Source organism: Tetrao urogallus (assembly GCF_951394365.1).
Source record: "Tetrao urogallus genome assembly, chromosome: Z".
NCBI classification, from domain to species: domain Eukaryota; kingdom Metazoa; phylum Chordata; class Aves; order Galliformes; family Phasianidae; genus Tetrao; species Tetrao urogallus.
Genome location: NC_136816.1, coordinates 18,789,543 through 18,857,179, shown reverse-complemented (window position 1 = coordinate 18,857,179; position 67,637 = coordinate 18,789,543). Strand labels below are relative to the sequence as shown.

Here is a 67,637-nt window from a genome sequence, read left to right as displayed (position 1 = left end):
GCTTCTAACCACTTTCCATGGAGGACTGTCCAGCCCACACTAGGACAGCACTGGTCTTTGTCATCCCCTATTCATTTTCAGAATAGAAGTGATGGTTAGTACTGCTACTTGTAGAGAAGATCTGATGAACTCAGACACTGAAATACTTCAAGTCCTGCAATGCTGAAATATCTCTAAAGCATTGCTATTCCTTTGACACATTAGTTTTAAGCCTTGCAAAATAAAGTAAAACAAATTAATAAATCATTAGGTAAAATGTTTGCACTGGATCTTCTGAACTCTATTCCTTCAGTTTCTAAGTATGACTTAAGGGCTTTGTTCTGCAGTCCACAATTAAAATAGAAGAGCTGTGAAGCTGCAGGGAAGATACTGATGGACAGCTCTGCAAATTGTTCCAGTTGAACCATAAAACTGTCAAAAAAATGATACATATTACTTGTGATGGCCCTATGCCTCCCAGAAATAAAGTGGATCACTAATGGAAGACATTGGTAAGGAATTAAATATTAATTAGGGCTTATGCAAGATAGATATAAAAAGGATCAGTGATAAATTGTAAGTTTGCTGTGAGAACAATAGAACACAAGCCAAAGCACTTACTTTTGAACTTTGGTGTCTTGACTGATTACAAGCAATATAGACCTACAGAGAAGGTCATATAGCAGAAAAAATTTCTTTAGTCCTTGTTTTTAAAAGAGATAGTGGCACAATGCCCTCAGTTCCCTTTAACTGACTTCAGAAGCATGGTGCTAGCTGAGTACTTATATTCTCAACTACTGAAATCATTCCTAACTGGAACAGCTTCTGAGGGTTGCCTCATGAGCTCATGTTATGGCCATAGCATGTCTGATATGGAAATTAAGGTTATGCGTAGTGTCAAAGTGACAAATCATTCTGTAATGGAAGTGTTGTTTAATTGAGTACAGTTGTGTTAACTTGTTCAGACAAAATGAGCCAATGAAAGCTTTTCAAAAGACTCAAACAGCAGCCATTTTGATTTCTCTGGAGAACTTCGTGATTTGTTATTCCTATTGCCTTTGCATCTCTGCAGAGTACACACATTTCAGTTACAATACATGTCCTGTGGAACGAGGAAAGGAAAATGTGAATATGCCTTTTGTCTTTCCATTTTTATGGATGGTGAATCTGTAGTAAAAAAATCTGTAGTATTTTGACTGGCATCTAACTTGCACTTAATGTTTAAACTATAAACCATAATAAACATTAATGCAGTCAGCAGATTTCCAAAACTTGCTGTCAGTCCAAATGTTGACGATGTTCATTTTAATTCACAAAAGAATATGTTGGATTCTTCTCCACCTGATATTGTGACCCATCAAGAACAGATAGATGAATCACAAATATTCCCAGCTGCAAAATAGAAGCTGACACAAATCCTGTAGCAACTAGGAGCAACTAGAAACTGTTACCAAGAAAGCACTATTGTCCAGCTTTGTGACCGAATCCAACTTCTACGTTATTTCCAGAAAGTGCAATGTATTGCTGTGAAAGATGCACTGATGAAAGTTCTTCACTACTTCTTCTGTTAGTACACAGTACTCTCTTTGATGGTAATAGGATTTGAAAGTTTCTGTTTTGATCTTTAGCTATTTCCTCTCGTGCAGGAAAAATAAAAAAAAAAAAGGTGCTTTCTGAGGACATAACAGATTCACAGTCCTCCTCCATACAGACCCAGTGCCTATAAGATATCATAGAGCTGTGGACTTGTGGTTCCCTTCTACCTGTAGATCCAAAGCTTTTTGATCAAAAGCTTCTTCTGTTGCTGCTCAGGAAACAAAATCAATCTGTTCCCTTGCACAAGGTCTCCTAGGCAGGCTAAGCAAACAAGGTTCTTACTAGTCCTTACATAGACACTTTATTCTCTTCTGTTCTGGAGGGAATGTTTTCCTCCCCATGTTCAGAACCTAGCTCCTGCTAGCAGTGCTCTTCAGAAGGCTCATATTCCTCTATTTCTTTTGAACATCCAATTTTTTTTAGCCCATCCATTAGAAGTGTGAGGAACAGAGAGAAAAAGTTGTGTTTTTCCTTTCCTAGCTTAAATGTTAATTTAAGTGCATGAATGCATGAATGAGTGCATGAATGACTGAGATAGCCAAAAGTGCAGTAAAGAAATGTGAATTGTGTTTAAAGAACAATCCTCATTAACTCTGAAGACCTTCACAGGGGGCAACGGAAACATCCCATTATTGGCAAATAGACTTTGCTGAGTTACTACAGCAAAAACGGCTATTTATATTTTTTAGTAATGACAGAAACTTTTTCAGGCTAAATTTGCATATGAGTAGAGTAAGTTTGCTGAGCAGAGCAGAGAAGAAAATGAAGTAAAAATAATAGGTCAGAGTTATATAAATATATATAAATAACATACCAGCTGCATCTTTGTGACATCCACTGTACTTGACTATTTCCCAAACCACCTTCTGAGCAGCACTGTATTTGAAAAAGTTTTTCCTAAGCAGAAAGTGGGTATCACACTGAGTCCCAGGCACCCTGATTTCTTTACAAAGGAGAAGATAGCAATGGCTGTAGGATGGTTATCTAAGCTCTAAGGACTATTTTTGTATATTTTCTTTAAAAGGTCTGCTTTGTATTTATTACTTCCCAGATAGACTTTGAAACTTGGATACAGACTGAGTCTTCGTCAGATGCAGTGGAATAAACTCACAACTCTACACCCAGCAATAAAATCTGTCAGATTTGCCTCCTGAATTAAGCACAAAGGCAGCACACGCCAGCATCAAACCCAGCACCGAACACACCTGAGAAACAAGTACATACCATGGGAAAGAAAGAACATTGCATTCTCACAGACATCAATGCTATCCATATACAAATATTTAGCACTGACACCATTTTCCACCAGACATACTCCAGTAGAGCAGATTTGAAAGACATGCCAATGGAAAATGCAGAATGGGACCTGTAGATGGTAGCAGCTTCATGCAAGATGGAAACTGGAAAGTGGGAAATGTAGTGGTAACAGTTAAGGAAATGACTGAGGCCAAAGCTCTGTTATCTAACATTTCAGTGCAGAAAGCAAAGCTCATAGCCTTACTAAGAGTGTTAGAATTGTCAAAGGACAAAAGTGTTTATATCTGGACAGATTTAGAGTTTGACTACAGGGTATTCCATGATCATGGAGACAACTGTAGACAAAGGGGACTTAAACATCTCAAGGATCTTCAGTCAAATGTGGATCAACAGCTTACAAGCTATCAATCTGCTTGACGCAGTGGCAATCATGCACTAGTGCACATCAGACTGGAAACAGCCCAATAAAATACAGGAAAACAGATGGTGGGTAGGGCTGTGAAGGAAGCTTTGAAGAGTCAAATATTGTTGGTCCTATTGGAGAAAATCCAAACATTGAGGCATAAGGCTTACCATATACATCAGAAGAGGAGCAATTAGCTAATCTTCTGAAGGCAAAAAAAAAAAAATAAAAATCAAGAAAGATGGTGGATGAGCCCTTCACACCAAGTAAATAGTCACACAGGAAATTATGCATGAATTGACTGATAAAAAACATGAGGAAACTCACTGGGTAAGCAAAGTGACAGAAGTGCTAAATATACAAGAGTTAAGTGCATGAATGACTGAGATAGCCAAAAGTGCAGTAAAGAAATGTGAATTGTGTTTAAAGAACAATCCTCATTAACTCTGAAGACCTTCACAGGGGGCAACGGAGACATCCCACTATTGGCAAATAGACTTTGCTGAGTTACTACAGCAAAAACGGCTATTTATATTTTTTAGTAATGACAGAAACTTTTTCAGGCTGGCCAGAATCTTTCCCTTGATGCACAAGAAGGCCACGGAAGTTGCAGAAGTGTTGCTTAAGGTAATAACACCAAGGGGTACCTATAGGACCATCTTCAGATAGGAGTTCACACCTTATAGCAGAAGTAGTTCAAAATCTAGCTAAAGAAATATGGATAAATTATGATCTCCATACTCCATGGAAACTACAATCAACTGAAAAAGCAGGAAGGATGAATCAAAGCTTAAAAAAACAAATGAGTAAAGTTTGTCAAGAGGTTCAATATAAGATGGCTGGGTGCTTTATCCTTAGCTTTGCTATGGATACACATCCAGCCAGGAACTAAAGAAAATCTCAACCATTTTTAAATAAGATGTGTAACCTTATTAGAGAACAGAAACCAGGGAAATGCTACTTAATGGAATATGTCATTTCTTTAGGGACGTTTTTGCTTTCTCCCTGCACATACATCACAGTCAGCACGATGCTGCCCTTAGATGTTCCAGTGCATCAATACAGGGATTGCATGTCTCCAGATTGTATTCATCACCTACATGGCAGTCAGGATTGAAAGAGTCACTCTGTGGACATATCACAGAGGGATCAAGCCAGTTTCATCACTAGGATGGAGCGTTAAACAAGAGGGACCTTTGTGCTTAAAGTTAAGTCAGGAATCATAAGGTTTTGGATTCTAGGGACTCTGGTGGTGACAAATTGGTCTACTATGACAAATGGCTCACAGGCTTTATTGCTACAGGAGCCAGCATTTGTGGGAAATGTTATCCAAGGAAGTGATTAATTGTTTCTTTTATCTTGATTCAGGAAAACTGGAGGCAGAAATGTATAGTTCCTGTTTAGTAAGGTTCCCCATCCCTGTGAAGTTCAGCAAAATTACACAATATTAAAGAGCTTAGGGACAAATGCAACCTATGGGAACATCTGTGATATGCTATGCAACTACAAGTGAAATGAAGAGGATTGTGAATGTAAAAGTCCAAGGCACACTTCCATGCCAAGCATTGTGTTAAATTCATGAATTGTACCTCAGTCTGTAGGATTTTATCAAAATTACAACCCCATTGAACTGTAATCAGACCCGACAGGTAAGTTATGCTGAAGCCTTTCTGCAAATCTGCACAGCTTGTTGGCAGAAGCCTGCTGTAGAAGGGAGAAACAGCAGGTTTTGGAAAAAACCTAGAGACTGCTCCACTAAAGAGAAACATAATGGACAGCTGCAGTTCAAGTACTCTTTCTATGGTCTGCTGATGAACGAATGAGAAGGAGAAAGGATATCTCAGGGCTGACAAACCAGGTCTTGGGGGAAAGTTGCAGTAGTGAAATAAGCTGAGATTTAAAAACAAGCCATCTGTGAGAGAAGGAGCACTAACACCCATGCTGTTGATGCTGGTAAGTTTCCAGTTACTTCTGATCAACAACATCTTTATTACATAACGTGTATGCAATTATGAGCAGGAGGCATTTAACCTGAAAAACTCCTTAAGCAAATTCACAGTGCACTGCTTTCCTCCTTGGTATCCAGATGCCTCCTGACAGACAAAGCTAATGCAGTGGGAGGAGTAAACTGCTCCCTGTGAAGGAGACTGATGTGTCTGTTCTCCCAAAACATCTGCAGAGATGCCGCAAGGAGAGCAATTGTGACCAAACAGTTTACATGACAATAAATTACTCAGCTCTGATGTATCATGCTGTCACATTTCTCATCTGCCCAGTTTGAGATACTGGATGAATTTGTGCTGTGCAGGCAGCTGTCACTTAGGGTACATGGGAATGGTCAGCCTATACTTGTTGGAAAGAGTTGATTCCCTGCTATTTCACTCCCACTCTCCCACCATTTCTTATACTTGTGTGCCTCCTCAGGAGTGCCTCTGGACAAGAAGAGCTCCTGGTCTGTGCAAAGAGAAAGAAGAAGGCTGTTCCAAGACAGTGTCCTTTGTCTTCGAGCATTAGTGATGGGAAATCTCCCAGGTAAACATTTCCAAACAAAACCTCCTGCTGTGGACTTCCCATTCTCCTAGCTCCTGGATGAGCAAAAATTAAAAGGCAGTGGGAGATATTCCCTTTGGCTAAGGCCTGTATCAGGGCTCTGCCTGATGGTCTCTAGAATCACACCCATAGCAGGGTGGGCGTATGTGCTCAGTTCCGAATTAAACTTCTATGCCTTGGAAAACGTTTGCTGGAAGTTGCTTCTTGTAACCCAAGTGTCTGCTCTGCTCCTGGGAGAAGATGACTGGCAGTTCTGTAAAGTAGGCCACTGGGTACTACCGATGTAACAAATGGCACTTGGCCTGCAAATGCATCCACACATATTCAGTTGGCTACCTTGGTTTACTGACAGCAAATCATTTGACCTCTTCTGTAGCATCCCTGCAGATATTTTGGGAACAGAGAAATATGAGGTTCCACCATAGGGAACTCTTCTTGCTTTGGTTTCTTGCCACGGCAGGAAGCACAAGGGCAGCAGTGTTGAACAGGAAAGATTTTCTGCTCTTCAGAAAATGAACACTGAAAAATCCTGCTGCTTTCTCAGATACAGAAAGTGGAACCTGGGGCTGATGCAGAGCCACCTCAAGTTCCCTGTTTGTCTGTCTTCTGGGAAGGATTTTTGTCCTCCCTTCTCCCCCCAGCTTTTGGTCTGATGCAGCTGAGGTGGCAAGGAGCACACCCTGGGGAAAACTGTCCAAAACAAGAGGCAGACTCCTGGAGAAGAGTCTTTCCCTGAGCTCCGACAGATGCTTCTTTAAATACCAACAGAGCCCTCTAGAGCGCTCACCCTGCAGGCCAAATTCCCTCACAATGTCTTCAGGATTCACGCTGCTGCCCCAGCCACGGCACGGCGGCGTTTCAGCACTTTTTACAGCACGCCTGACACCGTGCCTGAAAGGACGAGGCTTCCTGGATAAACGAACGTAACTTTTCTTAGGCATCTTCTCTTAAGAAAGCAACTTCGGCTTTTTGGTCACGCCGAAACGTAACACTGCCGTTTCGGAAGCCTGCACGCGGCCGCCCAGCACCCACCGCCTCACAGCGCCGTCGGGGCGGGGAGCCGCGGCACTCCCGCGGTGGGCGGGCTCCCGTCGTCGCGTCCGGGCTGCGTTTGCGGCCGGCGCCGGTCGGCGGTACGGGGCCGCGGCCCGGCTTAGCTCCCCGCGCCGCCATGGGGGTGCTGCTCTGGCTGATGGTGCAGCTTGGCGCGGGCTCCGCGGCGTTTGTGGTATACGTGGATGTCCGGCGAGCCGAGCGGCCCCTGAGGCACTTTTGGAGGAGTACAGGCTTTTGGTAAGCGCGCTGTCCTGCTGCGGACCCGGGCTCCGGCGGCGGGCCCGGTGCCGCGGGAGAGAAGCGCTGAGGGGTCGTCTGCCCGCAGCCCGCCCGAAGCTCAGCATGGCCGTGGTGCGCCGGCGCTGCCTGTCCGGAGGAGCCCGCTCCCGCCGGCCTGCCGATGTGGGTCACGCTGCGTCGCGGGGTGGGCCGCCCGCCCTGCTGCTGCGCTGTTCGTCGGCCCCCGAACGCGTCACGTCCTCCCTCCTGCCCCCAAGCAGCGTGAGCTGTGGGACGCTGAACTCACGGCCCTTCCTGTCAGTTCTGCGAGTTTCTCAGGGCGGGGTCAAAAGCGAGAGGCGGCGTGTTCCGCTGCCCGGCTGTAAACTGATTGTGGTCTCTGTCGCTTAGGCACGCAGTGGGTTAAGTGGCAGTTGTGAGGCTGAGTGTCACAGCGGCGTTAGGTCAGCAGCCTGCACTTAGGTTTAAAAGGAATTTTTTAATACAGTGCTTAAGGCGACCCTGAGAAAAGAGTTGGAAAAATTTACAGTGTTCTCTCGTGTCAGTGGAAAAAGGCCTAAAATCAGCTAGTGTATGTTAATCTAAAAACAAGCTTATGAAGAGAAAGGTTTGAGCTTTCTGGATTTTCATCTTTTGTTTTCAGTTTCTGCTTGCAAGGTAAAAAAGCATTTAAGAAAAGCTGCATTAAATAATACACTTTTCTCATTTAAACCACAACCCGAGAAACACTCAGGCATTTAATTATGTGAAATAAATTTTATAAGACTGCAAGTGTGAGAAAGATGTCAGTGAGGAGACCAAGGAGCAGAAGGAGCGGCTCTACCATCCGGCTCTATCAGCAGCTATTCAATTATGCTGTAATACTTGGCCAACAGTGTTAGTGATGGATCCCTTGAACAGCCACTCTGGGTCCAGTTGTTGGGCACGTATGCAGCTGGGGATCAGTGGATAACAAAGCCTGAGAGGTTTCAAGCCTTAAAATTTTCGTTGATGAGTGCTTTCAATTCAGAAGAGAAACCAGAACTAACTAACAAAAAATGCTGGTTTTCCAGCATTCTGTTCTGTCTTGTCATGGTCATAAGGTTTCTCTCCGGCAGTGTGAATTTCAACATTTTTATTCAGCATGGGCAATGCCTGTGAATGCTTTATGCCTTGATTTCTGTCTAGTTTGCCACTGCGTGAAACAGTGCATTTGTGCAAGTTTGAATTTCAGTGCAGTCATAAAACACTCCTTCAGAATCCAGCAGTTGATACTGTCCTTATCCATTGGAACAATGAAAACCACCCAGATGGCTGGTACATTTCTAGACAAAGTAGAATCCATAACTTCTCAGTCTCGTGTGTGACTTGAGGCAGTCTTTGGGAGATGGCATTTTAAGTGCCTTGTATGCTAATGAAGTTGCACAGAAGAGCTCTCATATGCTAGCTGATTTGTATGAAGCACTGCAGGAATGTAGTATGTGCCAAGACTTAGCTTTCTAATAAGAATGCAGGAGATGGGATGGTAGTGTCTGTGCTAGGACATGTCAAGTCTTTTTCAAGGTGGGTTCAGGTTTTTCTGCCTTCAGGCACAGAAGTCTGTACAGTACCAGGCTCATTCAGTAGCTTCAGGAGGTGAGATTAACTTAAAGAGGGAGTAGGAAAGGAGAAGATGACAGTTCGACTATCTGCAGTATAGTTAAAATAATATAGCTCAGAAGATGCTGCTACCATTAGCAGCACCAGTATCTACTACCAGTGATGGAGGCTGAACAGACAACTTTGGGAATCCTTGCAGAAAAGGGTAATCCTGGCAGAAAAGAGTAATGTGTAAAACTTACTGCTAAAAGGAGAAATTTGAAGTCACACAACCCGTTTGGTAGCATGGAAGTGGTAGTAAATTTGGAGCCTGTCTCATCTACCCATCAGAAGAGACATCACAGCAGGCCAAGCGTAACTTTGTTACTCATCTATACAGTAACTATACTATCTGTAAACAGTATAGTATAGTACAAGTTGTCTCCTCTTGCTTCAGGAAGATGTACAGAAGTATTTTACCAAACTTTGGAAACAATTATGTTTTTATCTTTCTTGTAATGTAAACAGTTCAAAACTCAGAATTTGCAGATTCCTAGCAGTCTAATTGAAAGTGGTGAAAGATGTACAAAGCCAGTGAACAGAGCAATGTTCTAAGTTAATGTTCTAACTTGAGGAGAACGAGGAGTGAGATCTCTTTCCATCTTGCAGTTATTTCTCTGCGGAGGTAAAAGCAGCAGGAATTTGCTCTGGTGTTCCTTAATTTTGGTGGAATAATGTGGCACTGAATTAATATTAGTATGATCATTGTTATGCAATTTATCGTGCTCAAGACTTGCAGCGTCATAGAAATACCAAGCTTCATACTCCAGTACTTTCTTATACTTCAAGGTGAGATGAGGTGTGATGGATGCTTCTCACAGATGTAACTTTCACAGCAGAGCAAGGGTTGATGTCAGCGCATAGACTTCAGCAGGAATATCAATGCAGTATTTGCTTTAGCACAGTCTTGGGCAAACCTGGCTCCTGCTCCAGAACCTAGAAGTCACTGCGCTTTTTTTATCACTGGTTACTCAGAAGTAAAGTGATCTCCACTGCATAGCTACTTCAGGCCACCTCTGACTGAAACTGTTACCTGAGGAGCAATGACTGCTTGTGATACTTTAAGTGTGGCAGTGAGATGTACCTGATTTTTGTTCTGCTTTGCCACATCATAGGTCCAACTCCTTAGCTTCCGTTTCACTCTTGTCCCTCGTTAAGTTCCTTATGCCAGATAAGATCTTGCAGGTGATACATGTTTAGCACAGGGAGTTCTGAATACCCAGTGGATCTGATAGCCAATGTTGTAATATGTTACTTCTTTTTTGTTCTTTTTCCAAAGCCCTCCTTTACCTCACAGCTCTGCTGACCTATTTGACCTAAGCAAAGATCAAGAGATGAACCTTGCATACATTTCTTCTGTTCCTCATGATGGCATTGAACAAGTTCGAATTCACTGGTTACTGGAATTGATTACTGTCAGGTAAGCAAACATTTCATGTCAAAAATCTAAAAAAAAAAGAGTTGTGACTTACTAAGGTGCCGAGCAGTTGCTCACTTTGGCAGTTCTCACAGTTTAACTGCAGACTGGTTGTTTTTTTTGTGTTCATGGAAGTCAGATAATGGCCAGTAGATTGGAATAGTTTGGGGGTGTATGAGTTCAGGAAAGAGAGAGATTGTCTTGAGTAAGATGGGGCTAACTTGCATGCATTTTGTCCTAACAAGAGGCTGAGGAGCGCCCTTGAGGCTTCTTTTCGTCAGAAGAATCTGGTGGGTGTACTGATCAGCTGTACCAAGACCATCTTACATCATATACTGGAGTTATTCCACATCTCTCTGGCTGCTGTTTGAAGCTCAATGACTTGATTCCCAGTTGTACAATGACTTCCAAAGAGGTCTCAGGCTAGCAGAATTGAGACTCATTACGTGTTTTGAGGTCATAGTGTAGCATTTTATAATTGGATGCATCCTTTTAAAATACTGCTTGGTGTAGCCTAGAAGACAGGGCTCTTCAGGAGACCTTAGTGCTCCTTTAAATGAGGAAGAGCTCTGCTTTGCTGTTGGAGCAGTATATGCTGAGTACTATAGAGAGAACTCAGCCAGATTACAATCAATGGTCATTCCAGCTGTTTTCAAGTTACACCATAGTTATTGCTGCTGTTCCTCCAAGTCCAGCTGAATTTGTTGTTAGTGCAGTAACACTTGCAGCTACTCGGTACTGAGATGAAGAACTAGAAGAAACCAGACTTTAAGAGTTCATTTTTTTCAGTGTACAGTCTAGCTGACTCATATGTACCTACAGCTCCCTCTGGCTATAGGCCTGATTTTAGTATCCAGGTCAAAGTGTTACACAGATTTGGAGAGGGAGTTTATGTACCTACAGCTCCCTCTGGCTGTCTTCTTTTAATATTCAGGTTGCAGTGTTTCACTCCCTTTCCAAGTAATATGTCTTTGGGAAAAGTTAGGAAAAGGCTAGAATAGGGTGGTAGTTGTAAATTCCTTACCAAAGCACTTCAGGTGGGAGTGCTGTCACATGTAAGGAATGGTAAGGAAAGGATGCCTTCCACGACAATAAGTAAAATAGGAGAACTAGTGACAATTGATGTAGAGAAGGTTGAAGTTGCCAATTTGTTTTTTTTTTGTCTCAGTTTTTACTCGCAGTCATTCTCCTCTAATCACTCAAGTCCCTCAACCCCAAGCCAGGGTCTTGGGGAACAAAATTGTGGCAGTCTGGAAAAGTCCCCAGTGACTTGGGAAAATAGCACACCGCTTTCTAAAAAAAGATAATAAGGACAGTGCTGGAACCAGTGACCAGTCATCCTCACCTCAGTGCCTGGTAAGCCTGTGGAACACAGATCCTCCTGGAAGCTATGCTAAAATACATGAAAGGCAGGGAGGTAATCAGAGACGGTCAGCATGACTTCATTAAGGACAAATCATACCTGACAAGTGATATTCTACAATGGAGTGATTGGATCAGTAAATAAGATCTACTGTTGTCATCTACCTGAACTTCTGATAATGAATCAGCTGGATGTCTGTGTCCAAAAAGTTACAGTCCATTTCTCAGTGTCCAAGTGGAAACCAATAGCAAGTTTAACATCCCTCGAGGGTCCATACAAGGACCCATACAATTTAATATCTTTGTTACTGTCATAGATAGTGGGATTGAGTGCATACTCAGCAAGTGTGCAGGTGACATCAAGCTAACTAGTGCTGTTGATTGCACCTGAAGAGAGAGATGCCCTCCGGAGGGATTTTAACAGGCTTGGGATGTGATTCTACATAGGCATTTATGAAGTTCAATAAGGCCACGTGCAAGATCCTGCATCTGGATTGGATAGTCCTCAATGTCAGTAGAGACTGGGTGATGAGTGGATTGCAAGCTGATCTATGGAGAAGGGTTTGGGAATATTGGTGGATGGAGAATTGGATAATGGGCCAACATTTTGTGCTTGCAGCCCAGAAAGTCAACTGTGATTGTGGAGTCTTGCACCTGGGGAGGAGTAACTGCATGCATCAGTGCAGATCAGGGAGAGGAGCTGGAGAGGAGCTCTGTGGAGAACAACCTGAGTATTCTGGTGGACAGCAGATTGGCCATGAGGCAGCAGTGTGCCCATGTGACCAAGAAGGCCAGCAGTATTCTGGAACCCATTAAAAAGCGTGTGGCCAGTAGATGGAGGGAGGTGATCCTACCTGCCTACTCTGCCCTGGTGAGGCCACTTTTAGAATACTGTGTCCAGTTCTGGGCTCCTTGATTCGAAAAAGACAGAGATCTCCTTGAAGGAGTCTGGAGGAGGCCCGTGAAGATGCTAAAGGGCTTGGAGCATCTCCCTTAAGAGGAAAGGCTGAGCAACCTGAATATGTTCAGCCTGGTGAAAAGAAGGCTGACGTACGATCTGATTAATGATTATAAATATCCAAAGTGAGGTGGAAGGCAAATGGGTGAGGCTTAGTGACAGGACAAAGAGGCTGCCCAGAGAGGCTGTGGACTCCTTCTATGGAGAAGACCTGTCTGGATGCATACCTGTGTGCCTTATTGTAGGAAACCTTGCTTTGCAGGGGGTATGGAGTCAATGATCTCTTGAGGTCCCTTCTAACCCCTGCAATTCTGTGATTCTGTGATTCTGCTATCATGGTCTTCATCAAAAGAAACATGGCCAGCAGATTGAAGGGGGTAATTCTTTCCATTTACTCTGCTATTTTCTGGACTCACCTGGAGTACCACAGCCAAGAGATGGAGTACCTCCAGCGCAAGAGATATATGGACCTTTAAGAGTGGTCCTGAGGAGGGCCATGGAGATAATCAGAGGACTGGAGCGCCTCTCCTTTCAGTAGAGTCTGAAAGAGTTGGAGTTGATTAGCCTGGAGAAGGCTCAGGGCAGACTGCATAACATCTTAGAATACTTGAAGGTTTCATACAGGAAAGAGGGAGAGGGACTTGTTATCAGGGAATGTATTGATAGGACAAGGAGTAAGTTAAATAAAAAGAGGATCCATTTAGGGTAGTTACTAGAAAAAAATCTCTAATATTAGAGTGGTAGAATACTACAACAACTTGCCCAGAGAAGTTTTGGATACCCTTTCCTTGGAAGTGCTCAAGGCCAGGTTGAATGGCTCTTCAAGCAGTCTGATCTAATGGATGGTATACCCTGCCCATGGCAGAGGGGTTGAAAATAGATGATTTCTTCCAACTCAAACTATTCTGTGATATGGAAGACATTTTCTCTTATGAGAGTAGTGAGACACTGGAACAGATTGCCCAGATAAGTTGTAGATGCACGGTCACTGGAAGTGTTGAACACGTTGAACAACAGGGCTGTGAGCAACCTGATGTAGTGAAAGATGTCCTCTGCTGTGGCTGGGTGTTGGGTTAAATGGTCTTTGAAGGTCGCTTCATACACAAATTTTTTTATTATTATTCTATTATTTTTATTGTCCTGTCCTTGGAGGTGTTCAAGGCCAGGTTGAAGGTTCAAGGCCCTGGGCAGCCTGGTTTAGCATTAAGCGTGGAGGTTGGTGGCCCTGAATGTGGCAGGGGGGTTGGAGATTCATGATCCTTGAGGTCCCTTCCAACCCTGGCCATTCTGTGATTCTATGATTCTGTGTGATTCTATTATTCTGTGATTCAGTGTGCCCAGTAGAATAAAAAATGAAGATGCCTAGAACAGCAGTGATTGATGTAGGTAGGAAACAAAACATACAATAAATAAATAAAAATCCAAAACTGTAATCTTAAAATTCATTTGCCAAAGATGGCATTTAAACACTGGATAGGCAGACAGTAAATTGAGCAACAGTGGTGTTTGGAAAGGGAGAGAGCATGAGCCCTGCAGATGAACACTGAGCTTGGAAGAAGAAATAGGTTTAAGGTTGCAAATCAGAACAGGAGAAGTTCTGTGCTGATGCTTACTTCTGTGCATTTGTGATTCTTTTTCTAAGCCAGTGATTTCCAGAACAACATAGAGAGGTTTTGAACAAGATCCATGTAACAGCAAAGTTAGCTTATATTGTGAGACTGGTGAATAGAGAGGATGTGGTCTACCCACAGAAGACAGTGTGCTGGGAGGTCCACCACAGAGGATGGCCAGCAGTATCATGTTGCTTTTCTTTCCAGTTGTGCTAAGTGTAAAAAGGTGATATAAATGTTCCACCCAAAAAGCAGATGTGCCTATGTAGAAGTGGAAAAAGTCTTCTAGAGTGCTCTTCTTTATTGTGTCTTCTAATAATAGTTGCCTCAATTCCATATGCATCCCTTATGCTTTAACTCTTTTCTAGGACACCAGACCTACCTTTTGTCCTTTACTTTATTCCACATTACCCTTACATTTTACCACCCATGAAAGTATACCATGAGGCGAGCTTGAAGAACTGCTATTTTTATTTTTCAGCCAAAAACACACATTTATATTCACGTCATGAGACACAGGATTCATGGTTACACACGAACTCAAAGTTTCTTTGATGGACTGGACAGTTCCCAGGATGTTTGGCAGTCCCAGTAAACGTAGCTATTTCTGGAACCTAGACAACATATTCTGGCTGTCCTGCCAATAAGCAAGAGGAGAGTTGGAGGTACATACTCTCAACTCTGTGCCCAGCTCCATGGGAATCACACAGTCCTCAAGATAAGGTCCTGTCCCTATTGTTAAGTAGCTGTACTAAAGTTTGTTGGATATATGATCTGTGCAAGGCACCATAGTGAACAAAAATATTGTAATATACATGATAGATATAACATTTTCTAGTAGTCATATAACAATTTTATTTCAAAATTAGTATTAACCTAGTTGGAATTACAATAATATCCCCAGCTCCTCTCCCAAGTCACAGTACATAGTTCATGGTACAATAGGAGAGAAGAGAATTGGCAGTTTGTAACATTTTCAGTCATATGCTTAATCTTGATGCAGTGCAGTATAGCAAACATTAACCTGCTGGAAAAGGGCTTACTTTTTTTTAAGTGACATTTTTTGTACTCTGAAGTAATTCATGGTCTCCGAGCATCCCTACATCATCACACTGAAGGCCATTTTCCTGCTGTGTTTTATGCTGTCCTACTCGACTTGATTGTGAGCCGGATCTGTCAATGAAACAGGTAATGGTTCTTAAACTTTCTTCCAGTTGATGGTTTCCTTCTAGTAAAAGTACTAAAGCTCAAGCCTCTTCTTATGCATAGAAGAGTTTTTCTGCTCTCCTTTGGTGCCAAAAATATGATGAAAAATAGCTTCTGACTTAATTTCTCAGTCTGATGGGTAAAAAAGGACTGCATTGGCAACTTCTACTTATCCCCAGAGGTTGTTGCAAGCATACACTTTCCATGGGGATAGTTGTTTTTCTTTCTTTCTTTCTTTTTTTTTTTTTTTTTTTCTTTTCTAAGATGAGATTCATCAAGAGTCAAAGGAATTTATATTTTTTCCCTTTTATGTTCTAGGTTGGTAACTTGATTCATGAAGATAAAAGAAGTGTAGATTGCTAGGAAATGTTTTTCTTTTCTATTGAAAAAATTTAAGTTTACTTCCAACAGCAGCTTACTTGGTCACAGCAGCCTAAAATTGTCTGTACTGTTACCAATTGTGTAGCACTAATTCTTGTGAACCCACTTCCTGGCGAAACATTAAAAGAGATACTCCCAGATCAAAGAATGATTGCAAATAAAAATAAATACAACACTTTGTCCTTGGACTTTGTCCATTTGTTTTTATGAAATAAAATAAGCCAGTCGTACCAAGTCAGCACTTTAAATAATTATATTATTTAATTGTTTTATGGCAGGAATTGGCTGCCAGTGGTCAATCTTGTAATATCTAGACAGGCATTTCTGTCAGGCTTTACTGCTCTGGCAGTGCTAGCAGTGCACAGTTGATTGACTTTTCTGTAATGAACTCATGAGAATGTCAGCATTGAGTCACTTACCTAATATTGTGCTACTCTCAATTCCTATTAAGACACTTTTATTTTGTCTTTTGGGAATGTAGTTTTTTTGTTTTTTTGTTTTTTTAAAGTGAAATATATGTTCTTGAGAGCCAAACAGGCTCTGGGGCACCTGGAGAACCTCAGTTAGATTGTTCTTCCATTCAGTGACCTGAAAGTTGAAATAAGCAAATCACATGATGTGTCGAAGTGGCATTTGTTTTAACGGTATATCTAAGAAATAGTTTCAGCATACATGTAACCTATTTCTGGTGTCTGCTAAGTGCACAAAGTACAAGTGTGACAGTTTCCTTCTCTGCTTGGTTCCACATGTGAACCAGCCGTGAATGAGAAAGGTAGGGCAGCTGTTCTCCCTTTCATGCGGGTAATTTTAGACCTCAGTGTAAGAAAGAGTTTTCTGTCAATGCTAGAACACTAAGTACCAACAGTACTAGAATCAGTATAACTAGAATCAAAACCTAGATGTATGCTTATTTGTATAGAGAGAGCATACATATAAAACAACAAAACTGACTCTGAGGGTATCATTTGACACCATACAGAATAAATAACTCAATGCAAATTGTCATGAAAATTAACACAAACATGTAAAACATGGCTTATTAGATCTATAATCAAAGAATTACATGGTGGGGGAAAAAAAAGTCAGTAGTATGTAGAATGGTCTGTAGTGTGGTGAGATTTTTCTAGTGTTTGGGGATGTACAACTTACAAAGCATTGTTCTACTTGGATAGTTATACTGCTGTGGACTATATGTACTACTTCATTAGAAGTGCATCAGAGAGTACCAGCCTGGCATTTTTGACTGACTAACCATTCTCCCACATGGTAGATCACAGATTAACTTCTCATTCTATCCTCTTTTCTCCTACCTTCTTCGCTTACCCTTGTACCTTTGCAGGCTGTTGTAGGAAGGGCATGATGTGCTGCATCACAGTCTTGGGGTTTATATTTATTGATCCTTGTGTGTCCCTCGATTAGAGTTGCATCAACAGCCATAACACATTTTGACAGGGTGGTGTAACTACTCTGGTAACTGTATGATTGTCAGAAAAGCCATTCTGTTTTCTTAATCCCATATATCTCTTTTCTCTAGACACAAGAAAATTGTGCATCAAGGTAATGGTTCTTCCTGTATTATTAGAGGTTACTGAGATAACCCTCCGTAATTAATTAACATGTGGTAGTTCCAATATCACAAGTGACTCCAGGAAGTTATCTTGAGAAGATGGTTTTGAGAGAAATTGTGATAGCCCGTGGTTTCTTCACTTGTGGCAAGTTGTGTCATGAAGCCCATGCAATCAGGGTGATGAGGAGAGGTGTGACACATCCCACAATACATTATACATTTTGTTGTTTGCAAATAGTGGGAGTTGCTAAAGAGCATGTCTTGAACGATGAAATGGGCAGGACTTTGCAAGCCACAGTTTAAATCATTATATGTCCATGATCAGAGATCCATTGTGTTTGCATATATGGCTCATCCTTCTTAACACAAGCCACTGGGAGAGGCAGATGGCTCTTGACAGACTTCCAGCCACAACAGTATCATGACACATATATTGGTCATGTATCATAATGGCAAAAGGAGGTAAACTGCCCCAAGATGCACTTCTTTTTCACCCACATTCTGAAATTGAGGTGCAGATAATTATCCAGCTTGTCCCAGCCTGGCCCTGGTCTGCATCCCAAAGGGCTATTCTAAGTGGCATCCAGTAAATTGCAGAACTCTTCAGGGAACAACGTCTTGTAGGCCCGTTACTGTACAAAACCAACTGTGTGTCTGATAACTTAATTATTGGAAACTGCCCTTCTCCATCTGTCACTTTCTTTAGCATATTGTGAAGGAAAACATGGGATTAAACAGAGCAGTCTGCTGTAAGCTTTTGGTCTTTTGCAAACTGCACAGCATTGTGTATACTGTAGAACAGCATTTCTTGCATACTTCCAAAATCTTTCCCAAAGTAACCTCCTCTTTTCAGAGAGTCTATCACTGAGGGATTACAGCAAGCTAAGAGAACAGAAATATTTAACTCCTTGTAGTCTTTTAGAATTTCCTTCAGAGTATTAACTCCAGTGGTGTCCAAAAATGGGACGGACGAACAATCTACAACAAGGGCTTGGAAGTCAATTTGCTTAGGGACTAGTTGCAGAGTGGTGTCTCTGTTGCCCAGTCCGTTAACAGTTGGTTGATTTTCTTTTTTCAGATGCTGCTTTTCCTTCTTCTCATATTTCTTCCTTCTGGCAGCTTCTAAGTTAGGATCTAGATCTGTCAATCTGTACAGAGACTTTAGGAAATAGTTTCTGTTGGCATAATATAATGGTGCCTCGAAACGGAATATTTTGACCTTTGGAACAGAAGAGAGATTTTCATATTCTAAGTCATCCTCATAAAAGTTGGTATCTTGGATTTGACCAAGCAGGGCTGTCCGTGGCTGCTGTGTCCGAACAATGATGCATAACATGGAGAAAACAATACCAACTAATAGCCCTATTTCTGTGCTGATCAAGGCAGAGGCAGACACAGTAACGACCCAAACCACTGTGTCCACCTTATTCACATGGTACCGTGCTGGCACATCTCGGAACTTTCTTAGAGCTCCTCGAAGGCTGACAATGATGATACAAGCCAGGACGCACTTCTGCAAGGAGTAGAAGAGAGGTGCCAAGAAGAGTAGTACCAGCAGAACCACCATTGCACTAATCACTCCAGAGACTTGAGTCTGGCAGCCTGTAGATGTTTTCACAAGTGTTTTCGCCAGAGCTGCACTTGTTGCAAAAGAGTGGAAAAAAGAGGGAATGATGTTGCAGAACCCTACAGCAAACATTTCCTGATTGGCTCGGATAGTGTAAGCGTATTTCTTTGCACACATTTCAGAAAGGGATACAGTGAAGACAAAGCTGACTACAGCAAGAGGTAAGGCATCTACAGCAACACGGATCATTAAGTCAAAACGTGGTACCTTGGGGGCAATAAATCCTGTTGGAATAGCTCCGGAGACACTGGATGAATACACTTCATTTAAGTTTCCATAATGTGACACTAGTGTTGCCACAACAATAACTACCAGCTCTGTTGGAAGAGGGAATTTCAGCTTATGCTTGTAACGATCTCCCAGTTCCTTAGCAGTAACCAGCACAACAATACAAATGGCACTTGTAATGATATCACAAATGTTAGCCTGAGAAATGTTCCTGAAAATGTTAATCCAAGTAATAACAAGCATCCCGTGCCCTTGGCTACGTGGGATTTTTATTCCAATCAAATACTTCACTTGAGCGGTTAAAATTGTTAAGGAAGCGCCAGTTGCAAAGCCATCTAGAACTGATTCAGACAGGTAAATAGATACAAAACCCAGACGAAAGACTCCCATTAGAACCTGGGGAGACACAAAAAAAAAAAAAAAAAAAAGAGAAAAAAAAGGTAAGCCTTAAATGATACTATGATACTGCAAGTACAGATGAGAGAAAATAGCTGGAGGCAGATAGCATTTGGCTAGTTGAAAATTAAAGTAGGAGTTATCCTTTAGTGTTTCCAATCTGCTTTTAAAACATGATTCCTGATACAGTTATGGGATACTACAAAACCAAGGGATGAATTAGAAATTTGAAAAATAATCAAATTGAACTTCCTAACTCCAATATTATTCTGAAGTAAGTCCAGTGCAGTGGCTTGTCAGAATTTTATTTCCTAAGCCTAAGAGCAGTGGATCAAGAAGAGCTGTTATATAAACTTTTTTTTCTTTTCTTTTTTTTTTCTGACTGAAAGCAATTACAGTTACAACTTGCAAACTGTTTTGTAAAGAGAATTTGAGTGACAACAGTGACAACCCTAACCCTAAGTTCTCTGGTGATGTGGTTACATTAAGCAGCTTTTGATGTCAGCCTTGTGAACAGAAGGGAAAGTACAACAAGGCCTTTATGGCATGCCTAAGATCAACAATGGCAGAAGAGACCACAAACTTTCACACATCTGAGGATATTGTCCTAACTAGTTGCTGCTGCGTCTTTTGATTGCTTTGGAAAATATAGCTTTGTTTTGTTGTTCATGTACATGACTTGAAAGTTCTTAGTAAAGGGAAGGTCTTCCCTCTTAAATCTTATGCAGACAATTCACAGATATGTTCATGGTGCTTCCTTATGTGTTCTCTTGATATCCTTATGATGGGCAGCTATTGGTGAGTGTCCAACAGTCCAACAGACCACTGTCTGAAAGTTAGTTTAGTCTACTTCCTCATTTCCTTTCTGCTTTCTTTCCTTTCTGACTTATCACTGGACAGTGCTTTGGTACAACGTAGCACTTGGTAGTGAAACACTGAGCAGTGTGTTCTGAGCTAATGTAGAAGTAGGTGAATGAGCCTGCACCTTCATTAAAATATCTAGGGAGATAACATTCTTTAGAATCACAGAATCATTTTTTTATTGTTGAAGTACATAGGTACTTCAGAATTTCCCTCGTGACGAGATTTGTATTTGATTCACAGTCCCATGAAATCAGCAAGACTGAGATAGTAGAGTGTTAAAGCAGTGTTACTAGTCTTGCAAAAGATTTATTTTACTTGTGCTTGCTTGTAGCTGATAAAACTGCCTACGTCATGTTTTCTCTGAATTGTCTGCAGAGTTAGGCTTCCTGGAGAAAACAGTCACAGAATCACAGAATCACAGAATGGCCAGGGTTGGAAGAGACCTCAAGGATCATGAATCTCCAACCACCATGCCACATGCAGGGCCACCAACCTCCATGTCCAATGCTAAACCAGGCTGCCCAGGGCCCCATCCAACCTGGCCTTGAACACCTCCAAGGACGGGGCATCCACCTCACCACTCTCTGGGTAAAGAATTTCCCCCTGATGTCCGACCTAAATCTCCCCTCCCTCAACTTAAAACTGTTTCCCCTCGTCCTACAAATATCAACCCTTTCAAAGAGTTGATTCCCCTCCCCGCTGTATGCTCCCTTTAGGTATTGAAAGGCTTCAATGAGGTCAACCCACATCCTTCTTTTCTCCAGGCTGAAGCCCAGCTTCCTCAGCCTGTCCTCATAGGGGAGGTGCTCCAGTCCTGTGATCATCCTAGTGGCCCTCCTCTGGACCCTCTCCAACAGCTCCTTGTCTTTTTTGTACTGCTGGCTCCACACCTGGACACAGTATTCCAGATGGGGCCTCGCAAGAGCAGAGTAGAGGGGGACAATCACCTCCCTGTCCCTGCTGGCCACCCCTCTTTTGATGGACCATTTGATGGATCATCATTTGATGGACCAGGATACCATTTGCCCTCCAAGCTGCAAGAGCACACTGTTGGCTCATATTAAGTTTTTCATCTATCAGGACCCCCAGGTCCTTCTCCCCAGGGCTGCTTTCAAGGACCGCTCCTTCCAGCCTGTACGGATGCCTGGGATTCCTCCGGTCCAAGTGCCAAAAAACTTTGTACTTTGCCGTGTTGAACCTCATCAACAGCCTCAAAGTCCAGGATTATTCAAGTGAAATGATACTGTGGCTCTCATGGAAGGACAGTTAGAACTTAGGTCATGCAAGAAAGCTTTAGGAATTTCATAGTTTGTCTCTGAATATCAGCAACCACTTACCTGATACACTCCAGCCACAAATGTTAGGGCTGTAGCAATGCCTATGGCATAGCATTCTTTTCCACATTCAGCATTCATCCCCTCAGTGGTAAGATTGAAGACAGTTGTGTTGGACTGGCTGTCAGTCTGCAGGGAGCCATGACCCAAGGCTGGTGTGGCATCATCATTTAAGTCAAAGCCAGCTAAGAGAAGCTCTCGGTCCACAACTTGTCCCACCATTAAACTTATCAAGCTGAAAATGCCAACTGAGACATGACGAGATGTGCCCATTAAGAAATAGATGATGTTGGCAAAGAAAGATGTGTAAAGACTGTAAATGGGCTTCAGGCCTGCCAGTAGTGAGTACGCGATTGCTTGGGGCACCAAAATGATTCCAATCACTAACCCAGACATAACATCACCCCAAATGTACTCTTTGCACTGGTACTTGGGAAGCCATCGTAAAACAGGAAAGAAGTCCATTACAAAGTTCTTCAGTTTCCTTGGTGTGCAGGAGAAGCTCTTCCTCAGCTTGGCTAGCACAATCTCTTTCCTATTCGCCTTCACACGAGTCTTTCTTTCCATGAAAAAGCAGGAAGAAGTGTTTTCCATCTTCGTAGCCTCATGTGGTCTTTCCATTGTCTCAGTGTTTACTTCATGTATCTTTTCCTGCAGTGTGAAGAAAATGCCTCTTAGAGTGGAGCTAGTGAATGTTTTTTTTAGCACAGATGTATAATAATAATAGTTCATCCTCCTTAAAAAAAACTTTTCAGGAAACAGTATCCCAACACAGGGCTCTGGTGGCTGGGCACAGAGCACTAAGAAACAAATCTTCAGATCGATCAAAACCTTTTGTACAAAACCTTAAATATGTCTCTGATTGAATCCAATTTGTTTTACTAAGAAAAAAAAAACTGAGTTAAAATAGTCATTTCTTTGTATGACAGATAATTCAGCTCTTCCAGATGCTGCATCATAAAAGTCTCTGTCATAAAGGTCTCAGTTGTAACAGGCAGCAGTTGATGGTGTAAAATAAGCACATAGTAGTGTGATAGTCTGTGGTCTTTCTAATAGTGTATTTCTAATAATGTACTGATTTGGTATTCATGTGTGTTATAGTGATCTGTCACTGCAGATGTCCTCAGCACACAGTGGGTGGTTTTTGCCAGTAGAACCTGCAAAAACAGAGTTCTTTGGGGTGCAACAATTTAGTCTCAGGCAAAAAATTGTGCACAAACCACTGATGACTCTTAGAAATTGTCTGTAGTTCTAATAACTGCTATGTAACATCCAGAAGTGTGATTGATAAACAAATGCATACATCGCCAAGCCTGTAAGCTTTCTAAATGTAGGCACCCTTAATAGAGGGTGGCTCATTATAAAGTATTTTATGTTTGTCCTGCTTAAGGTGTCCTGCTTATGAACCTTTTTCAGCTTTTAACAGATACCTTTTGTCAGGAAATTGAAAGCAAAGATAAATGATGTGCATGGAGCCAATGCAAAAGTCTTTAAAAAGATATTCAAGGTATTGTTTTGAATCACACAATGTAAGTACTATGGCCATCCAGAGTTTAATACATCTTGAAACAGGGTGCTTAAATGTTTAAAGTATGTAGCTCATGGTATGCCAAAAGGCAAAAAAGAGATTATTGTTGGAGATGTGTGAAGTGGTTGTCCAAACTGAAAATAACCTGCATGGTAGTTTAAATATATTTTTAAAGATTACTGGATTTATATCCATCCCAGTTACATTAAGTAATCTTTGACTCCCACTGTGTACATTTCTTTGCTATAGCTTCTTTCCATCGCAAAAGAAAAGAAATTACAGTTCTAGTGTAATTATTTAGAAAGATCTATGTCAGTTTCTAGTTGTATTGTCAAATATAGTTTTGACTCTACTGTATTGAGAGGTTATGCTAGGCAAGACATTCCTAGATGGCAAAGCTAGATCTAACCTTCATTAAAATGCAAAGGTGAGAGAAAAGAGAGAAGTTACAGCACTAAGAAGATTACTTAAGAGCAAATAATTAAAGTTTGTAGAATACTAAATGCTAGAAACTGTAATGAAGACACTCATTTAAAAAGATGCAGAAAAACAGTGCTTCCTCTCTTACCTAGATCAGTTTGAGAGTCTTGTACTTGAGGACTGCAAGTTCTATGCAAATGCCACCTACTTCTTAAAGCCAAGTGAATTCAGACAGCCAAGAAATAAATACAGTGGCCTTGTTTAACATAGTTACAAGCTACTGGGCAGTTCAGTATCCAATGCTCGCTTTTGATAGGCTACTTAAAAGAGATTTTATTGGCTTCTGTACTCCAGGCTCAGATGCTTAATCGTACAGTTACTGTCTGCTGTCTTCTGATCTTGCAGAATTTACTTACCAATAAATTTGTATTAAAAAGAAATCAACAATAAAACAGCAAAACAAAACAGCATTAACAGACATTTACAGTCTGTGCAGCTTCCTGAGGGGATAATAGTAGCTTTCAATACATAATATTTTTAGAATAGAATTTCTCTGTTAAATCTGTTAAGAGATATTGTGTATGTGTGATAATTTTGTAGTATGTCTATATTATCTGTATAGTATCTGCTCTGCTGGACAATCAGAATGGTAGTTTGTTGTAAACTAAAAAGCTTGTTTGGGAAAAAAAAAACACCCCATGTATTCTTTCACAATTTTAGCCTAAGGTTAAAAAACCTGCCTCATGGAAAAATGTTTTCAAGTTAAAATGCAAATACTAACATGAGATCCTTTTCTTCAGTTCTTTTTCCTCTGAAAATAAGGACTTTCTTCCTGTAAACAACCATTTCTTCTGCTAGATGTATTTTCAAACTGCAATGTCAAATGAACAGGCTAGCTGTAAAACAACTCTAAAATGAGTTTCCATTTTTGGCAGGTGCTGTTAATGATTATAGTTTAATTGAAGCTTTTAGAATGTAGTAAAGCCACAGCAAATAACGTAGGGGATGTTGTTACCAGCAAAACATTTTTCAGCTATGTAACCCAAGAATTCTTAGACTGCCAGTAGCTCAGCAATAACTTAGTTGCTTCAGTGGAAGGAAATGGCATTCCACTGTGAATAGCAGCTATCACCCTCACCTTTGTGTGGCCTAGTAGAGAGCTGGGAACTTTCAGTGCTTTTGCCTGCTCCAAAAACAGGATGGGAAAGGACAAATCTGTATACTCCTTGCATGAGTGAGTAGCCAGCTGATTCTGGCACTGAGATATAACACCATCCTTCCTCAGTGGTAATACTTGAGCAGTATTCAGGCAGTAAAAGTGTTAAACAGACTCCTCTGCCGTTCTGCTAAAGTGACTTTTCAGTTCTGCCCATGCTCAGTGGTATGTAGGAACAGGGACAACACGTGTTTCCAGCTGCCTTTTACCCCACCAAAGCTTCAGAACATACTATTTGCCTTTATTCAAGCAAAGGCTTCCCATCATTTACTGAAAGAGCTGTTCTTAGTGGAAACATGCAAATGAAGCATGATATAGAACAGAACGTGTCCATTTTTTGCATTTAACTTAGATATTGGAACATTCTCAATTGTTTACTACATGTGAAGTCTACATGCTGCATGTATGACCTATTCATATTGTATCAAAGTAATGGGTAATTTTTGATGTTTGGAATCTAAAAGGCTTTTTTCAAATTGTCCAGGGTAATATGAGCAAAAAGCATAATTTTCTGTTTTAGCCTGAACCTATCATTTCATCAGGGTAAATGCAGTGACTCAGTTTATCTTGTGAAGTAGTGAAGCAAAGCAAAGAATCAATCAAGCTGAGCAAACTACTGAATTTCCAACTGGCATTAGTCCTGTCTTTCTTCCTGTCTTTTCACCATACCATGGAACTGACAAAAGCTCTCTCAGTGAGAGGAAGCATTCATCACAACACGTTCAGTGGGATTTATCTTGACAGATTTTCTGACAGGCAATCCCTGGTGGGACACATTCTCCCTGAGTTGTTTTCTATGGAGCAGCACAAGCTGAAAAAAAAGAAAAAAGTATACTGATGCATCCTTTTCTTTCTCCATCATGATCTTCTTCCACAAACCAAAAAATAAAAAAAAAGAAACTGTGTATCTAAAAAGCACACGAGGGAAAAGCAAGATAAGCCTGCTTCTCTGTGCTAAAGTGATCTTAGAAAAGCTGTATGTTGGGCAGAAATCACAATTCTGCACTAGCATCACTCTTGCTGTAACAGTGACTGCCATTGTAAGATGGGATGAAACCCTGTGTATGATTCAAGAGAATTGTTGATGCTTGCATTTTTTTTCAGTGTTCAGTGAAAGATCAGCTAAAAGGTAGTATGGGTGGAGCAAGTTTTGCATTTATAGTCCGAAATTTCATTGTAGTTCTGTTGCATAAATCACAGAAAAAACAAGACACCTCACTTCATCTAAGTATTTGATTTAAAATGTGTTGGTGTTGAGTTCAATCAAGTTCATATTGTTTGTACTTCATATCAGCAGCCTTTTCTGCTTATAAGAAACCTCTCTTGAATTCCAGTGACTGTGACTACGTTACTGTTCTGTTTCTGAGCATTGGCATAGTTTTGAAAAAAATTTCCAATAGCTTCACCTACTGTGCATTGATTCAATGTGGAGAGGAGTGTTATGCATGCAAACCAGCCTTTTTCAAAGGAAAATACACTGAAGCTTTGCCCCTGTGTATCCTGATTTGTGGAGATAAATAAAAAAGCCTGATCCAGAAATTGTTTTTTTGTGTGGATTTGAGTAGGTATGAGGCTTGAGTGGTAAGGACCTGAACTAGACTGAAATAAAATCATCTGAACTGCTTATAATACAATACTGTTTCAGCATTTGCTGCTTTGATTTATTAAATTTTTATTGTACAGAATAACTTGGAAACATTGATGTAGATAATAAGTTTTAGAAACAAACCAGGAAAAGTTAAATGAATATTTCCTTCTGTATTGTATAAGCAATTGTGTTTTCAGCATTTGACAACCAGGGCCTAAATGTGCTTGGAAGCAAACTTAAGTAAGGTGCCCACAACCAAAACCATTTATTTAAGAGCTGACTTAGGAAATTTTCCCACTCTAGGCCAAGAATACTGCGGAGCTTTTGAAGAAAAGCATGTGAAACTTGATGGGAACAGTTTATTTTGACTAATTGGGCAAGCTGCCATGGCTTTAGAGCATTTTTCTATTTTGTTTCAATTCTCTGCTTATATGAAGGTGAAAGAGGAAAAAAATATTTACAGTTTCATATTTCTAACTAAAATCTCAAAATCACAGTTTTTATTTCTGGCTCTAAATCTAATCTAGTATTTCCAATGCAATTTAAGATCTTTTTCAAATGCATGCATTCAGAAAATATTTGATTCAATTCCTGTTTCTCCAAAGGATTGATCCTTAGTACAGTGCCTTAGTGAGAAAGAGGACTACCACTGATGCTTAAAGATCCCAGAGGTGGTATGCAAGCCAGAAGAGAAATGACACAGTCAAACAGCAGCTATTTTTTAAGATCATTCATGGGAGTGATCAGACCTTGGAAATAAATAAAAAGGTAGTTGGAGTGGTTCTCCAGGAACTATTTTTGTTCAGGGTTTCCAGAACGTGCTGATCAAAATACAGGGAAAATTGTCTTGTTCTCCTGGAGAGTCCTAGGGCGTGACTGCCAAAGGGGCATTTTCTATGGGGACTAAAGAGCATTCTGTAAGATCAGACTTCTTTCTTTTGGAAAGGTAGCTGATCCAAAGTGAAAGTCTGTTTTTTAAACAAGTCTTCCAGTATAGCTCTCCCAAGATCTTCGTCTTCAGTTGCAGTGCTAAACAGAAAACTGTTTTCTGCCCTATGCTTTTGCTGGATGCCTTCTCCATGGCTGTTATGCCATTTTAAGCTGTTGTAGAGAAAAATAAGTAGATAGCTCATACTCATGTTTTTTTCCCCATTATCTTCGTTGATATCTTAGGTTTACTAGAACCAATACAGATGATATTTATGGTTTCTTTCTCTTACCTAACTGCTCTGAAGATGCTGTTTTACTAATAATACTCTTTGAACCAGACAAGCTTCATATAGTACTTATAAGTACAAATAGGAACAAGCCAAATACCCAGTATTAAACTCTTAGACCAGGTTTGTAGGAAAGTTTAGTTCTATTCCAGTTGCAGACTACAATTTTCAAAGACCTTTGTTCAGTATCTATCTTATGAATAATATCTATGAAGCACAGAATAATGGAAAACTTACAAATCAGCATCAGTGTACAAAATAAATGAAAAGAGACAGTTTGGCACACTTGAGAACAAGCATAGAATGAACAAAAACTGAGTTTAGAGGTGAAAGGGAAGGCAAGACTCTTACCTGAATAACTTTTTGACAGAAATGTTCAGCTCTGTTTTTGCATGTTGGAATGAATGAAAGTCGTCAATCTGGCTTTGATCTATTTGCATAAATGATAATTATTAACTAGGCAGTCTTCGAGAGGAATTGGTAGTTAAGGAATCTTCGGCTTTCTGCTTGGTAGTGTGCTGTCACTTGTACTTCTCTGAAAACTTGGATATACGTGCAGCACTCACTGACTTTGAGTTTAAATACTACGTGAGATTATTAATTAACTAATAGTGATCCAAAAATTATGCTGAGTTCAGGCTAGCACATTTCTGACCTTTGAAGCTGATTCTTATTTGAGATTTTCTCTGCTTTATGCATTGTCATACAGCATTAGCTTTTAATTTTATGTGTGGCACAGGAGTTGAACTGCAGTCTTGTCTAAGATTCTGTGCATTTCATGGTCTGGGGTATTCTTCTGTTCTTTGCTGAGAACAGGACTACTGGAGGTCAGAGTTCCATTCCTCCAGGTCACTGCATTTAGATCACAAGATCTCTGTTATTTGTGTAAACAAGAGACTGTAAAATGTAGGCAGGTCAGTGGGACAAAGACTGTGTTCATTGTTTGTAAAGTGTATAAATGATCAAGTCACTTCACCAAGGTTGTGCCTGACCAATCTAGTGGCTTTCTATGATGGATTGGTGGCATTGGTGGACAAAGGGGAGGCAAGTGATGTCATCTACCTGGCTACCTGTAAGGCCTTTGACATTTTTCCCCACTACACGCTTATCTCTAAATTGGAGAGATACGGAGATATGGGAGGGTAGAATGTTCGATGGATAAGGAATTTGTTGGAAGGTCACAAGCCAGAGAATTATGGCTAGTGGCTTTACGTCCTGGTGCAGGCAGTGTCCCCCAGGGGTCTGTTTTGGGACCGGTAGTCTTTTTATAAGTGACATAGATGATGGGTTTGAGTGCATCCTCAGCAAGTTTGCTGATTACACCACAGTGAGTGTTACAGTTGATACAGCAGAAGGAAGGGATGCTATCCACAGGGACCTTGATAAACTTGAAAGGTGGCCCATGTGAACCTAATGAGGCTCAGTAAAGCAAAGTGCAAGTTTTTGCACTTGGATTGGGATAGTCCCAGATGTGTGTACAGACTGGAAGAAGAACTCCTTTAGAGTAGCACTGCTGAGAAGGACTTAGGTGTCTTGGTAGTTGAAAAACTTAAGATGAGCTAGCAGTGCGTGCTTGCAGCCCAGAAGGCCAACAGTTGCCTGTGCTGTAACAGAAGAGTAGTGGCCAACGGGGAGAAGGAGGGGATTGTCCCTCTCTAGTCTGCTCTTGTGAGACCTGGAGTATCACATCCAGGTCTGGGGCTCACCACGCAGCAAAGATGTCAGACTTTTGGAAAGGGTCCAGAGAAAGGCCAGAAGGGTGGTCATACGGCTTGAACACCTGTCCTGTAAAGAGAGGCTGAATGAAATCAGCTTGTTCAGTTTTGAGAAGGTTGTGGGGAGACCTCATTAGAGCTTTCCAGTATTTAAAGAGAGATTATAAACAGGAGGGAAAGTTCTTACATAAGTAGATAGTGATAGAACAAGGGTGAAGGGAAGATTTAGACAGTGATGAGGTGCTGGAATAGATCAGGTTGCCCAGAGAGGTTGTGAATGTCTCATCTCTGGAGATATTCAAGGCCAAGGTGGATGGATTCCTGGGCAACCTGATCTATTACTTGATCTGCTTGTGGCAGGATGGTTGGAACTTTATGATCCTTGAGATCCCTTCCAACCCAAGCCATTCTATGATTTTGTGATAGGACTGTATGAAATTCCTCTCTTACCTTAGCTTTTACTTGGTGCAGAGCTGTCCAAATAACCAGTAATCATGCTTTTCCTAACATTAATTAATGTGGTAACTAGGCAGTGTAAGTTAACAGACTGGGCACAGACCCATGACTCATAGGAACTGCATTTGGAACTTGCCATTTGAGCCATTGAATTTCCAGTGTTTCTATTAGAAGTTATGTTGGGCTGCAAGCTAAAGGATGAGGAGATGTGTGTGTTTCTTAGCCAAGAAAGAACAGGTACAGTTGCTTGCCATAAGAATCTGAGATGTGAAACTTGAATCAAGTTATGTTTCTGGATAGGTAAATATGATTACTCCTTCGCTGCCAGCAGAGGGAATTGTTTCTGGGGTACAGTGTACAAACATGTCTACGAAGGGTCAGGATCCAACAAAGCCTTTTATTCCAGAGCAAGAAGTTGTTTGTTTTTCTGTAAGAGTAGAAAGGAAATAATAAAACGAAGGAAATGAGAAGTCACAACTCCACCATGAGAGTGGAGCAGAAAGAGAAGCACATTTCTGTGTTATTAAATGTCATGAATTCCAAAAACCAGTGACTGTTTCCAGGATCTCAAACTTCCTTGTAGTAGTTGGGACACTCTTATCCCAGAAGCTCAAGAAGTTCATGTGAGTCTTAAAATCCTTTCTCTTACCTCTTTCCTATAGAAAGTCTTATCAAGCATTGCTTGAACAACTGACAGTCATGACAAGCAGCAATCGTGGCATGTTCCTTTGCCTTTCAAAAGGTGGTTTCTAGAACATACTCTCCATACAAGAGGAAAGCAATAGCATGCTTAATATGTGTAATGACTTTTGCACACACTTTAGGTGGTAAGGCAGTGTGCCTCTTCAATATAAAGTACCACAGAACAGAAAGTGGCTTCATTGCTTCTGTTTGTTTCTTTTCAGGCCTGTGGTATTTATTTCTGAACATAAAGCAATTTAAATCAAGCCTAGTCTTTCAAATCTATCCTTTCACCCAGTTTGGTAATTGTTCCTTAGAACCAAGGCTTATATTCTCAAATGACCTCTTAAGTTGTGAATGCCATATTCTGAATAGAATTATGGTATCACCAAGGTTGGAAAAGACCTTCAAGATCATTTGGTTCAACCATCCACCTGCCAGCAGTATAACCCTGATAAACTGTGTACCTCAGTACCACATCTAGACATTTCTTGAGCATCTCTAGGGACTGTGACTCCACAATCTCCCTGGGCAGCCCATTCCAGTGCCTGACCACACTTTCCAAGAATAAATTTTTCCTAATATACAAACTAAACCTTCCCTGGCTCAACTTGAGGCCATTCACTATTGTCTTCTATTATCTGGGAGAAGAGTTTAATCTCCTCTTTTGCTTCCTTTCAGGCAGTTGTAGAGAGCTATAAGGTCACTCCTAAGCCTTTTCTTCTCCAGACCGAACAATCTCAGTTCGCTCAGCTGCTCCTCCTAAAACTTGTACTTCAGACTCCTCACCAGCTTCATTGCCTTTATCTAGACATGCTCCAGGGCCTTAGTGTCTTTCTTGTAGTGAGAGATCCAAAATTAAACACAGTACTTGAGGTGCTGCCTCACCAGAGTTGAGTACAGGGGCATGCATGGTCAATTCCCTGCTCCTTCTGGCTACACTCTTTCTGATACAAGCCAGGATGTCACTGGCTCTCAGTCAACACCCCAGGTCCATTTCTTCCATGCAGTCTTCCAGATATTCTGTCCCAAGCTGGTAGTAGCAATGTATAAGACTGTTGTGACCGAAGTGCAGGACCTGGCACTTGGTCTTGTTGAACTTCATCCTGCTGGCTTCAGCCCAGCTATCCAGCCTACCCATATCTTTCTGAAGAGCCTTCCTAGCCCCACGCAAATTGACCCTTCCACTCAGCTTGGTGTAATCTAATCTTTTAATCAGGATGCACTCAGTCCCCTCATCCAGGTCATCAGTGATTATATTAAACATGATGGGCCCCAGTACTAACCCTAGGGAGCACCACTCATGAAACAAAATGACTAACAAAACTTGCCTACCCTTTTCCTTTACAGTGTGTTTCCAATATGATCATTTTTTGCACTGGATGTTGCAAATTATTTGGGTTCTCTCCACTTAAAGCTTTTTGAAATAGACCTCTCTGCATTTCTTTCTGACAGCACCTTTCCCATGCATTTTAGAGTACTACAGGACATACATTTATTGGTTGATCCCTACTAGAGTCAGTTGCAACTTTCTAACTTTGTTTTCATGGAGTCACAGATGGATAGAATAGTTTCTGCTGGAAGGAATCTTAAAGATCATCTGGTTCCAGTCCTTCTGCCATGGGCGGGGACACATCTCACAAGACCAGGTTGCTTGAAGTGCCATCGAATCAGGCCCTGAATACTTCAAGGGACATGTCATCCACAGCTTCTCTGGACAACAGATTCCAGTTTCTCACCACCCTCATATTAAATAATTCCTTCTAATGTCTAATCTAAATCTGTCCACTTATAGCTTAAAACCATTAATGCTTGTCTTTTCATTACACTCACTGATGAAGAGTTCCTCCCCATCTTTCCTGTGGGCCATGTTTAGGTATCGGAAGGCCACTATAAGGTCTTCCCAGAGCCATCTCATCTCCATGCTGAACAATCTTAGCTCTTTCAGCCTGTTCATGGGAGAGGTGATTCAGATCCATCTTTCCGGCTATTCTCTGGATCTGTTCTAACAGGGCCATATCTCCCTTGTGCTGGGACCCCCCAGATGTGTTGCTGGAAAAAATGAACATTTGCAAGGTGATTTTCACAGGTTTTTTTTTGTTTTTTTTTTTGTTTTTTACTTCTCTAAAAGAGCAGAATTAGAAGAAAATAGTTGACTGGAATTCTACTGGCAAAAAAAACGATTGAATCTTTGACAGACACACAAGGGAAGCTTAGCCCAGAACAATCTGTAGAAAACACTTCTACGTCTTCCACTCCCCCCTTCTGCTCCCAACACTCATAACCACCAGTATACCAGGATCTTGTAATGGTGTTAGGAAGGCCACCAAGTCTGTGATCTGTCCACAGAAGAAAATACAAGGACCAGAAACTAAATCCTTCCAATAGCATAGAGTCTGTTAAATAAAACTCACCGGCACATTCCCAGAATTCCTGCGAGCATTACCTGAGAAAATTACAAATGCAGTATTCCAGTTTTTGAAAGCCTTTGCTTGCTATGTCTAACATTCATTCTCTAACTGTGACAAGAACAGAAAAAGTGCAGCTGAAAATGATACATATGTGGGAGTGAAAAAAACAGTTAGGTTTTTATTTCTTCTTTTTCTTTTATTTCTTTTATTTCTTTTTTTTTTTTTTTTTTTTTTTTCTGTAGTCTCTAATGTCAGGAGAAACACTGAGATCAGTAAAGTTCAGTGCAAACAAACAGGTATCTGTATAAAGCTGAACAAGACCATTCTTTAATATGCATTCTTTCCACTACGAACATAAAACCAGTTGCATAGCACTTACCAAAGGCACAAAGCAGCTGCAGTAAATCCACAACAGATTTCTTATCAATGCACAGTAGCACAGTTCCTCAGGAGCACAGCTTTCTACAAGAGTAGATTAGAAGTTACGTTGTGATATAGATTGAATCTGTCCAATTATATTACCCCAGTAGTATTTAAAGTAAGATAACACAAATAACTAGTAGCAGTATCTGTGTCCTGTAGAGTGTAGTTACAGGTAAAAGATAAGCTTAAAAATGTTAAACTACAGGGGCTGTTAATCTCTGCCTTCTTACTCATCTCTGCTATTCTGTTTTAATACTGCAAGGAGAACAAACAGGAATATGGTCTGCTTTAACAGTTGCAAGAGTTTTGTATACTTATTTAGTTAGGACAAAAAATAAACTACAATAAATGGAATTACAGTAAGGCTGTGTGCAGAACAGTCCTTAAACACAGTGATGAGCTGTCCATGGTAATTAATGTAGGTGTATCCACTGAAAAAGGATTTTCATGAAAATACATTATAGTGGAAGCTTGGCTGATAACTTTTAGTTCCAGCATGAATTACATACCTTCAGATGGCTTTTAGTGTAAAATGGGTGAGCTTGTCTGCCTAGTAAACAAAACTGCAACAAGTTTCCTGAATTAATGCCCCTTAGTAATGATCTTCAAGAGTCTACCTTAATGCCTGAAAATTACTTTCAAAGATTTCGTTAGCTCCTTTAAAAACAACAGCAAAATAGATAGATAGATAGATAGATAGATAGATAGATAGATAGATAGATAGATAGATAGATAGATTACAGTCTCTCCCTACACTCAGCTTCTCTGAAGCTATGTCATATCTCCTGTGAGAAGGTTGTTCTCCAGACTGGGAGCTGTGATCTCCTTTTAGCATTTTCATCCATAAGCAGACTGAACTTTGAAGCCTGTTTATTCATCAGTTAGGAATGAATGTTACCATTGATACTTCTGAATTGTAGAAGCAAATTTACTATGGGAAGGATAGTCCCTAAGCAACACTGAAGCCTCTTCATCTGTACATTGCATTAATGTGTGATTTTGACTGGATATTCAAAAACTCTTCTGTACGCAAAAAAACAGAGCACTTCTTACTTCATTGTGAACTAAATTTTCATTTTCTTTATTTTGAAAAGGTTTTCCATATTAGTGAAAGTTTTAAGGAACAAATAGAAAAAAAAAGGGTTATGCGTGAAGCAAAGAAGACCATGTAGTGGAAAAACTATTAGTGATCATATATCACTATCCTAAGTTGTAATGCCAAAACCAGGTTCAGAATAATGTTATTAGCTAGAAGTTTACAGAAAGCTATGGGTCTGTATCTTGCTGAAAACTGTCTGCAATTTGTTAATTCTATCAGCTCATTTATAAGAGGTATTGCTGTATTTTGCATTTCAAGAGTCAGAAAATGACACATCTTTTGAAAATGACAGCTGTTTAAAGAGCTGCTCACTTTATATTGGGTGATAGCGCTCACTTAACAGTGCTGAAGTATTCAGAAACAACTCATCACAAAAACTCAGGAAAAATTAAGTCATATTCACACTGCCTTTTCACCATCAAAAGTTATTTAATGTCAGTAAATTAAGAAGTGGACCCAGTATCGTTTATTTCTCATTTTGCAAGTAAGTGATATATTCAGAACAGTCACCTCTGCCTGTCCACAAACCAGGATTAACATAGGAATACATACCTGAAAGGACATTTATCATGCATATAGATTCAGCAGCATCTGGACTTAGACAATATGTGCTATCTGAACTTCAACAAGACACTAGATAAATACATCAGCTGACTGCTTGCTGAGTATCTTTACAACTTTAGTGTTTAGTCCATGTTTTGCTGTTATGTAATTGTTTGCTGTTGTTAGCACTTATTACAGGTTTAGTCTCTCTACTCAACTCTCTAAAAGATTGCTTATAGCTGACATCATTTAGAGTGCCATCAGCAAGAACAGTGTAAAATTACAGTAAACATTTCGTTGGTAGTCATGTGTTAATGGAGAAGCAAAATCATTGCTATACATCAAACCCAATCAGAAAGAAAGGTCTGCTTAAGAAGCCCAGCAGAATCTGAACCTATCTTTCAAAGGGCCTTTAAATCTGTGGCCAAGAATCAATCAAAAACTGGTCCCTTTTTTGGATTCTTGTTATTATTACAGTTTAATTCCCTTTCCAAATGAATGTAGACACAGCAGATCTCAGCAAGAGATCACAACAAGATCCCACAAGAATAAATTATACAAGCCTAGATAATCTTACGGGATCTGTTCACGTCTGGAGAGGCCAGGTGGCAAAATGCCTTTTGCTATTGCCTAAATTGCTACGATCTTGTAGCCTATTTTCCCTTTTATGTCTTAAATTTATTCCAAAAGGACGGAGGTGGGGGTTAGAGACACAACAGACTAACAGTATTTTCCTACCAAGCTAACTCACCTTGGCACAGGAAGCTGCTGATGCTTTGTCTGCCTCTCTCTTTTTCTTCCCCCCACAACCAACATGCACATTGCTGAAGGAAGGACTGTGCTCACAAAAGCAGGCTGAGTAAGAAATAGGAAATCATAGGCCTCAATTAGCATCAGCTTGAAAGCATTCATTGTTTGCTTACATTTCTGTGCATGGGAGATTTAGCCAGATCACAGATTTTGTAAGTTGTTTTGCAAGGTAAAGGTCTAATAGTGCTGATATCAAAGAAGAAAGGAGGTAATTAAAACGCTCTATAAATAGAATACAAATTTGATTTTGTATATTTCAAGATAAAAAAGATTCAGCTGAATGCACAGCCTCCTGGCTGGCTTCTAGAAGAGGTAGTGAATTTCAATTAAAAAAAGATTTGTTTTGCATGTATGAAGCCAGTTTGTTTCTAAGCCACAAAGATTCGTACCCGTCCTTCATTTTGTGCATGTATCGCGCTGGTTGGTTGTGTGGATAGATTAACTGTGACAAGCTGTGACATCAGCAAGAGCTGGATGCTGCCTGGCTGTGTAGTTTGCAATGCATCCTCCCTTCCCTTACTGCTGGGCTGACTCATTCACTGTACAGGGTGAGTGAATTATGCTTAGTACAGACCCAGTTCTGTCCTCAGCATGGAATGATGTCTTTTGGCATTCTGCTTCTGTGCAGAAGCCTCTGTGCAGAGGCTGTGCTATTAGCAAGCAGATTTTAAGTCTGTGTTTACACAAATGATATAGCTGAGAAGCAAATGAGATTTGTATTAATGCTAACAAATAAAACTGGAAATTACAAAATGTGCCTGTTCTTTAGCATGCATGAAGTAATATTTGGCTTTAGAGTTTGGAAAAATTGTCTAAATTAGGCTTTCTGTCCTGCAATGCCTTTGTAAAAAGCACAGACAGTGTTTTGGTTAGGGACTGGTGTGGAGGAATGATCAGTGTTTGTGAATCTGAAACGGTTGAGTGATTGTGTTTATTTTGGGATACAGGGATTTCACAGAAAAGGACTGACTTCCATACACATAATGATTGTAGGAAACAAGATTGAGTGGAGCAAGAACATGGTAAAGGAAGTTCTATTGTGAATGAATACCATAGTGCCAGCTTCCAATGAGTTCAGAAAGGAGAGTGCTGTTTATTAGTAACCCAGGAGTCTGCTGATTTCGTAGTTAGTCACTAATGATCTTTGCTTAAAGCTGAGGTATCAATTTAGAAGTTTTTTTAGTTTGCATTGAAGAAACCTGGAGCAATCACCATGAGAGAGTGACTTCTGGAAAGGTGAATGCTCATGAAATATACTCTGCCCTTCACTCTGAGGTATCATTCCCATAATACAGTCTTATGGCCTGCTTCTGAGATCAGGAAGTTTTAAAGTGATCAGTAGAACAAGAATTTAATGCATACTGTTGGTGGTTTTGGAGCAAACAAGCTCTCTGTAACAGTCTGAACTTTGACTCCGTATCATTCCTCACAGCTGCCAAAAAACAAGGAAGCAGGATCCTTTTGTGTTGTAAGAGACACTTGGAGGACAGCAAGTTGGCCTCCTTGAAAAGATAAACTTGCGTACGTATCCTCTCTATAGCTCTTGACCTTCATCTTGAAGATGCTGTGCCCACAAGTTAAGTGACTTACTGTCGCTTCACAGCCTACTTTCCTGGCTAAAGAAGACAGCTACTTCCAAAAATGGGTCCTTCTGGATAACCTTGTGGCAATAAGAGGTTGAATTGACAGAGCTTATCAGCTTGTGCCTTCATTTTTTCAGTGAACATTTCCTGGAAGAAGTTTCTCCGCTTGTAAAAAGTAAGACAGGGGGTAGATGGACTTTTTTTTGGTTCATCAAGTATATTGTGTCTGCTCTGGAGATTCGTGGTCTCTTAAAATGGCATCAAGAATGCAAAAAAATGCAGTAAGCAATTCCTTGGGATATTGTATCTAAGGATGCTTGCTGTAGTAGTCACCTCAAACAGTTGTTTACAATTGAGATGTGGTGCTTAATTACCATGCATACTATGTCACCAGAACAATAGTGACTGCCCAGTGTAGCCAAAAACTACATCCTTGCACTATGGGTCAAAGGAGTGTATGCTTGCATGAACCAGCTTACCAGGACACATAGTGATGTTCCATCATACAACTAAACATCTCTGTCAAATTAATACTGGTATGTGATATGATCAGAGATTCAATACCTGACAGAAGGTTATCTGGAACAGAAACACTCCCTGCCTATGTATTTCTTGCTGTCTTTACAGATAAGGTATTTGGTCCAGTGTCTGTGTGTGCACTTGCTTTACAGACTTTACTACTGTACCCCTGGAAAGGATCAACTTAGGACAGAAGAGAGAAAGATGCAACCTGCTGAGCACAGGAAGCCATAGGCCAAGGAGCAGAAGCAACAGCTGTGCTAACTGAAGCAGATCTGGCTGTGAAATAGATTGCTGACTTGCTAAAGCAAGGTCATCAGTTCCCCCATGAGAGATTGAGTGAGTGAATGGGAAATTGCTGACTTGCTAAGCGAGGTTGTCAGTTCCCCCATGAGAGATTGAGTAAGAGAATGGGAAATAGACTGAAAGTGGAATGGATAAGATTCACAACATGAAGCTTTTGCAATATATTCATGGAATCAGAGAATCGCAGAATGGTTTGGGTTGGAAGAGACCTTAAACGTGCTGTGTGCAGGGCTGCCACCAACAAGATCAGACCACCCCATCCAGCCTGGCCTTGAACACCCCCAGGGACATCCACAATTTCTTTGGACAACTTGTTCCATTGTTTTAGTACCCTCTGAATAAAGAATTTCCTCATAGTATGTAATCTTAATTTCTCCTCTTTTATTTTAAAGCCATTTTGCCTTGTCCTATTGCTGTTTGCCCATGTAAAACATTAGTCTCCCTACTATTGATATGCTCCCTTTAATTACTGAAAGACCACAAAGAGGTCTTGAGCCTTCTCTTCTCCAAGCTGAACAATCCCAGCTCCCTCAACCTGTCTTCATAGAAGAGGTGCTCCAGCCCTCTCTGATCGTTCTCGTGGCCTTCTCTGGATGTGCTCTGACAGCTCCACATCTTCCTTTTGCTGGGGGCCTGAATGTAGTACCCCAGATGGGGCTTCACAAGGACAGAGCAGAGAGGGACTATCACTTCCCTCTCTCTACTGGCCACCCCTCTTTTGTTGCAGCCCAGGACACCATTGGCCTTGTGGGCTGCACCCTTTTGGCTCACATGCAGGTCTTTGTCTACCAAGACCCCACATCATTCTCCACAGGGCTGTTCCTGTATAAACTCTATGTTTATATCTGGGATTGTTCCAATTAAGATTCAGTGCCTTGCTCTTGGCTTCGTTGAACAGCATGTTTATGTGGACCCACTTTTCAATCTCATGTATCATCAGCCTCCACCTGGATGGAGAGTTACTGACTTCAACCCTGTGTCTGTGTCCATGCATCCAATTCCTCAAATCCTTATCTTTCCGATTTAGACAGAAAGATGTTATGTGGAACTATGTCAAAGACTTTACATAGTCCAGAAAGACTGTATCAGTTGTTCTTCCTTTGTTGACTGATTCTGTCACTCCACCATAGAAGACCACCAGATTGATCAGGTATGTTTTGCCTTTGGCAGAGCATTGGCAAGCTGTCCAGGAGCTGCCTATGCACCTGAAAATAATTTTCCTCCATACTCTAGAAAAGCAAAGCTGTTAACAATGGTCTACAATCTTTGACTCAGCAAAGGATGGCCCACAAAAAACCTTCTTTCCAGGAAGGAAAGAAATAAGATTTTGTGACAGCAAGCAGGTAGTCCCTACACACCTCCCCTTACTCATCACTGTTCATGTTCACAGCTGTTGCTCTCACAAGGCAGCGCAAATAAATGAGTCTGGAAGTAAGACTGTGACAAAGACTGAAAAGAAGTGCCGTCACTGGAATATAGCAAACTAGGCCTAGGCTTACAAGGACATTGCTGCCAAAATACCAGTAAACATGCTAACATGCATTTGCTTGTTGTGACTGAAGAAGAGTAAAACTTTATCTGGCAAGTCTCCATGAAAAGCCCAGTTAAGTGACTTTTGAAAGCCAGGCACAAATGAGACAGTGACTGCTGCTCCACATCTGACATAGCCAACAACAAACTGAGAGCAGTCTTAGCCTGACAGGTGTTCAGGAGAAACAATAAGTAAATAGATTTCTTTCTGCTTGCTAATAAATGAAGACAGAGGCATCTGGAAACAATGACTTAAGAGAAATCAGGAAGGAAGAATGCAAAAAAAAAAAAAAAAAAAAAAAAAAGCTTGAAGATCTGTAGGAGTTTGCAAGTTTATTAATTATCAAAGGCAATGCAATCTTTCGACTGCTGAGTTGATCAGTTTTGTTTTGTCATTAGTGTCATAAAAATATATTTAGTATCACGTCTTGTAGCAGCCTGACAGTTGAGCCAATATTTGTTAGAAAGACTTTCATTCTTCTGCTATTATTTGTGTGGCATTATTAAGTATTTACAAGACAGTAGAGTTAATCATTTCTGTGCTCACTGAATGTAAGTGTACAGGTAAGCAAATATTTCAATAGAACACAGGGTATAACTGGAAATAGTTAATGGATCTGTGGGAGCAAGACAACATTCTGTGGCAAAATGTTTGTCTTTGAACTTTGGAATGGGACTGCCAGACTTTTTTTTTTCTTTTTTTTTTTTCCCAAATAACTATACTGTAAGTCCAGCAGTAACTTCTGAAATGCTCTGTGGGCAGTAAAATAAATACTAAAATAAATCTTTCTTCCATTTGCTTAATTAATCATTCTGCTACATTATTTGACTTTGGCAGGAACAGCAAACCTGTCAGTAGTTGCAGACACAACACTGTCTGTCATGGTGGCAGGGCATACTTTGAAAGAGGAAAGCCAGCCTCAGGTCTTTAGTAAGTGTGACCTTCTGGGACTAAAAGTATGTGCTTGGTTGTATCACAGATGGAGTTGGTATAGTAAATATGGCTTGGATTATGGTTTTTTTGCCTGTTTTGCTCTGTAGATGGTAGAGATGCAGATGGCACTTTCTCTACTTCATGTCATAATTCTTTATTCAGTAGGCAATTCTGTGAGCCCCTTATTTCTCTGAGAACTTCAGGCTGCACTCTACCAGTGAAATCTGGTTTCTCTGGCAAGACTGGAGAAATCATTTCTGATTTCCTGACCAGCCGTCTTACTTGACTAGGGTTGGACTAAAAGAGTGCTTACAAAACCTTTAGTCAGTGCATATCGAGGGCAGAATTTTGACAACAGTCTGTGGCTTGTGCTGAACAGCAATAAGTTATATTGCCAGAATATTTTCAACAAAAGTTAATTTTAATTCCTGGGTGGCACGTCATACTGGCAAGAATTCTATTCTGTCAGATTTCAGTTAAATCAGGCTACAGGTTCAGAAATTATGTGAAACAGTACACAATCCATGTAGCGCATCATATTTGCTTTCATTGGATATTGATTAAGAAAAGCCTTTCAGGCATTTAAGATATGTCTTCAAGTGTATCGTAAATAAATTGCAAATAGAAATTCGCAGCCCCTGGGTGGAAGAATTTCACTGATTCCATGCAGCTCCATTCCCAAATCGTGCACTCCTGAGTTGTCTACTCCTGCAAGCATTGCTAACACAAAGGGAAGCCCCTTAGGATTTTCATAAGTGTTCGAACATATGCATTTAAATGTGGCTAACATAATTCCACTTCTAGGTACAGATGCAAGTTGGAAATTAAAATCACTGCAGATTGAGATCCTAGAAGTGCAAAAGAAATAGGAAGTAAAGGCTAACAGTAAAGTAAAAATTGCAGACATTTCACATGTAAATATGCTGTTCTTTGAAAGGCATGGAGCTATTTCCCAGGTGGGCCTAAACTCATAGAAGCACTATAGTATGGCTGTATTATATACTGTAAATTAAAGAGCCTTAGCAATATGAGACAAAGCTGGCCTTTGAGTAGGAAATCAAAAGGAAACTGAAAAACCAGGGTAGCTCAAAGCAGTCTAGGTAAATTCCGCTTTAGCAAAAAGTTAGAGAAACTAACACAAAGCACTCAAAACCCGACAGGCATCCTAATTATATTGCTTTTGTTGCTGCCACTGAAGTAGGAAAACGGCATGTGTTGGTCGAGAAAAATGGCTTGCTTTTGCTTAACACCCTTCAGAGGAAGGAAATCAGTGTGCAGTTCCAAGAACCCTAGTTACGTGTAAATTTTGAAAGCCAAAAGAAAGCAGGTATCTGACTCATTATCTGCAGACAAGTAGTACAGTATTTACATTTAACTTTTTTTTTTGCTTTTTTTTTTTTTCCCCAGAATGATGAATGAGAAACTTTACTACAATTTTACTGCCTTGGATAACCTTATGGATCGTCTGTGGGAAAATAAGCTTACTCCAGGTAAGAGTAACTCCCTACCTCCAGAACTTGGTTCATCTGCTGTTTTGTCCACATTGTGCAATCATCAGATAGAACTACTCTTAGGGAACATTTTATTTTGATAAAAATTTGTGTTTTTTTTTTTCTTTCTTTTTTTACTACTTGCATTTGCCTTCATATCCACATTAATGTAAACACTCTGAGAAAAGCATTATTAGGGTAATAAAGACAAAACAAATGCTTTTACATAGTTTTCAATGATAGTCTGAGATGTACTGATTGGGAAATTACATCTCTTGGAGAAAGTATTTTATGAACTAACATGCACCTAAACGGGCCAGAGAAGCAGGTTCTCAAGATACAGCATCCCTTGAATCTCTGCAGATATCTACTGTTTGAAGTTCCTCCTCTGCACTGGATTTATGATGGCAGTATTTCTATTGGTTACTGTTGTCATTAGCAAGGATCAAATGCAGCAAACTCACATCTGAAATATTCCCAGAGGGGACACAGAAACAGGACAGAAAGCCAACTTATTGATGTTTCTTCATTGTCTTTGCTTCTTCTCTAATAAGATTGCTTCAAATAATACAATAACCCTTTCACTAATCAAAAGGGGATAATATTAAAAAGGAAAAGAGGGGGGGGAGGGAGAAAATGGGAGGGAAGGGGAGGGGAGGGGAGGGAGAAGGAAAGAAACTGATATTTTGTGTCTGTTTTAGGATTTGAATTGATGGGCAATCCATCAGGATATTTTCTAAATTTTGAAGATAAAGAGCAAGTAGTAAGATGGAGAAACTTAGTTACACTTCTGGCCAGCAGATATATAGGTAAGTTCCAAAAAATGGGAACACCCCTGTAACTTATTCTATTGTAGTCCTTTTTAATTACTTCGGAATGTTCTGTGGCTTGTTGTAGTTTCTTGACACTAGATTTCATCGCAAAAGAGGAAAATATGTATATCAGAATAGTAAATGGGACAGTAGCCCCATTTAGCTGATCCACAACCAAAAGCCTGACTGTACAGTATGTGGTCTGGGTAGCCCATTTGACCTGCCCATGAGGACTGAATTTTAACTTGTATTGCTTGTGCTGGGCCATCATAGCCTGAATCCATCCCACACAGTAGCTTCAAGAATTTCTGACAAGGCAGAAGCTTTAGCCTAGGCCTCATGCAGTCTACATACTTTGACAACAAAGTTATTACTCACATCACCTCACTCTGCAGTTTTGTGCTGGTGGTCTTTTCATCTTTCTGCTATTGCTAAACCCAAGATGAAAGATCATTTTGAAATTACCCAAATTGTATTTTTATGACTATTAAAAAGAGAACATTTACACCCTATTGTAGCTCGAGGTGCATACCTTCACATACAGCACATGTCTAGCTGATAGGATTGTCTGTACATGCACTGCAGATCACTGATAAATGAGGCCTCTTGCACAGATAGATACGGATTGGAGCATGTTGCTAAATGGAATTTTGAAACTTGGAATGAACCAGATCACCATGACTTCGACAATGTGTCTATGACAGTGAAAGGTAAGCATATTTTTGAGCACTTACTAATCTTTTATGTTACTGACTACAATAGTTACTCTGTCTCCTGCTTGAACATCAGTATAAATACAGGGATAGCAGAACAGAAAAACAGAACACAAATTACACTATTAAGACCATTGGTTGGTTATAAAATAAGTTTACTAGGGGTAGCGGGGCAGTAAGATGAAAATAATTGTCAGGTAAGTGCTTTAGGAGCCTGACTTCACAAGACCTTTGGAAGAACCTTGTGAATGCAGTGAAGGCTTTCTTATCTTCTTATCTTGTCAGTCCAAATAAATGCAGTAATAGAAAGAATTATCTTTAGTTTTAGATTCTGAGTTATCACCTTTGTTATGTGCATCTGCTTGGACTTCAGGGTTTCTCAACTATTATGATGCCTGCTCAGAGGGATTAAGAGCAGCTAGTAGTCTACTAAAATTTGGAGGACCTGGGGACTCCTTCCACCCCTTTCCCAAGTCACCCATATGCTGGAGTCTTCTGTGTCATTGCTACAATGGAACCAACTTTTTCACAGGAGAGACTGGTGTAAGGTTGGACTACATCTCTCTTCATAAGAAGGTTAGTTCAAGACTTTAAGTTAAAGCTATTTTTAAGCAGTTCAGTCTAAGTTATTTTTTATTCTGATTTATGATGTTGATTTTCTTGTAAGCGAGCAGCCTGTGGAAGGAAATACAATTAGTTGTTCTAAGGAAACTTTTAAGAAGGATGTATATCTAGGAATATATTTTCAAAATATGGTGGTGCATCTCTGTGGTTACTACTATTCGCTCACTTTTACTAAGTAGATACAAAATATTGTTGCAGGGAGGTGGGCGTTCTCTCTACATCTTGCAACAAGAAGTGGAAGCAGTTGAACAAATACAGAAGTTATTTCCAAATTTTGCTTCCATTCCCATATACAACGATGAAGCAGATCCAATGGTTGGATGGTCTATTCCACAACTGTGGCGAGCTGACGTGACATATGCAGCTATGGTTGTAAAGGTAACTCAGTTCATTGACAGTCTTGTCATAGTACAGTCTCTTGAAGCTTTAATGCAATTGTAAAAGTAGGCCATTTTGCAAAAGTAGTTGATTTTTAATTTTTATTATTCTGATAACTTAGTAACAGAGACAAGAAAATACAGATATAGTCAGTGTTTCCCTTAATTCTTTGTCTCCAGTAGCTTTATTTAATTTATATTAAATTTCTTAATCTTCCCTTAAAGAAGACAACTGGCAGCTAGCCTCCCATATCCTGGAGAATGTTTTGGATATTGTACACAGTCTCTCATTTAGATTCACTTGTAAGACTACCCATTCTCTCTCTGTGTAACACTGCTGTTGCCATCTCCCTTCTGTTATTTTCCAGCCTCTTCACAAGTTCATCTTGTCAAGGGACATCAAGTACAATTAAGAAGTAAATCTCTAAGCACTGGCCTGCTCTTTGGCTTTGGATAATGACTCCATACATATGGTTTTACTAATTAGTGCTTGTCATTACTGCTCATGCTTGGAAAAGCAGAAGCATGCCTGTATTCTGTACCCTGTGCAAGCTCAACTTTTGCCCCTACATAGCAACAATTCCCACTGCATGTTTGTTGTTTTGTGAGTCACTACCTCCTATAGCAACCGTGGCAAAATGTGTTTCACCCAGAAATGGGATACATCTTTTCACCTGCACCTCTGGGACAAGGGCTTCTACCTCCTAAATCTTCTCCAAAGCAGCAAGTCACTGGCTGCATTGCCGGGAATTCATGAGAGCAAACAGCAGTGTTTACAGTGACATAGAGTTGTGAAGGGATAGAAAAGACATATCTAGCAGAAAATTAACTCTTTGGTAGATAGCTTTTAACCTGGTTAAAAGCCCTTATTTGAGGAGTACGACTATGAGACCTTCTCTGTTCTGAAGTACCATTTGTTTCTGATTTCTAGGCAAAATATGTTCGGCAGAGAGCTTGGATGCTCTGACATTTTACAGGAAAATGGCAAAGTAACCAGTGAAATACTGAAAGAGAATCTGTTCCATGTTAGTGCCAAATGGCTAAAACTGCTCAATGAGAAACAGAATTCCTGGATTCTGGAGCAACTTGAAGGCCCAGCTCCCTTTGTAGCCCTTTGTAATGGCTACAGGATGTCTCCAGAACTGGAATAAATGTATATTTTGGATGCAAAATCCAGATTACTAATCTACTGTTCAAACAGAGGAATATTACTTGTAGTTCAGACATATTAATAATTTATGCAGACTACCAGTAGTACTCACTTCAGTCTTTTAATCAACCGAGCTGTGTGAATACTTAAATTATCCAGTGTTTAAACTTTCACTTAAGAAATACTTTTCTTCATGAGCTGTGGTGAATAGTTTAATTCTTCACACTTTTCTAAATGACAGTGACGTGTCTTCCCAGTATGCTGTGAATTTTAAAACAAATAAAGACATCATTGTGTTTGTTGAGTATTTTCCATCTTCTCTGCTGTTTTGCAGGTAATCATCCAGCATCAAAACTTACTGATTTCCAAAGCCAACAACACCATTAACTATACACTGTTGAGTAATGACAATGCCTTCATGAGCTACTACCCCCATTACTTCACACAGCGGACTCTGACAGCACGTTTTCAGATGAACAATACAAAGCCACCTCACGTCCAGATGGTGCGGAAACCAGTGCTGACTGTCATGGGCTTGCTGGCACTGCTAGGTACAGTAATCACTGATTAGGAAGCGCAATTTAACCTCATCTACGTAGATATTTCATACATGAGAGAGATTATTTCATCCATCTCACCCCAGATAAAAAGCTGGATTTTTCCTACTCAACTGTGATTTTTAAATAAAACAAACTCTTATTTTCTTGGAGGTCAGGAGATCTTCCTGACCGCTTATCATCTCTTTGATTTAATCTACTGTTTTGTTTATAAATTCTGCAATCCAAACACTTCTTTATAGTGGACTTGTAACTTCCCTTGTGTGCCATCATTTCAGGCTGCAAATGACTTCAAGAAATACTGCCAGCTGTAAAACTCATACAGCCTACTAAGGGGAAATCCTAATTCATGGTTGTATGCTTAGACATCACCTGAATTGCTGTAGTGTCTTGCTTTTCAGTTGTAAAAATCATACATAAGCTTTACTGATACTACACCTGGTAAACCAAGCTAGAACATAGCTCGACCTACAGATCCCTATATTTCAACCCTTCTTGCATCGGAAGTTGGATTGAGTAGCATGCTTACAGTGTTATCACATTTTTCAAAGGAGAAAAGCAGATTTTTGCGGAAGTAAACAGCAGTGAAGGTGAAAGCACTGAAAACAGCACCTTTGGTGTCCTGGCATCTGTGCACACCCCAAGTGAGCTTCAGCCCTCAGACAGTTGGCAAGCTACTCTGCTGATGTATTCAAGTGAGGATAACAGGACTTCATCCAATGTCAGCACCATCACAGTGAACGCCACCCACTTCCCCAAACTTAGAGGTAAACACATATCATATAGGCAATTCTCAGAATTGATTGTGAGGACAGAACATGTTCTGAAACATTTCTGCTTAGTTGCTTTTCCTAGTAAGAGTGAGTTTCATTTGCTAGCTCTCTTGTCTTCTGAGCACTCCCAGATATTCTGAGATACAATGGTGCTCTTCTAGGAAATGTTCTTTACATTTTGCTCCTGCCTTTAATAAAGGCAGGAAAAAAGCTAGCTTTTCAGAAAGCTTTTCATCTTAGTTCATTAGCTGGGTTATATCAGGCAACAAATTATCTTACGAGGATTACTCAACATGACTACGTGATTACACAAATGATGCAGTTGTCCAACAAATGCATGCGGGACTTCTGCAAAAGAAAAGAAGTGGGTTTCAATTCTGGGTGTGGAATTTGGCAGATATATATTACAGAGCCTCATAAGAATGCTAGCACTATTTTTACAACTTTGCAATGGAAGCAACTCCAAAGTGCTCAAATCACTTTTGAGAAAGTAGACTTCAACTCCTTCTGCTAAATTAATTCATGTTGGCATTTAAATCTAATTGAAGTGTTTACTGTCTTTTATTTGTGTTCTGAAGAGCCAGTGTATGTGATGTATTACCTGGACAACAACCAAACCAATCCCTATCTGAAGTGGAAAAAAGTAGGAAGCCCTGACTTTCCTTCCCCAGAACAGTTCCAGCAAATAAGGGACGCTGAGGTATGACCATGTCTTTGCTTGAAGTATTGTATGGGGCACATGCTTGTAAGTTGGTTAATTACAGCTAAAGAGACAAGACACTAACTAAGGTAGTCAAAATTCCCATCTCCTATTCAAGTGACTTGCAGCTAAGCAGAGAAATGTAACTCACAGATAACTGATAGTTTTGCATTCTTTTTATACAAGAGTCTAAATGTTTATCACCAGTTTATTTGCTAGTGGCCTGGAGTAAGTTGCATGGCCCTGCATGCATTACAGAAGGGCCATACTATCTCAGGAGACAGTTGAAAGGATAAGCCCTCAGTAACAAAAAACAGCCATGCCCAGATTGCTTACTGTATACGCAGATGTATAAGTAGACTGTCATTTTAGCTTCTCTCATATTTTTCAGCCCTTTGGGTTAAAGTAAGGGGACCACCTTTACCACCTCTGTGCTCAGGGACAGTAATTGCCTTCTGACCTTGATGTACAGTATTGTATCTTCTCTTCCTAGTCACTATACTGCTGAAGTCTTTATGATCCTATAGGAGTCATAAGGTCTGCGTTCAGCAAGAAAGCAGAAAGGTTTTAGATCCTCTTGGCCATCTTCTGATACCTAATCCTCAGTGAGCAAGCTGTGTGATTGTTATAACTACCAATCACTTTCACTGTACACTGGGGATCAATGGCAGAGAGGTGAAAGGGTGGGGAGTGCACACAAATACTCAGACTCAGCACATAAAATACTCAGACTCTACTAGAAATTTATGACTCCAAAATAAATGTGCAGTCACTTTACTTGGATGTAACAGTTAGATATTATGTTCCATAACGTTAATTAAAGATTATTCACAGGGCATGTTTTTTGCTCCACAGGACCCAGTGGTAACAGGTCCCTTGCCTTTTCCTGAAAGTGGCACCTTGACACTGAAGCAAGACTTCCCTATTCCGTCAGTCTTTTTGATCCACATCTGTTCAAGACCCAGTTCGGTTCCTGATCAAGTATGTATTGTATTCTGTCATCACACACCAAATTAGGAACTGCTTCCTTCTTAAAATCTCATTAAGGAAAGCTAGACTAGCATTTGAGCCCATTATATATTAGAAACACTGTGTAGTAAAGAAACAGTTATTCTCTACTTTGATAAAGCTATCCAAGGCATAATTCAAGATAAAGCATTTCCACTGAAGAGATAGGAGCCATCACTGAGATAAATGCAAGTTTAACAAATGCTGGGAAAATATATTGTAGTAATGCAGTTTCTTTTTTAAAATTATATGATACGCTACCAGGCTTGACAACACCTCCCCAGTTAATAATTTATGGGCTAAAAATAAACTGAAATAATGATGTCTCAGATAAGATAACTGCTTCTGCTCGTTCAATCCCAAATGATTAAAATGTTTATAGTGGTTTCCAGAACCTCTGAAAGTCTTATGCAAGGTTTAGAGGTTGGAGATCTACAAAGCCACAGAGCCAGGATTTTTGTTTTTTCCCCCAGTCTTAATGGAAAGAATGAAACTCACTAAGGTAGGGTGAGCACAGAACATCTCACCTAGCTGATTGGTTTGTGCAGCTTTCTCACATGGACATTTGTCTTTGAACAGGTGACCGGTGTTCGTTTCATCCCTCTCACAAAGGGACAGGTTATTGTGCTGTGGGATGATGGCTGTGTAAATTCAAAGTAAGTGACTTCTAAGATAGATACAATCAACGTGTGAATTGTTAAGTTGCCACCAGTCCTACAGATTCACTAATTAATCACTGCTTGCACCTCGAGTGATATTAAAGTGCATTTCCCTGACAAAATGAAGTGTCGGATTTCCATACAGCATTTGCAGAGAAAATGCTGTTTGCATAGGAAAACCTGCCTGCTGTTCACAAGCAGCCAATTACATTTTTGAGAGATATTCCTTAAGCATAGCAGATAGAAAGATCCATGATGAAAGTTGCTATATTAGCAGTAAGTGCCTAGGTGGAATCATCCATAATGGGTGTAGGCTGGAATAGAAAACTTTATATTTCTTACTCCAGCAAGCTGTACTAGAGTAGCAACTCTGTGTAGATGAACTATCAGAAGTCCAAGACAGACGCAATTTTCCTTAGGAAGCACTGACATAGCCAGTCTAGATGTGTCAGCTTCGTCTCTGTGATTGAGATTTGATAATTTATTGTATTGTAAGTTATGTTTAGTGACTTGTCTAGTTCTCTTTTCTAGGTGTATAAAGACATTTGAAGTTGAGTTCTCACCAAATGGAAAAGTCTACAACCGTATTAATGCCAAAGACACAATATTCACTCTGTATGTCTACAGTCCAGGTAAAGTCAGACTGTACATAGTATTATCTGTCACGTTAATAGCATGTCTATAGTAGTCAATAGTAGTAAATGTCTGAAAACTCAATTAATAAGTACCAAAAATATGTAATTTGTTAGTGTACATCTTCCCATCACAAAAAGAGTATATCTTTTTCAGTAGGACTAAGTACTTTGTAAAAGCCTTATTGTCAAAACAAGCATTTATTGGAAAAAAAAAAATGACCAGCAGTTATGAGGACATTACTAAGAACGTTACCATGAGTAAATTCTTTCTCACAGAAACCGAGGTCACCCGGACATAGGCCTGGTGTGCTGTCTGGAAGGCAAAGCAACTTCTTTGTCTCTATTCCTAGCTGATGTAGAGGCATACAAAAATGAGAACAAAAAAACTTTCTCCACATGACCAGAGTTTGGCATTGTGCTGATTGTGTTGGTAGCAGGCTCAAAGCAAGAAAAGTCTGAGGTCTAGGCTCAATTCCAGTGGCCTTAAGAGTGTGGCAAATACAGTTTATTCAGTCCTCTTGGCACAGGGTGATAGGAGCAAACAGCTTTGTAACACTTGTTTTGTACCATTGAGTTTTGAGGTGTTAAGCTGCCCAAGTACTTCAGTTCAACACACAGATAAGTATGAGTTCACATCCACCTTTTGAGGAATAGTTTATTTATACATGCATTTATCGTGTTCTTAGCTGCAACAGAGGAAGTTTGCACTTTGCTCTTCACCTGGTCATCAGTCCTGCGCTTACACCCTTTATGGTTTGACAAACTATTGAGGTTCTCACTTTTTAAGAACTAAAGATGTTCTTCTGTCAGGTAGTTTGTTCTAACATGTGAATACCTAACCAAAGTGAGATGCATCTCTTTGCTCTTTCCTACAGCTTTATTTTTAGATTCAACTAGCTGCCTAAGTTTTAGATATTTCACATTAGAAGGAAGTTCATCTGTGTCAACTGATCTCTTGTCTGAAAGTGATACTAATGAACTGCAAGCCAGAGAAGCTTTTGCCAAAAACAAAAGCTCATTCTAGCCCAAGAAAGACGTAGCATCAACAGTGGGCACACAATAAAGTTCAGAGCCATGATGTATTATTGCAACAGGAAGGCTGCCCAGGTTAGAAAAAATTGTAAATTATGGCTAAGGCAAATTTCTGAGATTAGAATCAATTATCATCTAGTGCTGCTCATCTGGAGAATGTGCCATATTTACTTGTTTGTTTAAAAAAAAAGACTTCTTGAAAAAATTCCCACATCTTTGCAGCTTTGTTTTTTTGCTAGATACTTATTTCTCACTCATCATTTCCACCCTTTCTTTTTTTTCTTAAGGAAAGGAAAAAATACTAAAGCTTAGATTTAAGTCAAGTAAATAGATTACAAAAAACATATTGTTTGTGAAGTTGAAGTCCTTGCTAGTGAAGGCTGTCTTCTTTAAGCTAGATAAAGGATGAAAGCTAGTAGAGCTGCAGAATAGCAACTCACATACCTTTGGAGAAAGCCGTCCCACTACTGGAGTCGAACAGGATTTTCAGTCAGCTTGCATAATCGTCGTTCTCCTTTGTTGGTCCTGTCCGCATATAACCTGTCCCAGCACACAACAATAGGCAGAATTCAAGTCAGAAAAAAGGAAAATTTCTAGAGATATCCTAGCCTTCTTTAGAAGGGCTGCTGGGAAGGCAGTCCCGTGACTGTGCTCACAAGTCCTAATAACAAGAGAGGAGGTGCTCGATGCTAATGAAAATAAGAGCATTTGGCGCTGAGGATTTCATATGCCTTTTTAGTTAGGCAGGTACAGGCACACTTATGTAGCGTGCACAACAGAATTAACTACTTCCCAGAAACCCACATTTTATCAGGGCATTGCCTGCTCCACATCCTCCAAGCACCACATGTATCAGCCTTTCACATTTACCATTTCTAACCTTTTCATTTGCAGGAAGCTCAGTCTCCGGCTTTTACAGGGTGCATGCCATTGACTACTGGGGAAAGGCAGGCCTGTCCTCTGTTCCTGTGGAGTATGTTGAAGCTCTCAAGTGACTCTGAAGAGTGGTGCCTGGTTTGTTGACTGAGTGATGTATTCCTCCTGCAGATGACAACTCCCCAGAAAAGTAAACTCCTCCCAGTCTACGGGGGGAGTATAGAAAGGACCTGATGAAGCAAGTTAGGAACGCAAGTCAGAAGCAACTGCCTCTATTAACTCTTCAGAGATCAAAGACAGTGTTATCAAAAAACCACTGCTGACAACAGCTATAGGACTGCGTTCAGTTTGGCAACTAGAAATTATTGTTTGCTATTGTACACCAATCTGATACACAGAACAGACAAATATTCATGAAGGTCACAAACTGCAGCAGGAGCAATGCCATCGCTTTACTATATGGGTGAGGATGGCAGTAAAGGCACAAGGAGGACCTGTCTGAGAGTGAGCTGCCTGCTTCAGCTGCCTGACTGTATCTTGACATAAAGAGTGATAGAAGAGCAGATGGCAACCAGACTTGCACATATAGATCATGAAGTGAAAGGTCCTGTCTTTCCCATCAGTTAAACATACATGCTCCTGAGGGTTGTTTCAGAGCACTTCCACTCTTCTTAGGTGCATGAGGTTCTTCTCCCTCTCACAAAGAGAGTTCCTGCCTGTAGACTACATTGCGCCCGCTGCTCGCTGCCTTTGCTTAAGTCACCTCCTTGCCTTTGTGGAGGTCTTTGTGTTTGTACAGACCCATGAGTTACTGCCTCTTTAGGGTGAAGATTCTAGCTCCAAAAGTGTCTCTTCCTCTCCATTCCACTCTTACCTAATCTCGCTTTATACAGCCCTTCAGATACATCTCTCCCCAGCATGCTTCCCTTCTGGAGTTTCATGCTTAGATTGTAAAGGAGCTGAGACTTGGCTTTGGATTCCCAGGAAAGTTAAAATGCTGGTTAAAGCCTTTTGTGTTATAGCTTAACGCACAGTTACATTTAACAGAGGGCTACAGCTGACAACCAGCTAGGAAACTAATCAAGAGCAGTTTGAGTCTCCATATTTCAGAAACCACATGCTTAAGTGTGTTATTGCTCCAGATAATGAGCTACGGAACACCTCTGGCTGTCCTTGCAAATGCCAAACACTTTATGCAACAACAAAGTTCCTTGAAATTGCAGGGGTGTTTTTTTTACTCACCCCTCTTCACAGCAGCACAGTTTGAGCAGTGCCTTTAAAATGCTTGTAGAGGGAAAGATATTGCCAGTGAAAACAGCTGGAATGTTTTCCATTAGAGGAGCAACTTTGTCACACAAACATCTCCCCTGCTGCTCTCTTTGCTGACATCAGACACCTCACCAGCCTCACAACAAAGCTTGCATTTTTGATGAAACGCAGACAAAAAAAAAAAAAAAGTTTGCACAGTAGGAGATAGCTGAACTGTCTAAAATGGCTGCATATTTACAACATGGGAAAGAAACATACAGAATGTCAGTATTCAATGACACTTTCTAGTTATTTGTTCAAGTGCTTATACTAAAAGCTAGCCTTAAAAAATTTGACCTCAGAATTCAGGTGAAATATTTCTTACCTCACTGAAGTTTGCCTGAGGAGTGATTGTTACATCCAAATCTGCCAATTCCTTACTTGTAAAGACTTGTACACAACAAGAAAAAAAACATCAGAGTCTTCTTAGTTGGTAATTATACCAGTTTCAGAAAAGCGTCAGTGAGAAGTCCTACCAGAATGGGGATAGTAAAAATACATTTTAACATTGTTACAACTACATCCAAGTGAAGAATCCAAAAATGAAGATAAGTAGATCCACTAGATAAGATACAGAGTTTGCCAGTATGAGGTGGAACCACTGAGACACATTTAAGACACATTTAAGTATGAATAGTGCATCTGAAATGGGAATAATATAAAAGCATGAGAGGACAGTTAGGATGCCATATTTATGTAGTCTTACTATGATTTCCCTGCGTGGGCAGCTACTGCATGTAGTAGTAGTTTTCAATTCAAGGACTATACAATAGTTATAAAAATAATATTTGCAAAAGCAGACCTAAGAATATTGTAGATGTAGGTAGAATCTATTCTGTCAGGACCAACTTCAGCCACTTTGAAGTCACCAGCAACCTCTTTTAGGTCTCCTACATTAATCATCCAAAGTGTGGATGGTGCTTTTTCAAGTATTCACTGGCACTGGCAACTGTGCATGGAAAACAGCTGACCAAAAATGGTGCACTAACTGTTCAGAAACAAGTTTTACATACTCAGCAAGATTTATCTGTTTTTCTACTTCTTCTTTGTTGCTTTAGTATAAACTTACTCCTTTAAGCAATGAGCAAATCCAAAAATCTGTAATAGAGGATAGAAAGTTTCTAGACTAGAATTTGTTTCCAGCAAGGTATGAACTTGCTGCTCTGGTCTTTTCTGTATTTCAGTGACTACAAAATCTGCTACTTACAACTTGAAACTTGAGTTTTCTATGACTGTTTGCCACTGACTGTTTCATAGGGCTTCCAACATTGCTTGCTTAATCGTTCGTTTCTACCATCTCCTCCTTTACTGGGACAGCGGTCAGCTTTCCCAGTGCTTTAAGGTTTCATAAGTGCTGGATGTGCATAAATGGTAAGTGGAGAGTAGCAGGTGCTCGGTGGTTTTTGTAGCTTCTGAGCCAAAGCAGCACTGCAGAGTTCTCAGATAAGTCTTCTTCTGGCTAAGCAATAGAAATAAGAAAATCTAACTGCAACCTCAAGATAAGATGGTGTGCTTTTCAAGAGGCAAAAGCTTCTGAGATTGTTTTGCAACTGTTTGTTAAAATGAATACAAAGGAAAAATCAAGGTGATATTTTATATTGTTTAATTGTGTATATACTGGATTTGTTACCATCTTTTGTGCTGCACAATAAAATATCTCTGTTTTAGCAGGTATGAATCCTGCTAAAACAAGGTGCAATCACTGTGCTCTGGTAGCTGCTCAGTACTCTTATGTTAGTGGTTAATTGTGAAGCACTGCCACTGTTCTCAAGGTATAGGAGCCTGACTGGTGCGAGTTCCAACCTTATACAGAACTGAAGCATGGAGGAAGTGTGACCAAAAAAAAGTATGTCGAGGCTGAAGTAGGGCTTTAGACACATAGGTTTCTCAGCTACAGGCTTGTTTTTTCTTTATGCCCAGAGGAAAACTGGTTTAACATGTTATGATATTCTACCATTGGATCTCAGGACTTGAGTGTCCTTGGTGTGAGGAGGTACACTGGCATCTGAAGGACAAGATCCTTGCAGTGTTCCTCCTGCTGTTGTACAATCTCAGCCTTTCTGCCAGCACCAAAAGACCTTCTGAGGACAAAACAACAGTCCTTTTCATTTGTAAACAGTTTTTTCTATGCTCTTGTTAGTGGAAAGTTTGTGCAGAACAGGAGGACTTGGGACCTGTAGACACACTTAGAACCAGGAATAATAGACTGGTTTCCATTAGCCTGCTGAAACAGCAAGCAGAAGTGTGTCTGCCCTAGACTTACACTGAACATCAGATGCTGAACCCAGTAGAGCGAGAGTACTTTGGCTCAGAGCAGAATACACTTGTTACTACCTAACTGACTTTACTTAGCCTGTCACAGTCTGAGAAGTCAGTGGAGAAATGGACATGAGCTAATTAGATCACTTCTATCTGTTTATTAACTCATCAGATCATACAGTAAGGTCCTGAATGTGATCTTGATGGGAATGTGTTTTCTCAGGACAAGGCAGGCTCCTGGGACACGTGTAACTCTGCGGTGTAATCTCCCAGAGTCCCACTTGCCTTCCTGGAGGCACAATCTTTTGTGACTGGGAAGGGATTTTACTGTCTAACTCTTACAGACTGTGCCTAGTGCGGTAAGGATGTGCTTGGCCCTGCATCTGGATTGTGCTTGCTAGAATGCCCAGCCAATTTGTATGTTATAATTGCAGACAATTTAAAATCTCACCTCTCGGTGTCTGGTAGTCTGGTCTGAATGTCTTGGCCAAAGGTTAGGCTCCTTCATCTAGGGGCTTGTGTTGTCTAATCAGCTGTAATACAAGTCCAAAGTTCACAGAACTCCACCCCAATACTTCTTCATGGAACTGGTGAACAAGTGGTGAACATTAAATCGATTCACTAACCTTGCACTTAGTCCAGCTCAAAAGACTGGAATCTTTTAACACTCAGTAGTCTCTTATCTGTGTGGTTTTGCTTTTGCATTGCGTGCTGCTCTTCTGCTTCTGACCTTAACTTTAGGTTGTTCACCACCTTGTTGTTGCATTGCCTCGTACAGTACTGACCTAAAACCAGGCCAGAACGTGGGGGGGTCTCGCAGTTGCTGACAACACCTTGTCCCCTTGAAGTAGGCTAATGTAGGCCAGAAAAGCAAGAACACCTTAGTACCATAGTTTCTCTGCTGAGAGGCTTTAGAGTGCTTCCTGAGAAAAGAAAGCCTGAGAGACATCCCTGCATCCTGAGGATCGTGAGTCTGGCCCTGGGGAAATGTATTTAGTTAGTGTTTTACATGCTTCTCCTGCAGATACAGTGGATAGTGTTCATGGATACAGTAAGAAAGACACTGCATGTCGCAGAAGCTGTTTTGTGATGTGATGCTCTGAGGCATTTCTCTATTTCATCCCGGTACCACAGACCTAATGCAAGGCTCAGGAGTGAGAACTGCTCAACTTGGTCTTACGTGCTTCCTCGTATTGCTGGCAAACTGCAGGGTTCAGCACAGTGTGGGGTGTGTTCTGTTCTGATAGTTTTATTCATAGGAACATTCTAAGTGAATTTGATTGCACTAAGGAATGTGGAAATTGTCAAAAATACTGACTCAGTTTACCCTTTTTCTACAAGGAGTTGTCTAGATATTATTTTTGTTCTTTTATCAATGAAAATGTTGCCCACAAAACATGCCAGTTGTGTACCTTTGTGTTCTATAGCTCTCAGGTACCAGAGACTGGATAAGAAGTCAGTGAAGAGTGTGTTATTGCCTGTGTCATTAGAAACAGAAGTACCTGCTCTCTTAAAGCAATGGCCCAGTGCTACTGAAAGGAGCATTTGCTTTACTGCACTCTAGATTTGGGGTCAACGCAGAAATATTATTTTTCTATTCAGTTGTTCCAGAAATAATTTTAGGACATTACCAGGCAGCAACGATCAAGCCCTGCTGGCCCCATGAAGGGCTGTGGCAGACCACCCTGCGCTCCTCCCTTCCCAGGGAGCTGCCCCGCTTCCGCTCTCCAGTGGCGTGCAACAGAAAGCAGTTACAGATGGGTTTTTTAAAAACTTTTATTGACAAATGCCACTTTAGGTATTACCTTGAAAATTCAGATACCACTACTGTACTGCACACAGTTTACAAAATCCCCAACATTTTCATGTGTTTTTCAGAGAAAACACACTACTATGATTTATTAGCTGAGTGGCAGCTTCAGTACCAAGAGGTCTGGCTTCTGCGCTTAGGGGTAGAATCAGAAATATACTCTTAGCAGGCTCCTGCAAAGAAAGAAAAGAAATCTCAGCTCAGATAAGTAAATGTGCAAAGTGCTCTATCAGCCTTTTAGCCTTTAGTGAAACTGGAGTTAACATCTTCCTAGACTACTGCTGATTCACAGAACAAGACAGGCTGTGTCATTCTGTACCTGTTCTCCCAACTTTTGCTAGACACAGACAACTGAGTTTTTAGCCCTCTGAACACATCAACACGATCCCATGAATATAAAGGGGCAAAGGGCAGGGATGCCCCACCATCCCCATAACCAGGTGTGATGCCAGTGCTTGCTCTGCCTTTTCCTGTCTGGCATTGCAGAGCACTTGAATCAGAGTGGCAGCCTCCAGCCCAGGTCCTCCGGTCTGGCTTATCAGGTCAGGGCCTATCTCCAGGCAACGTGCTATGTGTAAAGGGTGGCCACCAAGAAGAGACATTTTTGCACCCAGTGTAGCTGTAGAAATTAATCTGCTTACCACAGGAAGAGCTGGAAGATCAGCTTCCATGGCCCCAGGAAAAAAAATGTCCTCAAAACGGGCCCTAGATATGCTCCATTAGCGTGTGTGTGAAGCAGCTGCTAACTCTCACTGCCAGCAGACACAGCCAGAACTGCTGCTCAAAGCCCCTCATTGCTGCTGTTCAGACAGCCTAGGACACAAAATGAGCTAAGGAGAGGAGCACATTTCTCTCTGGAGGCAGGTTTCCTTCCTTTTCCTCATGGACGATGCACAAACATGAAGTAAGATGCTGTTACTCAGGTGGCCAAGCCAACCATTTCCAAGTATCAGGTTGCTGCACTCCAACCTATTTGACACAGAGGAGCTGATTCCCCTTTGTAACATGTCAGCGTCAGCACACAAGGGGAAACTTAAGGCCATGGAACAGGGTCTCTACCTCCTGTGGACTTGCCTTTTGCAGTGTTTTCTTATGAAGTTAAAAACATCGTAAACGATTACAGCTTGGCTTGCTGCAGCTCTGCCACACTGACAGCAAATGCGGTCACCTCCCCTGCAAGCTGCCTGTGCAGCCATTTCTCTGCGGGTTGGCTTGAGGTACCTGACTGCAGCACAGGCTGGAACTGGCCAGACATGCAGATCTCCTCCTGCTTCTGGCGCACGATGCGCTGGATGGCGGGGGGCAGGCCACGGGGGTTGCGAGAGAAGATCAGGGAGTAGCCATCATCACAGGAGCCGTCCTCCTTCAGGCTGCGGCAGGCGTAAGTAATGGCGTAGTTATCATAGTCGGTGTCAATCACCCAGTAGTTGTCCCCTGAAACACAGAGCATGTGTTTGTTACTGTAGGCATGGTAGACTGATGGCGGACTGGGCTGTGCAGCACAGAGAGGCCACGCTTCTACAAAGGGCTGGGCAGCCTCCTGCAGGAGTGAGAGTCTCCCACCTCCAGCACGTCTCCACCTGTGAGGTGAAGAACTGGAGCAGACATGGTGCAGCCTGAGTTGTGGTCACAAATGCACAAATCCAGGCAGTGGTAAGCTCTAGGCAGCACAGTGAGGAGGCAGGAAGAGGCACTCACCACCACTTGACAGATAGCTCGCCAGGCCCTGGTACGTCATGTACATCTTTGCTGGAGTGGTCGGGTCTGGCACTGTGTACTGAGCAGCCATGTCAGCACAGATTACCCAGAACCTGCAACGAGACCCGCAGGACTGATGGTAAGACTCTGGGTGAACCCCACTGAGGACTGGGCAAGCACCAGGCCAGATTCAGCTCAACAGCCTCAGACACAGTCATCCCTAGTGCAAAGCTAGTCTGCTATTAAATGCAGCGAGTATGTGGGTCCATTAATGCCGATTGCCTGGCTGCTCTGCTCTGGCCCCACTATCTACAGAGCTGCCATGCTGAGGCTAGGCCAGGATCCAACCCCTCTGCTGGGAGCTACCTCTCCTCTCCTTTCACCTTCCTTGTCTATTGGCACAGGGATGCCTGTTACATGCACAGAAACAAGCACAGACAGCCTCTGCTGGCCAAACCAGTCAAAGTCTTTTGCCCAGACAATGGGAGCCTTGTAACTACCCAGACAGTCTTCTTTATCCTTTTCCACTAATGGTCCTTATTCACACCCCTTTGCTTTGTGCCTCCCCACAGTATGGCAAGCATTACTGGATTTGTGAAGCACTGGAAGGCTCTCCATTTGCATTCTGTGGGATGTATTTTCTTCTTATGCTGCCTTTACAGAAAGAAATTCCCGGCAGCCTTTATATCCCACCTGGTCTCTGAAGAGTCCTTTCAGGAATCTTCCCACCCAACTGCATGCCTGCAAAGCTTCCTTCAGATTTGCTAGAGTGCCATGCTGTTAGAACTAAGGTCTGCAGCCACCTACTCTGCTCTATTATTCATGCAGTTAGGTAGTATTCAGTAGCTGATGCAGAACAGAACTAGCGCTGGCCTGCTGGAAGACCCAGACTGTCTTCTCCACATGCAGAAAGCTATTTAATCCCTACATATATTGTGATCCCTTACAGTAACCATGACTGACAAGCAGAATTCTTAAGGTTCTTTCCATCTGTCTGTTCAGGCACCACAGTGGTATCTAAGAGCTAACTGAGCATTTTTCTCAGAAGTCTGCTTAATGCTATGTTGAATGATCAGCAAAAGCAATTCTTGCTTACGCTTGTTTCCTTCCCTTGATCTTCTGTGAAACCAGCACTGTTGTGCTCTCATCTGCCTGCAGGCTTGCTAGCTCTTTTCTCTTGTCTGGGATTTACCTAATAGTTCCATATTCAAGATTGGGCTTTATAATTGAAACTGGAGGTTATGCAGTCATTTTTGATACATCCAGACCACAACCAGGGTGAGAACTAACCCAGACTCAGAAGTCTAACCATTAATGTACTGGCTTGATCAATCTTTCTTTTTGGACAAAAACAACCCGTTTGCATTGTGTGCAGTGACAGATCACCATCCATGTCCCCACACTGAGTACCTCATGGCAGCTGCTGGAACTATAAGTTAAGAAAGCTTACCCAAAAAGCTTCACCCGGCCCTTGGAAGAAGCTGTCATTGTGCCGTCTTCCTCAACAGTGTATTCAGCAGAGATGTTATCCTGAAGGAAAAGGCCTTCTGGATCCTTCTTGGCCAAGGCATACCATTTCCCTGCGTACTAAAGTGAAAGATTATTACTATACAGATTAATCACCACTTCAAGATTAGCACAAGAGCATTTCTGTAAATAGCGTGCACTTCTACCGATTGCCCTGCCCAAAGTGAATGTGAGTCATGTGGGTACAACCCATGCAGGTCCTGCTCCACTGCGTGGTAAACTCTTGTCTCATGCCTTGAGAAGCGGGTCTCACAACTCTGCATTTCCGTCTGCATTTACTCTATCATTTGAGAAATGCTTGACACAGCTACCCAACTCTGAAAGCTTCTTCTGCCCTGGAGTGCCTGATGTGAATCAGAACAGTTCTAGTTACTGTTTAGCACCCTGCTTTTCCATGTAAGATTAAAATGCCAATAACAAAATGCATCCAGAAAGACACAAGCAACCTGTCAGGAGTCACTCTGGTGGCTGTCAGGGGCCAAAGCAGGTCTCTAACAGTGCCAACAGTCTACCCTGCATAGCCGGAGATGATACAGAGATGAAATGATGTTCTGGGGCAGGCCAGCAGCAGGGTGTGGTGTGGGAGAAGTGAGACTAAGAGGAAAATTCTTAGAAAAAAACATGGAGTTCCTGGAAATGCAAAAGCAATATCTAGTAAAATAAAAAAAAATGTGTAAGCAAGACAGTGAAAGGCAGAAAGGTCCTCAGAAGTTAACACTGTCCATGGATACACTGGGGAAAGCTGAATTTAGCTGGGTTAAATTCGATTGAGGTCTGAGCTGAATTTCAGCTAATAGAAGGCTGGGTGTAACAGTGTGACATCCCTGACTTGTGGGGCCAGCTTTTCCACAACACTCAGAAGGTTAAGGAGTAACAAGGCAAGCAAACTGTAGAAGCAGCATTTGAGAGACAGAGTTGGGAAAGAAGTTAACTTCTTGGTGAGGAGCCCTTTTAGCAACCTCCAAGTTGGAAAATGAGTTCACATAGCTAAGCTTCTTCACACATACTCTATTTACCAAGATGAAGTAATCGTAATTACCCTTTTTGGATCAAAATTGTCTTTCACAGAGAAAGAGTCCACTGCACAGGTCTGAGCTAGGCTATATTCAACCGTGGAGAGGATTGATGCCAGGAAAAGGTATTGTGCGTATTTCATTCTGCAAGACAAAAGCAAATGGACAGAGTTTTATTTCATGCACTAAATGTGGATAGCTAGTGCTATGCCTACAGATACTATATATATAGCTCCTAATTTTAGCTAGTTTTGAAGCTAGTTTTCTTCAACACTCCAGTACTGTACTGTTTATTGCACTGAGAAACGTGGGTCATTGTGGAGCCTGATTCCAGCAAATCTGAGCTCCATTGGCAATTGCTTTGCAAGATAATTTTGCTTGACAGTAGTAGCATTGCAGAAAATAATGTTCTGATGAATTCTAATATAGCATTGTAGGGTGGAAGGACGTTATTCCTGAGTATGCCCATCACTTTGAAAACAGCAAAGCTGTGTTCAGTATGACCAGTTCTTGTCAGTGAATCAGGTTCCTCCTAGAAAAATACATCTTAGGATTGTTTAACTTTACATCTGCCTTACAAACATAACAAATAATACTTCATTTCTGGAGCTGGATCTGCCATTGCAGATCATTTCTGGAGCTGGAAATGATTCTGGAGCTGCCATTGCAGATCTAGCTTCAGAAATGATCTGCAATCACAGCTACCAGATGGCTATGGCTATTTTACTTTCCCAGGGCATTCCATTCTCACCTCTGTATGTTCGTTCCTCACACTTTGGGAAGAGAGAGCAACTGCATATACATTCTTACATAGTACTCAACCCTGAATATCTGCTCTGATGCCCCCCCAAAAAACACCACAGCTGCTTATATCTTGCTTTCAACATCCAAACAGCTATCAACCCAGGTCTTCCAGACACCCAAGCAGCTACTCTGTTCCCAGCTGCTGCCATGCAAACTGCTCTTTCCTATTGCAAGATCTGCTGATCTGTCTCACCTCTGCTGAAGAGACACCTACCTGTTGGGTAGAGGTGCTGAAGATCCCTGAGATTACTCTGCTTCAGTCTTCAGGCTGAAGTCAGCAGGAGAGTTTTGTGTCAATTGCCCTCCAGCTGCCTTTAAATAATGAATCTGCAAAGTCACTAATTGGTTATTTTTGCTCATGTGCCTGAATAAAACGCTTAATCTGGATAATCCATTATATAAAAACCAACTGTAATCCTCACACTGGTGTGTCTGACTGCTATTCTAATACAAACACAGCTTTTACATAATGGAAAAAGCTGTCCAGAAAGCTAATAACTTTGCTGATGTGATTGTACCACACCTTTGTCTCATTGAGATCTTCCTGCTTCTTACACGTGTTAGGAGAATAAGCACTGAGCATTAATCACAAACTCATGGACCATACATATTCATCTGCACAGGCACATGTTCATATTTGATTACTTGTTTGGAGCAGTTATATTTTTAGCCCTTCCAGTATCTGCATTATCAAATGAGGATGATCCGTACAGGAGCAGACAGGTATTATGCATTGTCTGCTAAAATGAAACCCTCTACTAAAAAAACATACGCAAAAAAAGAAAAAAAGATTTTGCCTTTATATAAAAAATGTTGATAGTAAAAAGTGCCTGCCATTCTTTCAATTTTCTAAAGTGATCAAAGGTTTTTCCCAACTGTACAGGCTGGCTGTGTACTTTTTCCAACTAGGGTCACCTGGATAGTGTTAGAAAATTTCAGCCACTCCTTTACGAGTTGGCTCACTGTTGATGACTTCTTCCACTGGGCTGATGGGTGCTGGAGAGACTCAGACACTCTCACTAGGGATAACCACAGTTTCTGTCAAGTAAGGCCAGAGAGTCTTGAATCTCCAGGTGCTGCTGAACAGTTTGGGCACTGGCAAAAAGGGTAAGGCCTTTTGGATGTGTGGTCTTGTTGCGGTGATCATTTGCTTGCCCAGGAATTCCTCAACAGAAGCATACAACCCAGCTCTCTGGCTATCTTGGTGTATACTATCTTGCTTTCCAAGCAGCTTCTTCAGAGGCGTCCATTACGTGGGTAAGACAGTGCTAGCTTTCTGCCAGGGGAAACTTTGGTTTGATCTTTGTGCAACTTCCATTTATATTTCAGAAGGAGACAAGGATACTTGGCATCTGCAAGTTTGGTGGAGTGACTGAGTGTACCTTGCTCTTCCAAGTGAGCAGCATGAAAATGGCTTTTAGTGTTTGCTTAGCATGCAGAACCTTCACAGGCACAGCCTTCCTAAAATAGCAGAGGTTTGCTGAGCGTAGGCATTAAAACAAAAGACTTTGGATTAAACAAAAATTGGCTTTCAAGCCAATCATAGCCAGTACTGTGGTCAGGGTGAGAGTGTGGGAGAACATGGCTAAAAAGACAGTCTAGTCCTTGAGCGGGTAGGAACTCATTCAAAAACACTCTCTGTGGAACATTCCTTTCATGACTCTAAACGTCACTACCAAGCCTTTACTAGATCCCTGCCACACAGAGGTAATGTTGGCAACTGCCAGTAAAATATCTGTAGGCACTACTGAAATGTCTGCTGGAGACTGCCCTACAACACTTAACAGGCATTGCCCTTCCCACAAAATGGTGACAAAGGTATTGTCTTCTGCCTGAGAAGTGGGAAGACTGCATGGCAAACTGCGCAGTAGAACATGGAGATGCTAAAATTGCTGTCTTTTAGCAACATCTTGGGCAAGTTCACCTGGGGTTACTGCATACCTGAAACTTGCTCCTGGTTCAGGATCCATCTGGGTTGCATATCATGTGGAGATTGGGGCAGATTTCAGAGGTGTGCTCATGCTTTAGGAACCATGGGGAGAGCAGACAGGACAGGGTTTTGATCCTCAGCACCTATGGGAAGGAGATAGCCTGTGGAGCATTTGGAGATGGTCACTGTTAGGAGCAATAGCACTTCCTTCCCTGTCTGTTGGTGGCTCAGTTCTTCCAGTGACAACAAGACATGAAGATGCAGGGAGGTGATGCATGCCCAGCTGATCCAACAAGGCATGGGGCACTTCACCTTCTGCCTGGAAACTTGGTGGTTTTGTTTTCTAGAAAGGTGCCAAATAGCCATTTTCCAAAATAACCCTTCAGCTGCAGCTGTCTGCTCACCATTTGTTCTGTACCTTAGGGATCAGCAGGGCCCCCAACACTGTGTGTGAAAGTAACCAGCTCTGTTAGTTCAGACACAGCAGCTTACCTGCAGCCTTGTCCACATGCTGTACAGCCTTGGGGGACACTCCTTGCCTTTGCTTCTTGTTCAGAAAAAGTTGCTGCGTTTAGGACTGGGAAGAACATTAACAGAAGTCTATAAATGCTCGACAAACCTTGTCAATTTCACTAGCTGCTTTGTGAGAGGTTAGGCGCCCACCAGCTTTTCAAACAACCCTCCTTGAAATAAAATCTGAGCTCAGAATTGTTCTTTTCTGCTCCTAAATGGTGACTTAAGAAAGAATGAACTGCAGCATTTTCTGTAAATTAGAATGGCTTTGAAACACTTATCACTTCATCTGTTTCCAACAAAAGAGATTAGTTTATGTCCCTGTGAGACACAGGTGACACTTGAAGCCATGCTTAGGTGACCACTTAATCCCTTGTATCCCTTGGAGATTATCGACATGCTAATAATAGCTAATCACAGCCCAAGATTTTGGTTGGTGACTGCAACATCTGTCACTCCATTACTTGCTGCTTGGAGAAAGAAGAAAACAATATCAAACTAACCTTCACTTTAACAGTATTGCTGTAGTGTATGCTGGGCATATGAAAAAAAAAGGGGAGGAAAGCATCAAAGTATGCTCTTGGACTGGTTAAATTTGATGTAACATGAAGTGGATCTTATGAGAACAAAGGTGCACTGAAGGGTCTGGTTGTCAAAGAAGACATCCAAGAGTATCTTTCAGGCCTGCTAATCAAAACTGGCTATTGTTTATACAAGAGGTGCTCACACTAAATAGAATGTTGGGTCCGTTGTTCTAAGCACAAGAGTCTGAATGGCCTACAGTAAAGCAGGATTGCAGATGAGATAATTAGTGGCCTATTCTGCCTATCCTATGAAATACAGAAGCAGCAGTTTTGGTTTTCCTATCCCCAACAGCCCCCTCCTTATGCCTTATTATTGGAATAAGCGTTGGGTAAACTGTTCTGGGAATTACTGCAATTGCACTGCTGGCTCAGATTTAGCAACATGTGCTAGCTCAGCAGCTGATAGCATAGTCTGAGATCTCTAAATAGCCTCCAGCATCAGGCCTTCAGTTCCCTGCTGCCCACAAGGCAATTAACTTGTGAGCTTGTTTACCAATGTCCTGGAGAACAATTGCCAGTAGTTGGATTTTGAGTTGCCCTTGTTAAAGACACAGTGGTGGTTATTGTGCTACAAGTCAGGAGGATTTCCAGCTGTAGCTTCACTCCATTTCATGCTGTTGGGGATGCAGGGCATCCTTCTGGGGTTGTCATACATGTGCCTACAATCCTGGAGGATCCATGTCCTCACCCCGGGTCTGCCCAAAGCCTGAGAGGATGATGATGGCCTGCCCTGTTTCCTTGCCAAGGCAGGAAGAAGGAGAATGGAGGAATTCTTGTGGTGGCAGGCCACATAAAGGCCACTGGATGAGCACTTTGTGGTTTCTGTTACTTCTTCTCCAAAATGCTGATCTTTCCTGACAAAGAGTGGTGCAATACTGATGACAGAAAAATCACTTGAAGTTTGTTCCTCTGTGATTCAGGGGTAAGGTTCCTGGGTGTGTTGCGTCATTAGATAAAAAAGCAGCGTAAATCACTGCCTTATGACTATTAAGGCACAATTTAAATACTTCATTGCTTTAAACTGAAAGGCATTCTTCCTTTCTGGAATATGATAATGACATTCCTACTAAACATATTGACCGGCACTTTGCAGACCAGGGGTCATCTGCTCTTCTGCACTTGAACACACAGCCCAGGTGGAGATAGACTCGCACGTGTTCCTGGCTTGCAAAAGAAAACAAGAGGATGCAGAAGAGACCAGGAGCCAACCACAAGATGCGGTTGACCTGGGGGGTGTCCTTTTCCATCCTGCCCACCCCTGGGAAGCAGGGGAGGAAAGCATTAGGCTCCACCACTTTTCGTTGCATGCCACCCACTTCAGTGACAGGTGCAGCTTGAATTTCAAAAATATGCAGGGACATCAGCTTTTTTCTTGCAGCTACTGCAAAATTTTTGAGACCTTAGATGGGCTGTTTCTCTAAGATCTACTGCCCAGCAACAGATGAGTCCTGAATGTCTGTGTCTTTTCTTTCCAAGGCTGCAATACATTTGGTATTACTTATTATAGTATCATAGAGCCATATAATTTTTTGAGTTGGAATGGACTCTTAAAGGCCATCTAGTCCAACTCCCCTGCAATGAACAGGGACACCGACAGCTCAGTCAGGTGCTCAGAGCCCCATCTGGACTGACCTTGGATGTCTCCAGGCATGGGACACCCAGCACATCTCTGGGCAACCTGTGCCAGTGCTTCACTATCCTTTGTCATAACATTTTTCTCCCCTCCAGTTGCACTGCCCAGCCAGGTTGGATTTTTCTCATTTTGTATGCACCAAGAGCAGAGTCACAGTGGTTTCAATAGGACCATTGTCACGGGTCTGGCCACAAAACTAAACCATGGCTTTTGTCCCAAACCGTGGCAGCACAGAATGAATGCGGACGTGGCTACATTTCTCCTGAAGTGAGATGTGAACACGCTGATGATCTGCTGGCCAAAGAGTGGATCATTTTTTTTTGTGCTGTCACCTGTTTCCTGCACAGCTATGCAAAAGATGGTGTCAGCTTGATCAATAAACTGCTGAATTTTGCTTCAAGTCAGAACAGTTTTCCCAATGGCCTATTGCTTCTTGGTACAAAGAGATCACTACCCAGCCTGGGACAACTTGATGAAAAACAGACATTTTTTTTACTACCAAATACAGAAGTGGATTTAAAAAAT

General features: G+C 41.2%; 3 protein-coding genes across 3 annotated transcripts; 1 reads left to right on the top strand and 2 right to left on the bottom strand.

The window, feature by feature from the left end:
- Positions 1-6,956: 6,956 nt before the first annotated feature.
- Positions 6,957-52,152, top strand: IDUA (alpha-L-iduronidase; the record flags this gene model as incomplete). The annotated part of the gene is made up of 14 exons (XM_079548685.1): positions 6,957-7,078; positions 9,978-10,118; positions 42,035-42,117; positions 42,819-42,926; positions 43,544-43,639; positions 44,016-44,218; positions 44,465-44,644; positions 46,128-46,344; positions 46,902-47,117; positions 47,702-47,823; positions 48,679-48,804; positions 49,411-49,487; positions 50,022-50,122; positions 52,052-52,152. The coding sequence occupies 14 exons, from the start codon at positions 6,957-6,959 to the stop codon at positions 52,150-52,152; spliced, it is 1,893 nt and encodes a 630-aa protein (XP_079404811.1).
- SLC26A1 (solute carrier family 26 member 1) lies at positions 17,930-28,057 on the bottom strand (the record flags this gene model as incomplete). Its single annotated transcript, XM_079548684.1, is given in 4 exon segments — positions 17,930-19,450; positions 21,652-22,299; positions 27,969-27,994; positions 27,997-28,057. Coding segments are annotated over 4 exon segments (2,256 nt in total).
- Positions 52,153-58,527: 6,375 nt separating the features above from the next.
- LOC306956899 (purpurin) lies at positions 58,528-61,791 on the bottom strand (the record flags this gene model as incomplete). Its single annotated transcript, XM_079548233.1, has 4 exons — positions 58,528-58,844; positions 59,109-59,221; positions 60,559-60,695; positions 61,675-61,791. 4 exons carry the CDS (start codon positions 61,789-61,791, stop codon positions 58,528-58,530), a joined length of 684 nt encoding a protein of 227 aa, XP_079404359.1.
- Positions 61,792-67,637: the final 5,846 nt, after the last annotated feature.